The following is a 72,089-nucleotide window of genomic DNA, read 5'->3' as shown; positions in this document are numbered from 1 at the left end:
ATATATATATATATATATATATATATATATATATATATACTGTATATATATATATATATATATATATATATATATATATATACTGTATATATATATATATATATATATATATATATATATATATATACAAACCCTGTTTCCATATGAGTTGGGAAATTGTGTTGGATGTAAATACAAACGGAATACAATGATTTGCAAATAATTTTCAACCCATATTCAATTGAATGCACTACAAAAGACAAAAATATTGTCTAAAAATGCATTTTTCCATCGATAACATGACATCATCGCGCCAAGTGCGAGCTCTTTCAGTCAATTAGTGCGCATATACACAGCCCAGCTCCCCAGCCAAATGTTTTTTTTATTGTAATTTTGAAGAATTTATCTGAATGTGCATGAACTATTTCTGTTCAAAATTGTTTGAAATGTCACATGTTAAAAGTTTAAATATTAACTGTCAGTTTACTGTACTGTGCCAACTGTACTACTATATGAGTATGTGTTTTCTATTGTTTCATTGAAAATAAAACAGCAAAGTCCATTTGGCTGTCATCTGTTTTAATTATGAGACACAATTGTGTCGAAATCATGATTTTTTTTTTTCAATGCTTGAAATAAGAAAAGTAGTTTTATACTTGTGTTGATGACACAGCTTTGCAACAGTTGATATTCTAGTTTCAAGCATTTTTTACTCAATATAGGTCATCAAATCTCAGCAACAAGCTGTAATATCTTACTGAGATCATTTAGGACCAAAACACTTAAAACAAGTAAAACACTCTAACATAAAATCTGCTCAGTGAGAAGAATTATCTTATCAGACAGAAAATAAGCAAATATCACCCTTATTTGAGATATTTAATCATACTTAGATTTCAGTTTTTGCATTGTGGCGGAGGAGATTGTACATTTTGTGTGAATTTATTGCGAACAATTTAGTTTGGAAATTCTTGCATGTGCACGGCTCCGCAGACGAGCTTTCTTGTGTTGGAAAAGGCCGCATAAAAAACGGGAGACGGTAATTTGGCCTGGATATGGATTGTTGCAATTGAATTTAAAACATTAGCTCCAGGAAAATAATGGCCGCTACAGAGGGGGGGGAGAAAAAAAAGCTAGGAAATGCATTTGGTCGTTAGAGCATGGAGGGATGGGGCTAATGGTGTGCGGGGGTGGGCTGGGGGTGGAGGCATTATAGGGTGAAAACATTTTTTTTTTTTTTAGGATGAATGGGTTATTTCAGAGCGAGAGCGAGAGAGAGAGAGGAAGCAAAATAGAATGGGGGAGATGGCGAGGGAGAGGGGGGGTGGAGGGTGCGACATGATTTCAAATTAACCATTTTTGTAGGCTGTGACATGTATTATGTCTCCCGAGGCTGTGAATCTTGAGCTCATTTTCACGGAGGGAAAGGGAATATGAGTCCACTGTCACAGTCTGAACGTGTGCAGCTGGCTGGAGCGTCTCATCTCAGGGCCAATTATAACTCCTCTTCTTGCAAATCCTCACCCGGGCTCTTCAAGGCAAATCTCGCCATGCATAGCTTATTGTTAGCAGCACTGGATGTCCAATTAAACAAAATGTTCCCCTCTATTTCTCCCCCATCTACGCGCAGCAGGAAATGAGACCCTGGCCGGTGCAACGGTGTTAATCTGCATCACCAATGCGATGCATCAATGCAGTGATCATTTGCAACGGGAGTGACTTTGTGATTATTATATCCGTGCTAGGAATTGGGTAGAATCACATCGTAATTTCCTTTGTGGCTGGATAAGTGGTCATTTGGCTGTTATAGTTAAGCAAGTGTTCAACGACTGATGTGCCTCCAGCTTGCCTGAACCCAAGATAAATTATGCCACCTTGTGTGGTGTTCGGGTCCGTGGGACCCGTTTTCATTTTTTTATCAACCCGTGGTGTTCATATTGTTGTTACTCAGCCAGCGTTTGTGGGTCTGATGCACCCGTTGCATTTTGTGGCTTTTAATGCCTCACAATCAAACACTTGTATGTTAAAATACTGAACAGATGTTTACCTTATCCCAATAAACATCTGTTCAGTATTTTAACATAAAAGTGTTACACAGCAGGCCTAGACAGGAGGAGGACAGAGTGTAGGTACACAGAACATCAGAGGGTCAAATGTGCGAGAAAATGAGAGCAGACAGTGTTGACAAACAATGTGGCAACCTTGTGTGGGAACCGCAGGTGCAGAAACACAAAAGAAGAATCCCTGTGGGATGCAGAAACTGGCAGAGAAATTTTCCGCGCAACGTTCATATTGTTGTTACTCAGCCAGCGTTTGTGGGTCTGATGGACCCGTTGCATTTTGTGGCTTTTAATGCCTCACAATCAAACACTTTTATGTTAAAATACTGAACAGATGTTTACCTTATCCCAATAAACAAGCATTGTTTATTGGGATAATTTACCTTATCCCAATAAACATCTGTGGGATTTTCCAAATAAGTGTTTGATGAGCATTCCTCAACTTTACCAATCTTTTTTGCCACTTGTGCCAACTTTTTTGAAACATGTTGCAGGCATCAAATTCCAAATGAGCTAATATTTGCAAAAAATACCAGTCAGACTGTTAAATATCTTGTCTTTGCATTCTATTCAATTGAATATAAGTTGAAAAGGATTTGCCAATCATTGTATTCTGTTTTTATTTACCATTTACACAACGTGCCAACTTCACTGGTTTTGGTTTTGTATATAGAGCAATTTCAACACCACCAAATAGGATAATAAAATACAAAACTAAGATAAACATCTGGAAAACACATTTTTTGTTTAGTTTTTCTGCGACTAATTTACAAATAGCCTAACCAATCAAGGGTGTCAAACGTGCACACCGCGGGCCATATCGTGTTTAATTCGGCCCGCAAAATGAGTTTGCTAAATATAAAAATGAGCTGCATTTTTTTTGGATAAAATAATCAACTTCTGTTCTAAATGTGTCCACTGACCTCTGTATGTCTGATCAGATTATCGCAGATCTTCAAGATGCAACTTTTTAATCAAATTTGAATAATAGCATATCTAGACTGATTTGGTGGATTGAAAGATTCCTTCTTTATAAATGTCAACCTGTTGGTAAATTGGTATGAAATTGTAAATGGGCATTTGGTGGGTAGATTTTGAAATGAATTGTATTGTACTAAATTTTGTATATTATTTGATGTATATTTTTACTGGGGGTCCCTATCCATAAACTGTGCGCTTCGAGGGATTACCTTTTTGCAGAACGGACTCTGATATTAACAAAAGAAACAATAATGTAATACAAAATTATGTCTGTAAATAATTAAATAAATAAACAAAAAAAATAATTTAAAAAATGGGTGTCGCAAAAGCAAATCAAGTGCAACACGTGACGCCGTTTAAAGATGACCTGACAGCAGATGGCGGCAGTATCGACGCACAGTACCTTCTTTCAATGTAAATTATCCACTCAAGGGATTAAATAACGAAGCGGTAAGATGCAAAGATTAAGTCAACTTGACCATCATCTTTGTAGTTAGAATTCCATTCAGCGTTTGCAATTGTTTGAATGCATGATGCGCACCCTGAACTCCAATGTAAAAATGTGTGTTTCTACATTTGTTGTGTTTGTTCTATTTTATTTTGTGCATAAATATACCTTGATGTTGGCTATTGTGTCATTTTGATAATTGTTTACGTTTATATTATAATTGTAATATTGGAATGATGATAAATGAATGTGTTGTGGCAGTTACAGATTTCACCAATGCGGCGGTTTGAGCATTGGCTTTTCCAAACATTTTAATGGTGAACTGTCAACATGATAATCCTAAACAGGAAGTGCTTAAAGTTTAATGGCTTTGTAAAAACACTGAGACAAAGTATAAGTTCATTGTGTTCTTCATGGTGTTTTTGAACTTTCCTACCCATTTTTTCCTGAGAATTTTCAACTAACTTGAAGTGTTTTGCTAAGAGGATTATTTGTGATATGTACATTAAAGAATGTGCATGTTCTATTTTTGGCCAAAGTAAGACAAAAAAAATAATCTGGTTGCAGTAACAGAGAAGCTTGCTAATGAGTCATGTAAATCTCTGCTAAAACACATGAGTTATCAAACGGATTATGTTGGAAAATGTTACTAATCACCTTTTAAAGACAACTTCTCTTTCTGCTGTTACATTAGATAGCATCTTGATTCCTTTTGAACAACACCTAGTAAATCATCACTTGCTTTCAGCTGCATAATTGCCTGTACGAGGTACTAAAGATTAGACTTTAAATTATATAGATGTTGTCCAAACCTGAACAAGGCAAAAAAAATTGGTAAGACTTCAAAGATTCTTTATGAATTTTTCCATACAGACGGAAAATTTTAAATGAGTAGACAAAGCGAGACGTTGTCATGTTCACTATATGGAAATGTAACAAGCAGAGATAATAATGCACTGCTGTTTAACCCCCAGAGCATCTCTTGTCAGATTTCATCTTTGTATAATTAATAATAGGAGGGGAAAATGCTCCTCTCATTGTTCACTGCCACATTAAACGGAAGTGTTTATGATATTGGACCAATGTGTATTGTCATTATCTGAAGGGGTGTAAAATGTTAACCGTGTAATAATGCAGATAGATTTATGTCTGATCTGAAGCAAGCCAATATTATAACATAATATACACATAATTTTGATTAAGCATTTACATTGTACACTGCAAAAACTGAAATCTAAGTAAGATGAAATATCTCAAATAAGGGTGATATTTGCTTATTTTCTGCCTGATAAGATAATTCTTCTCACTAAGCAGATTTTATGTTAGTGTTTTACTTCTTTTAAGTGTTTTGGTCCTAAATGATCTCAGTAAGATATTATAGCTTGTTGCTGAGATTTGATGACCTATATTGAGTAAAACATGCTTGAAACTAGAATATCAACTGTTGCAAAGCTGTGTCATCAACACTCACAAGTATAAAACTACTTTTTTAAAGTAATAATTTCTTACTTCAAGCATGAAAAAAAAAATCATGATTTTGACACAAAACTGTCTCAGAGATGACAGCCAAATTGACTTTTTCTGTTTTATTTTCAATGAAACAATAGAAAATATGTACTCATATAGTAGTACAGTTGGCACAGTACAGTAAACTGACAGTTATTATTTAAACATTTAACATGTGACATTTCTAACCATTTTGAACAGAAATAGTTCATGCACATTCAGATAAATTCTTCAAAATTACAATAAAAAAAAACATTTGGCCGGGGGCCGGGCTAATGCGCAATAATTGACTGAAAGAGCACGCACTTGGCGCGATGATGTCATGTTATCCATGGAAAAACCCCGAGAGTAACAAACGGTTGTCTTGTTGCCTTTCCATTAAGAACAATACATTCGTTTTTAGTATAAGTAAATGTAATGCCGAGCGCATATCATTATGTCAAGATAATGGCACTAGCATTTACTTAATTTAAGAATATTTTTCAACATATTGAGCAAAAAGGTCTCTTTTTTTTTTCCACCAAGAAAAGTGCACTCGTTATTAGTGAGAATATACTTATTTTAAGCTATTTTTGGGTTCATTGAGGTTAGCTAATTTTACTTGTTTTGGAAAGTCACATTTTTTTGTTTTATTGGCAGATAATTTTGCTTAGTTCAAATAAAATACCCCTCATTTTTGCATTTTTTTTCTTGTTTTTGAACACTGACTTTTTGCAGTGTATCACTAAATTGAGATGAAAAAATTGCACCATTGAAGATATGATGGTGAACGTACAAAGTAAAATGTGTCATGTTTTGTATATACTTCTCGGTCAAATATTGGTAGCAAGTGTGTTATTTTTATTATTTTTTTAAATAGTGTTGGCTGTTTATGACTGGGGCTGTCAAAGTTAACTCGTTAATGCTTGCGATTAAACCCGAAATATTATCCCATTAATTATGTATAAATGATTATTAATAATGCAATTTATTTTGACCAGGCATTCTTCTTTCCCCTAACTGCGGATGGTTACCTGAAAGGCGTCACGGATCGACTGTGATCAAACCAATGCATACTTCAGTGCAAATACGAGGGAGGAGATTCCAACAGGTGTGCTTGCTGGAAAAATTTCCTTCGAAAAATACACTTCGCAAATTTAGAGCAAATAAATGACATGGATTCAAGTTAAACATTTAAAAAATGTGTCTGTATGACATTTGTCAATAACATATTAGGGTGTTTTTTAAAATTAATTTAAGGTACCGTATTGTTCGGACTATAAACTCAACAGTGCGCCTTATAACCTGGTGCGCCTAATGTACGGAATAATTTTAGTTGTGCTTACCGACCTCGAAGCTATTTTATTTGGTACATGGTGTAAAGATAAGTGTGACCAGTAGATGGCAGTCACACATAAGAGATACGTGTAGACTGCAATATGACTCAAGTAAACAACACCAAAATTGTATATGTTCCATTGAAAATATAGAACATTACACACGGTGCTTAAAAATCTATTAAAAATGTTTTAGAACGACTTTGGTAAGCTATGAAGCCGCACCACTTGATGGATTGTACTGTGCTTCAACATAAGAGTATTATTATGGTGTGTGTATAAGGTAAGACATATTATCTGGCGTTTTGTTTTGCGATAGTATTCAAAAGCAACTTTTCTTACCTTCTGGTACCTGCTAAACTGTATTTTGGATCTGCATAAGTCCTGAAAATTTGCGCGGGTACGCCTTTGTAGTCGGTGCCGACACCGTAGCCGATAAGCTTCTTTTTTTTCTCTATCTTCTTGTTATGGGACATTCACACTCCGCTGTTGCCATTTCTAAAATAAAGTAGTGTAAAGTTCTTACTTATATCTGTCAGTAAACTCGCCATGAAAGCGCTAAAACATACCGGTGTAGTGAGTTTACATTATTCACCCAAGGAACTTTAGTTATTAGAGAGTTCCGGTCGGACGTTTCTTCACGGGACACATTTCCTGCCTTGTTGTTGCACTAGTGAGCCACGGATGAGAACGAGATACTCCGTTGTTGATTGAAGTAAAGTCTGAATGTCATTAAAACAGTTAGCTCCATCTTTTGACACTTCTTCCACTCCCGTCCTTGCACGCTACACCGCTACAACAAAGATGACGGGGAGAAGACGCTGTCGAAGGTGAGCCACGTAAATAAGACCGCCCACAAAACGGCGCATCCTGAAGCGACTGTCAGAAAGCGGCTTGAAGATGATGTGTAAAACATCATCTATGCAACATTTTGACCAAGGAACCACCATTACATGTTATGTAGACCACAATGCGCCCTATAATCCGGTGCGCCTAATATATGAAAATAGACCAGACTAGACCCACTCATCGGCAGTGCGCCTTATAATCCGGTGCGCCCTATGGTCCGGAAAATACGGTATGCATGCAAATGATTTTCTGTGATTAAATGGAATTGGTCGAAATACAAAAGTGTAATTAAAGTGATTTAAAAATGTATCGTTTGACAGCACTACATTACACATTTGAATAGACTGTATTTGGAGAACCACATGCTGATTGAATTTGGAGTCAAGCTCCATAATTAAACAGATCCCTCCCAAGAGCTTATGTGGATTAAATTTGGATGTGAAAGATGTAGAAAGAAAAGTGAGCAAGGTCACCTGATATCTAATTCCTGCGATCTACAGTGCATCCGGAAAGTATTCACAGGGCTTCACCTTTTCCACATTTTCTTATGTTACAGCTTTGTTCCAAAATGGAATAACTTAATTTTTGGCCTCAAAATGTTACGAAAAAAATACCCCATAATGACAATGTTAAAAGGTTTGTCTTTTTTTAATTTGCAAATTTCTTAAAAAAACAAAACAAAACACATGTAAACAAGTATTCACAACCCTTGCTCAATACCTTGTTGACGCACCTTTGGCAGAAATTACAGCCTCAAGTCTTTTTGAATGCGATGCCACGAGCTTAGCACACCTACACTGCAAAAAGTCAGTGTTCAAAAACAAGAAAAAAAAATACAAAAATGAGGGGTATTTTATTTGAACTAAGCAAAATTATCTGCCAATAGAACAAGAAAATTTGGCTTGTCAAGACTTTCCAAAACAAGTCAAATTAGCTAACCTCCATGAACCCAAAAATACCTTAAAATAAGTATATTCTCACTAATAACAACTGTACTACTATATGAGTACGTATTTTCTCTTGTTTCATTGAAAATAAAACAGCAAAGTCCATTTGGCTGTCATCTGTTTTAATTATGAGACACAATTGTGTCAAAGTCATGATTTTTTTTTTCATGCTTGAAATAAGAAATTATTACTTTAAAAAAGTAGTTTTATACTTGTGAGTGTTGATGACACAGCTTTGCAACAGTTGATATTCTAGTTTCAAGCATGTTTTACTCAATATAGGTCATCAAATCTCAGCAACAAGCTGTAATATCTTACTGAGATCATTTAGGACCAAAACCCTTAAAACAAGTAAAACACTGTAACATAAAATCTTATGTATGGCCGCGCAAGTCCCGGGATGCCCAAAATGTCCATAACACACCCAGCCGAGTCCCACAGGGAGGGAGGATAAAAGTTGGGAAAGTCTGCAAAAGTCCCAAAAATTTTCAAAATACCTACCCAGGTTCGAGTCCCACAAGTCCCGCCACCAGCAGGGATGCCCAAAATGTCCAAAACGCGCCCAGCATAGTCCCACGGGAAGGCGGGTAGAAAAGTGAGAAAAGTCGGTAAAATGTTCAAAAATCACACCCGGGTTCCATGTGGGACTCTTTGATTGATTGATTGAGACTTTTATTAGTAGGTTGCACAGTGAAGTACATATTTTGTACAATTGACCACTAAATGGTAACACCCGAATACGTTTTTCAACTTGTTTAAGTCGGGGTCCACTTAAATTGATTCATGATACAGATATATACTATCATCATAATACAGTCATCACACAAGATAATCACCTTGAATTATTTACATTATTTACAATCAGGGGTGTGGGGGGGGGGGGGGGGTAGGATATGGACAGCAAGTAGTGGAGAGAGAGAGAGAGAGAGAGAGAGAGAGAGAGAGAGAGAGAGAGAGAGAGAGAGAGAGAGAGAGAGAGAGAGAGAGAGAGAGAGAGAGAGAGAGAGAGAGATCAGAAGGCATAAGAAAAAGTATCTGCATTTGATTGTTTACATTTGATTATTAGCAATCCGGGAAGGGTGTTAGTTTAGGGTTGTAGCTGCCTGGAGGTGAACTTTTATTGCGGTTTTGAAGGAGGATAGAGATGCCCTTTCTTTTATACCTGTTGGGAGCGCATTCCACATTGATGTGGCATAGAAAGAGAATGAGTTAAGACCTTTGTTAGTTCGGAATCTGGGTTTAACGTGGTTAGTGGAGCACCCCCTGGTGTTGTGGTTATGGCGGTCATTTACGTTAAGGAAGTAGTTTGACATGTACTTCGGTATCAGGGAGGTGTAGTGGATTTGATAGACTAGGCTCAGTGCAAGTTTTTTAACTCTGTCCTCCACCTTGAGCCAGCCCACTTTGGAGAAGTGGGTAGGAGTGAGGTGGGATCTGGGGTGGAGGTCTAGAAGTAACCTGACTAGCTTGTTCTGGGATGTTTGGAGTCTAGATTTGAGGGTTTTGGAGGTGCTAGGGTACCAGGAGGTGCATGCGTAATTGAAAAAGGGTTGAACGAGAGTTCCCGCTAGAATCTTCATGGTGCTTTTGTTGACCAGAGAGCAGATTCTGTTGAGAAATCTCGTTCGTTGGTTAACCTTTTTGATTACCTTGGTTGCCATTTTATCACAGGAAAGGTTAGCCTCTAGAATGGAACCTAGGTAGGTGACCTCACCTTTCCTGGTGATAACAATGTCACCCACTTTTATAGTGAAGTCATTGACTTTCTTAAGGTTGATGTGGGACCCAAACAGGATGGATTCCGTTTTACCCAAGTGTATGGATAGCTTGTTGTCAGCGAGCCAGGTGCAAGTTCTACAGAGCTCAGCACTGAGGATTTTCTCCACCTGTGACTTGTCCTTGTCGGATACCAGCAAGGCAGAGTCATCCGCAAACAAAAACAATTCACAGTCGCATGCCGATGACAAGTCGTTTATGTATATTAGGAACAGTAAAGGTCCCAATATACTGCTTTGGGGGACTCCACAGCTCACCGAGAGGGGGGGGACACGGTGCCGTTCACCTCTACCACCTGCTCCCTCCCCTCCAAGTAAGATTGCATCCAGCTCCATGAGGTTTTGTTAAATCCGATTGCTCTGAGCTTATCCAACAGTATAGCGTGGTTAACGGTGTCAAAGGCCTTCTGAAGGTCCAGCATGACCATGCCGCAGTATTTGCCCGCGTCCACCTCGAACCTGGGTAGGTATTTTGAACATTTTTGGAACTTTTGCCGATTTTTCCAACTTGTATCCTCCCTCCCCGTGGGACTCGGCTGGGTGTGTTATGGACATTTTGGGCATCCCGGGACTTGCGCGGCCGGTGGAGGGACTTGTGGGACTCGAACCTGGGTAGGTATTTTGAACATTTTTGGGGACTTTTGCCGACTTTTCTCACTTTTCTCCCCCACTTCCCGTGGGACTTTGCTGGGTGCGTTTTGGACATTTTGTGCATCCCGGGACTTGTGCGGCCGGCGCTGGTACTCGTGGAAATGGAACCCGGGGAGGTATTTTGGACAAAATTGGGACTTTTGACCATTTTGGCCGCCTTTTCCCCTCTTCTTCCCGCCTTCCTGTGCACCATTGCTGGGTGTGTTTTGGACATTTGAACAAAAATAGTTTCAAGCATGTTTTACTCAATATAGGTCATCAAATCTCAGCAACAAGCTGTAATATCTTACTGAGATCATTTAGGACCAAAACACTTAAAACAAGTAAAACACTAACATAAAATCTTACGTATGGCCGTGCAAGTCCCGGGATGCCCAAAATGTCCGTAACACACCCAGCCGAGTCCCACAGGGAGGGGGGATAAAAGTTGGAAAAGTCTGCAAAAGTCCCAAAAATGTTCAAAATACCTACCCAGGTTCGAGTCCCACAAGTCCCGCCGCCGGCCGGGATGCCCAAAATGTCCAAAATGCGGCGAGCAAAGTCCCACGGGAAGGCGGGTAGAAAAGTGAGAAAAGTCGGTAAAATGTTCAAAAATCACACCCGGGTTCGAGTGCCACAAGTCTTAAGACTTGTGGCACTCCACGTGGGACTCGAACCTGGGTAGGTATTTTGAACATTTTTGGGACTTTTGCCAACTTTTCCAACTTGTATCCCCCCTCCCGTGGGACTCGGATGGGTGTGTTATGGACATTGTGGGCATCCTGGGACTTGCGCGGCTGGCGGAAGGACTTGTGGGACTCGAACCTGGGTAGGTATTTTGAAAATTTTTGGGGACTTTTGCCAACTTTTCTCACTTTTCTCCCCCACTTCCCGTGGGACTTTGCTGGGTGCGTTTTGGAATTTTTTTGCATCCCGGGACTTGTGCGGCCGGCGCTGGTACACGTGGAAATGGAACCCGGGGAGGTATTTTGGACAAAATTGGGACTTTTGACCATTTTGGCTGCCTTTTCCCCTCTTCTTCCCCGCCTTCCTGTGCAGCATTGCTGGGTGTGTTTTGAACATTTGGACAAAAATAGTTTCAAGCATGTTTTACTCAATATAGGCCATCAAATCTCAGCAACAAACTGTAATATCTTACTGAGATCATTTAGGCCCAAAACACTTAAAACAAGTAAAACACTCTAACATAAAATCTTATGTATGGCCGTTCAAGTTCCGGGATGCCCAAAATGTCCATAACACACCCAGCCGAGTCCCACAGGGAGGGGGGATAAAAGTTGGAAAAGTCGGCAAAAGTCCCAAAAATGTCCAAAATACCTACCCAGGTTCGAGTCCCACAAGTCCCGCCGCCGGCCGGGATACCCAAAATGTCCAAAACGCGCCCAGCAATGTCCCACGGGAAGGCGGGTAGAAAAGTGTGAAAAGTCGGTAAAATGTTCAAAAATCACACCCGGGTATTTTGAACAATTTTGTGACTTTTGCCGACTTTTCCAACTTTTATCCCCCCTCCCCGTGGGACTCGGGTGGGTGTGTTAAGGACATTTTGGGCATCCCAGGACTTGCGCGGCTGGCGGCAGGACTTGTACTCGAACCTGGGTAAGTATTTTGAACATTTTTGGGGACTTTTGCCGACTTTTCTCACTTTTCTCCCCCACTTCCCGTGGGACTTTGCTGGGTGCGTTTTGGACATTTTTTGCATCCCGGGACTTGTGCGGCCGGCGGCGGTACTGTGTGTTTTGGACATTTGAACAAAAATAGTTTCAAGCATGTTTTACTCAATATAGGTCATCAAATCTCAGCAACAAGCTGTAATATCTTATCATTTAGGACCAAAACACTTAAAACAAGTAAAACACTCTAACATAAAATCTGCTTAGTGAGAAGAATGATCTTATCAGACAGAAAATAAGCAAATATCACCCTTATTTGAGATATTTCATCTAACTTAGATTTCAGTTTTTGCAGTGTATCTTTGGGGAGTTTCGCCCATTCCTCTTTGCAACACTTCTCAAACTCCATCAGGTTGGATGGGAAGTGTTGGTTTTCATCCAGGATGTCTCTGTCCATTGCTGCATTCATATTTTCCTCTATCCTGACAAGTTTTCCAGTTCCTGCTGCTAAAAAAACATCCCCACAGCATGATGCTGCCACCACCATGCTTCACTGAAGGGATGGTATTGGCCTGGTGATGAGCGGTGCCTGGTTTCCTCCAAACATGACGCCTGGCATTCACGCAAAAGAGTTCAATCTTTGTCTCATCAGACCAGAGAATTTTGTTTCTCATGGTCGAAGAGAACTTTTTAGCTCAGGGGCCAACATTGGCTTTTGAAATTTGATGCATTTCAAAGCATATCATATCTGTTGGAACTAAGAGTAGACTTTCCAAACATATATTTTCAACGATATCATATCAGACCCTCAAAGAAACACAAAAATGGCATTACTCTTTTTTTTAATGCGTCGAAGTTTAGTATCAGTTTTGTTGTGGCAATACTAAAAACAGATCTTTGCCTAATTTTTTTTCCAATATTTGGCGGGCCAGATTACAAAACAAGACCAACCACACGTTGTGGCCCGCGAGCCGTAGTTTACCCATCCCTGATATACAGTATACTTTAACCAACATGGTAATCATTTAAAGCCTGGTCACAAGGGGCACTGATAAGGAGCAGATACCAGCAGGGCGACAGATGGCGTGGCCTCAGAAGCACAAGGTGTATGCTGGCGCTGCAGTTTTACTATAGGGTCACAACTCAAGACCTCATCCTTTCAATTAATGAAGGCCTTTCTTGGCTATTTAAAGGTCGATTAATCATGAAAGCAAAGCTGGCTGATATATTGGGGCTAAAGAAAAGTTGAACATTGGTCGAAACTATAGGTTTTCTTGGTGTCTGACAGACCCTCGAGGATCATATGGAAGGAGAAAGAAAACGCAGTGGCTTACTAGTGCACACTGACTGGGCAATTCCTCTAGGGCCTGGGCCCTAAAGTGCGGTTTGGGTTGTTGGGCGAGTGTTCCAGTCCAGCCTCAAGCGCAGAACACATCCCTGTCACAGCAAAATACTGCAGTGGATTCTCTTAAAGGCCTACTGAAATGAAATGTTTTTATTCAAACGGGGACAGCAGATCCATTCTATGTGTCATACTTGATCATTTCGCGATATTGCCATTTTTTTGCTGAAAGGATTTAGTAGAGAACATCGACGATAAAGTTTTGGTCGCTGATAAAAAAGCCTTGCCTGTACCGGAAGTAGCGATACGTCACAGGTTGAAAGGCTCCTCACATTTCCCCATTGTTTACACCAACAGCGGGAGCGATTCGGACCGAGAAAGCAACGATTACCCCATTAATTTGAGCGAGGATGAAAGATTTGTGGATGAGGAACGTTAGAGTGAAGGACTAGAGTGCAGTGCAGGACGTATCTTTTTTCGCTCTGACCGTAACTTAGGTACAAGGGTTCATTGGATTCCACACTTTCTCCTTTTTCTATTGTGGATCACGGATTTGTATTTTAAACCACCTCGGATACTATATCCTCTTGAAAATGAGAGTCGAGAACGCGAAATGGACATTCACAGTGACTTTTATCTCCACGACAATACATCGGTGAAGCACTTTAGCTATGGAGCTAACGTAATAGCATCTGGCTTAACTGCAGATAGAAACAAAATAAATAAACTACTGACTGGAAGGGTAGACAAAAAATCAACAATACTATTAAACCATGGACATGTAACTACACGGTTAATGCTTTCCAGCCTAGCGAAGCTTAACAATGCTGTTGCTAATGACGCCATTGAAGCAAACTTAGCTACGGGACCTCACAGAGCTATGCTAAAAACATTAGCTATCCACCTACGCCAGCCAGCCCTCATCTGCTCATCAAGACCCGTGCTCACCTGCGTTCCAGCGATCGACGGAGCGACGAAGGACTTCACCCGATCATCGATGCGGTCTACAGCTAGCGTCGGACAGCGCGTCTGCTATCCAACTCAAAGTCCTCCTGGTTGTGTTGCTGCAGCCAGCCGCTAATACACTGATCCCACCTACAGCTTTCTTCTTTGCAGTCTTCATTGTTCATTAAACAAATTGCAAAAGATTCACCAACACAGATGTCCAGAATACTGTGGAATTCTGCCATGAAAACAGAGCTTTTTGTATTGGATACAATGTGTCCGAATACTTCCGTTTCAACCATTGACGTCACGCGCATACGTCATCATACATAGACGTTTTCAACCGGAAGTTTCGCGGGAAATTTAAAATTGCACTTTATAAGTTAACCCGGCCGTATTGGCATGTGTTGCAATGTTAAGATTTCATCATTGATATATAAACTATCAGACTGCGTGGTCGGTAGTAGTGGGTTTCAGTAGGCTTTTAATGTTTGTATCTTCATGGTCCGTGTAGAATCGGGTGATAATAACATGTCAATAAGTCCCTCACTTTCTTTTGTTTTGCCCCCGACAGCTTGTTGTAGGCAGCTAACGTTAGCATAGTCAGGGTGACGCTGCTGCCGCCGCCGCTCCATGCATATTATTATTTTACCCAGCCCTAATTGGAGTTATGTACTGTATTCTGAAGTAATGGCACATGGAAATTTTAACCATAGCTTTACAAAGAGCGATGTCCGTCTGTCAGTTGAAGCTTTTTCTCACTCGCTAGAAATTAGGAAGTTATTATGACCAATAAGAGGAGTGATTGCATATGCTATGTCTGCACTGTTTATTAGATTTGGTTAGACAAGCAGAGGTTTTTCTATCCTCTCCTGTAAAGGCAGTGACGAATGGATTCTTTTAAGTTACTAGGTAGAGTTGGAGCACACCTGGAGCTCCAGAAGCAGTCATCACATCTCAAATCTTGGCAGAGGCAATGCTCTACTAAAAGCAGGAATGGGTACCGAATTTTGGTATTTTTAGAAGCACCGACCGAATTCCGTTGGTACTACAAGGTATCGATTTCTGCAAGATCAAACAGTGACATATATTGATACATTTGATGCGCTTGAGTCAACATTTGGTTGCAGACTGAACACAGGCTCAAACACTTGGGAAGGAAACACTCATTCCAGTAGCAAATGTTACAATTTTTATGCCAACAAAACAAGTATGCCTGCTAAAAATCGCACATACGTAAAGTAAGACTCCAATGTGGTCAGTGCGCTAGCTTGATGCTAATTTACATAGACAATGTCAACACACCCTGCGATGACTTGTCCAGGGTGTACCCCGCCTACTGCCCGAATGCAGCTGAGATAGGCTCCAGCAACCCCCCGCAACCCGAAAGGAGAGTTTTAACTTGCACTTACAGATGTAGCGACCAACTGTAGTTACTGACAGTGGGTTTCTGAAGTGTTCCTGAGCCCATGTGGTGATATCCTTTACACACTGATGTCGCTTGTTGATGCAGTACAGCCTGAGCGGTAGAAAATGGATGGATGGAATTTCAACACCTTCAAATCTGGTAATGAAAACTACAACTAAGAGACACATTACATCAGACTGAAAGTGTGACAAAAGTACAATACTTACAGTATAAACACTTTTTAGGGTGCAGCATAAGACTAGACTCAGCTTCATGGCAAAGAATACTCTTAGCAAGGCAACACATCGTCGAACGTCTTGGAACTTGCAACTGCATGCAAACTATTATAACATACTTGCAAATGAGACTTAGAAATGGGTTAAGAAAGCAAGTTATAACAACTGGACAGCACAGTTATCATACTCAGCTCATTTTAAATTTTAGAAAATTTTAAATAATTACTATTGTCACGTGGAGGGTCGCAGCTCGCTGCGGGGTTGTTCTCCCGGGATGCAGAGAACGGACAACTCCGGACAAAGCGTGAAGGTAGGAGTATGATTTATTGTCATAAAGCATAGCTTAAACCAAAAACAGGAAACAAGCAAAAGGAAAGCGTGCCGTTCGCACGAGAAGCTAAAGAACCAAAACTTAGCACTGGAATCATGAACGAGAAGCCAAGAAACAAGAAATCAACCTGCGTGACTGTTGCATACCGCAAACAATGAAGCCAGACTGAGCGTGGCGAGAAAGGTGAATACATAGCTCTTTGATTAGTGGTCGACTGCAGGTGAGCGTGCCGACCACTAACCAGGTAAGTAAACCCAATTTGTACCTATGGTAACCAACAGGGGTGCACAAAAACAGGAACTAAGGGAGTCCAAAACTAACAGAACATAACAAAAACATGATCCGGACCATGGATCATGACAACTATCTACTAACAAAAAGGACTGAAAATTGGTACCGTTTAGTAATGGGTAGGGATGATGTTTGATAAGAAATTATCGAGTTCGAGCCTATTATCGAATCCTCTTATCAAACCGATTCCTTATCGATTCTCTTTTCGATTCTCTTTTCGAGTCCAGATAGGTTGTTGTATATGGAAAAAACCACGCAATATTTGGTTTAACAAATCACTTCACATTCTCTACTGCTCACTACTATAGTATTACCATATCTGAGTTATTGTGCAGAAATGTGGGGAAATAACTACAAATGTGCGCTACATTCGTTAACCGTGTTACAAAAAAAAAAAATTAGACTGATACATAATGTTGGATATAGAGAACATACAAACACTTTATTTATTGGGTCAAAAATATTAAAGTTTGATGATTTTGGTAAAATTGCAAACAGCTAAAATGATGTTGAATTAAATGATGGAATGTATGAAGTAAAGAAGTTAAACATTGTACTGATATGATGCAGTTTAAGAGGTTGTTCAAATGAATAGTGCTTACAAAGTACAAAGAAGAAGAATTATGAGAAATACTTTCAACCTTATTGAAAATAAGATATTCTTCATCTCAGTATATTAATGACTGAATTAATGAATTACATATAACAAAACTGTTGTATATACTAATTCACAGATATTTTATTATAAAAAGGTCAGTAAATGATGTATATATTTGTAAACGCTATGAAGTGGGAAAGGGGTAGGATTAAATAAGCTTGACTTCTTCCTACTCCTGTAAAGTGAAATGATATGAAACTGTGATGTATTCTACTGTAAGTGTGTTCATGTTCCATATAAACTAAAGAAATAAAGAAAGCACTGGTTTATTAGACAGACTTGCAAACTCTGTCGTGGTGTAGGCTACAAGATAACGTTAACGTTATCAGACACATACAAAAAGGCTCACGTTAACGTTACCATTAGCCACTGACTATGCTTAGGTAACGTTAGTCTAGCTAACATTACTGCAGTCCTGGTTGACATAAGAAGTAACGTTACTACAAGTGAGCAGATATGGAAATCAACCGGCAACAGTTAACGTTAGTTACTCACCGGCGTCACCGCCACTGTAGCTGGGACTTGGGCAGCTGGCAGAAGAAGAGGGGCGTTCTTTGTCGTCTCTGCCGCTGCTTCGACACGTGTCGAAGACACGACACGCTTGTTGTGCTTCCCCCCCTTACACGAGAGCGAAGCCTGGCAATAATTGCGTATTGCCGCTTCCTCGTTTTTTTGGGTGAAATGAAGCCATGCCTTGGAGCGCTTTTTCCGGTCCATTTTTTTCCTGCTTTCCCCATCTGCGCCTAATGACTGAGCTACTTGACGTTATTTCTTGTGATGTCCCACGGGGCATTTCTTGTCGTGACGGGATTCGTTCCTAGGGATTCGAATAAAAAAACAACTCTTTTTCTTTACTATAGTGGTCTCGATAACGGGTACCGGTTCTCAAAAAGGGATTCGAGTCCGAGGACTCGGTTCTTTTCTTATCGAACAACCGGGAAAACCGGTTTCAAGCATCATCCCTAGTAATGGGTATTGATTCCCAGGTACCAGTAATTTGTAATCGGTTAAATCTGTGAAAGGAACCCATCCCTAGCGGTAGTCCTGAAGTGTTATGTGAGACCTGACCTCTTTGAATGTATTATTAAGAAATCATGATAAATATTTCCTGAATTATTTTTTTATTTATCAAGATGATATGCAGGGCCGGCCCGTGGCTTAGGCCGTATAGGCAAATGCTAAGGGCGCTGTCCATCAGGGGGCGCCACGCCAGTGCCACAAATGTTGGAGAAAAAAAAAAGAAAAAAAGTTGGTACTATTATTTCTAAATACAAAAAATAATCCCACATTAATTAAAATGCAAAGTAAAGCCTTGTGTGGTAAGCCCCCCCCCCCCCACCACCCCCCATCCCCCCGCACGGTGCGCCCCCTCCCTTCCCGTATCATGACTCTTACTACCACATCAAAAAATCAACACAAGATGTCAAAACGGCCAAAACTGTCAGGTGCCCAGGGAAGAAAAAATAGAAAAGAAGAGGAGGAGAAACGAGAAAAAGACAGAGGTAGCAAGTAGGTAACGTTAGCCTACATTAAATTATTTGTCTGTTACAGAATGTGATAGTAACCTGGCTTTTTAGCATTAAGCTAATGTTACATGATTCGGCAATTGCTAATCAATAAGTTAAAGTTAAAGTTAAAGTACCAATGATTGTCACACACACACTAGGTGTGGTGAAATGTGTCCTCTGCATTTGACCCATCCCCTTGATCACCCCCTGGGAGGTGAGGGGAGCAGTGGGCAGCAGCGTAGCCGCGCCCGGGAATCATTTTTGGTGTTTTAACCCCCAATTCCAACCCTTGATGCTGAGTGCCAAGCAGGGAGGTAATGGGTCCCATTTTTATAGTCTTTGGTATAAATAGCTAGTTCTGTTTTAACGCCTGGTTAATATTGTGGAGGGGGCTAAATTGTTATGGAAAATAATAATGTAACGTTAGGTAATTACAGTACTCCCACCTTACATTCCTCAGGGACATTTGTATTAGATCTTTTAAGCAGGTGTTTTTTGTTTACATTGTTATCGCCTTCTGGTTAGCTAATGTTTGCCCTGCAGGTAATAGTCACTTTTCCACCCCTTTATATATTAGGTATAGTTGTAAGCCTATAGTTGTTAAAGTGCACATCATTAATGTTAATTAAGCAATATCACATGAGAGGGAATGCTGTTTTTTAATTTGAGCACTGCTGTGATTCGGTTAAAGATAATCATAACATAACATTCTCATATAATATGTTAATTTGCTTTCTTTAAGTAAAAAAAAAGGTAAAAGACAAAGCTATTCGGTTTCTTGTGAGTATATACACTTCACTTTCGATGCGGGGGGGGGCACCTAAAATCTTGCCTAGGGCACCAGATTGGTTAGGGCCAGACCTGATGATATGGAGTCTATTCACGTAATGGGGAGGCGAAGCTTTGAGAGTATGTTCTAGCACTGCTCTTCAGGCTTCTTCACTGCAACATTTAACTGCAGTATGTGAGAAGATATGCACACGTCAACATTCAGCCTCTCAACACTTGAAATTGACGGCAGGAATGTGTGACCGTGTGACTGAATGTCGTTCTGCAACTGAGCAGGATGTTGGCATGGGATCTGTAAAATTGAGACCCAATATTTCAGTCCATGTGAACGATAGCTTCGGGATTGGAGTTATTTGTGTTTATCAAGCACGTCTCATGCCTCATTGTCAGTCAGTGCAAAGCTCCTAAGGAGATGGTATAGCAGCTTAATAGCAGTGTTAGGGTGCGCGGAATAATGTGCCGTGTTCCCTCTGCACTGCAATAACAACTTCTTGGTTGGCTAATGAGCTTCTTAAGTGAGAGTCTGGTGTGCTGTTAGATGGCAGGGAGATCTGTGAGGATCTTATTCTAACTTGGTCGTCACTCTTTGCTCCTGCCAGCTGCTCTTTGCACTTACGGACATGAGGATTTATTCCTTGGGGGGAAAAAAAAAAAAAAAAAATCCAGTTAAGCTGTTTAACCGGCAATCAAAATGGACGGGGTGGAATACCCCTCCTCCCCCCAGGGTGCTCTGCATGCTCGATAGGCTCTGCTCGTCATGCACTGTGTCAGTGCTAAACCGCATGCTGATGGAGGATCATTTAAGCTAGTCTGCAATCACACAGCAGTCATAGCTATTCTTTCACTAATTAATAGCTTTTAACCACCGTATTTTTCGGACCATAAGGCGCACTTAAAATCATTTCATTTGATCAAAAATCCACAGTGCGCCTTGTAAACCAGTGCGCCTAATGTACGAAATAATTCTGGTTGGGCTTACCGACCTCGAAGCAATTTTATTTGGTACATGGTGTAATGATGAGAAATTCCACCATGAAAAGTTTTCGCATTTCCATCACAGGTGTCAAGTTGTGGAACAATCTGAGCGAAGTTCATAAGCAAAGTCAATGTTTTTAAAAGAATGTACAAAAATATATTGTTCACAGGATATAGTGAACTGCACTAAGAGTCAGTAGGTTTGTATGTGTATGTATATGTATACTATGTATACACGCTGTTGTGTCACATTCATAGTTACTTGTTAAATGTATGTTGTAGATATATATATATATATATATATATATATATATATATATATATATATATATATATATATATATATATATATATATATATATATATATATACACTACCGTTCAAAAGTTTGGGGTCACCCATACAATTTTGTGGAATAGCCTTCATTTCTAAGAAAAAGAATAGACTGTCGAGTTTCAGATGAATGTTCTCTTTTTCTGGCCATTTTGAGCGTTTAATTGACCCCACAAATGTGATGCTCCAGAAACTCAATCTGCTCAAAGGAAGGTCGGTTTTGTAGCTTCTGTAACGAGCTAAACTGTTTTCAGATGTGTGAACATGATTGCACAAGGGTTTTCTAATCATCAATTAGCCTTCTGAGCCAATGAGCAAACACATTGTATACCATTAGAACACTGGAGTGATAGTTGCTGGAAATGGGCCTCTATACACCTATGTAGATATTGCACCAAAAATCAGACATTTGCAGCTAGAATAGTCATTTACCACATTAGCAATGTATAGAGTGTATTTCTTTAAAGTTATCTTCATAGAAAAGTACAGTGCTTTTCCTTCAAAAATAAGGACATTTCAATGTGACCCCAAACTTTTGAACGGTAGTGTATATATATATGTACATACTTATATATGTATATGTATTTATACAACATAACATTTTTATATACTATTATTATTATTATTAAACATACAGTAAGTAATAAGAGGGGTGGGAGTACTTCTTCTCACTCCTTTTCGGATATGTTTGTTAGGAACTCGTATGGCTGCCGTTTGTGTGTCCCCAAGATGCAAGAACCAGCAGGAGGATGAGCAGGTAAGATGATTTTAATGATCATCAACAGAGAAATGTAGCAGTCTTGCATACAACAGTTCCAAACATAAAGAGTTTATCATCGAGCACTGAGGAGTGCTCCAGCGAAAACATAAATAGACCTATGCTGATTGGCAGCAGGTGTGGACCGGCTGCCAATCAACGGCAGGTGAGGAGAAAACAGTGCTCCGCGGAACAGGAAATTTAACAAAATAAGAGCACTGACCGGAAGTAATACAAAAACCAAGGAGACAAACAGAAATGAAGTGACCGATCGTCACAATGTTTACATTAATGTTTATTTTAATTTCTTGTTTCTTTTTGCTTTTTATTATTACTATTATTATTATTATTATTATTATTATTGTTTTTGTTATTCATTCTTTTTTGTTGTTTTTTGCAAAATGTGTTTGTTTTTGTTTTGTCTACATATTCGAAATAAACATGAAAAGAAAGAAAGAAAGAAAATGGTGTAATGATAAGTGTGACCAGTAGATGGCAGTCACACATAAGAGTTACGTGTAGACTGCAATATGACGCCAGTAAACAACACCAAAACTTTAAATGTTCCATTGAAAATAAAGAACATCACCGTATTTTTCGGACTATAAGTCGCAGTTTTTTTCATAGTTTGGCCAGGGGTGCGACTTATACTCAGTCGCGACTTATGTGTGAAATTATTAACACATTACCGTAAAATATCAAATAATATTATTTAGCTTATTCGCGTAAGAGACTAGACGTATAAGATTTCATGGGATTTAGCTATTAGGAGTGACAGATTGTTTGGTAAATGTATAGCATGTTCTATATGTTATAGTTATTTGAATGACTCTTACCATAATATGTTACGTTAACATACCAGGCATGTTCTCAGTTGGTTATTTATGCCTCATATAACGTACACTTATTCAGCCTGTTGTTCACTAGTCTTTATTTATTTTAAATTGCCTTTCAAATGTCTATTCTTGGTGTTGGCTTTTATCAAATAAATTTCCCCCAAAAATGCGACTTATACTCCAGTGCAACTTATATATGTTTTTTTCCTTCTTTATTATGCATTTTCGGCCGGTGCGACTTATACTCCGGAGCGACTTATAGTCAGAAAAATACGGTACACACGGCGCTCAAAAATCCGTCAAAATGTTTTAGTATGACTTTGAAGCCACACCGCTTGGATTGTCGGTCCATTACGGCTACTGTAGTCAGAGATACAAGTATTACTATGGTGTGTGTATAAGGACCGCAAAATGGCACCCATTAGCAGACATATTATCTGGCGTTTTGTTTCACAATATTATGCAAAACCAACTTTTATTACCTTCTGGTACCTGCTGATTTGGATTTGGGATCTGCGTAAGTCCTGAAAATTTGCGCACGTCCGCCACTGTAGTCCGTGTCGATCACGTTGTCGATAAGCTTCTTCTTTTTCACTATCTTCTTGTTATGGGACATTCATCCTCCGCTGTTGCCATTTCTAATATAAAGTGGCGTAAAGTTCTAACTTATATCTCGATATGGAAGCACTAAAACATACCAGGCATGTTCTAGTGAGTTTACATTATTCACCCAAGGAACTTTAGTTATTAGAGAGTTCCGGTCAGACATTTTTTCACGGGACACATTTCCGGCGTTGTTGCACTAGTGAGCCACAGACGCGGAGATGCTGCTCCGTTGTTGATTTAAGTAAAGTCTGAATGTTATTAAAACAGTTAGCTCCATCTTTTGAAACTGCTGCGCCAGGTCCACTACTAACCACATTGTGAAGTATGCGGACGACAAAACAGTAGTGGGCCTCTTCCGTGACAACAACGACATGGACTACAGGGAGGAGGTGAAACATCTGGTTGACTGGTGCAGAACCAACAACCTGGTTCTGAACGTCGACAAGACCAAGGAGATCATCGTTGGCTTTAGGAAGAACCAGTCCAGCCACACTCCACTCTTCGTCAATGGCACAGCAGTGGAGATCGTAAGCAGCACCAAGTTCCAGGGGGTACAGATAACTGACAATATGACCTGGCTCTTGTAAAAAGAGCTCAGCAGCGCATGCAGATGAAAAGAGCACAGCTCCCTCCCCCCGTTCTCACCACATTCAACAAAGTCACTATAGAGAGCCTGCTGACCAACTGCATCTCTTTCTGAACTGGAGCCTGCAGTGCCTCAGACTGGAAGTCTCTGCAGAGAGTGGTGAGGACGGCGGAAAAGATCATCAGGACTCCTCTTCCTCCTATCCAGGAGATTGAAAAAAGCCGCTGCCTGACTAGGGCTCAGAAAATCTGTAGAGACTTCTCCCACCCCCACCAAGGACTGTTTTCACTGCTGGACTCTAGAAAGAGGTTCCGCAGCCTCCGTAGCAGAACCTCCAGGTTCTGTAACAGCCTTCAGGCCATCAGACTCTTGAATGCATCAAAATCATTCCCTCAATTCCCCTAAAAAAAACCAGATTAACTCACTGGAATATAAAGACAATATAACATACATCCATAAACGTGGAAGCATATGAAAAAGTGCAATATATTTATCTGTACAGTAATCTATTTATTTATATCTGCACCTTATTGCTCTTTAATCCTGCACTACAACAAGCTAATGCAACAAAAATGTTATCTGTACTGTAAATTTCAACTTTGAATTACAATAAAAGGAAGTCTAAGTCTATGTCTAAGTCTAAGATTGTCATTGAAGGCATCAAAACTACAAATGAACACATGTGGAGTTATGTACTTAACAAAAAAAGGTGAAATAACTGAAAAAAAGTTGTATATTCTAGTTTCTTCAAAATAGCCACCCTTTGCTCTGATTACTGCTTTGCACACTCTTGGCATTCTCTCGATGAGCTTCAAGAGGTAGTCACCTGAAATGGTTTTCCAACGGTCTTTAGGGAGTTGGCTCATGGAGAGAATGCCAAGAGTGTGCAAAGCAGTAATCAGAGCAAAGGGTGGCTATTTTGAAGAAACTAGAAGACAAAACATGTTTTCAGTTATTTCACCTTTTTCTGTGAAGTACATAACTCCACATGTGTTCATTCATAGTTTTGATGCCTTCAGTGACAATCTACAATGTAAATACTCATGAAAATAAAGAAAACACATTGAATTAGGAGAAGGTGGGTCCAAACTTTTGGCCTGTACTGTATATATTGGGGCTGTCAAAAATAACAAATTAACTCATGAAAAATCACCAAAAAAAGCATTAATTATGTATACACGCAGATTAATCCTGCAATATATTTTGACCACACACGCTCCTTTACCATAACCAGGGATGGTTACCTGAAAGGTGTTTTGTTATACAGTCAGTGATCATGTTATTGCATACATCAGTGAACAAAGATTTATAGAGGTTTATTTGAAATAGGGACAGATACAAAAACATAGACATCTGAGACAGTTATCCAATGTATGCATCAAAGTGTTTGTAGCCAAAGCTAATTTACAACACTTGTCCCCAACAACAACAACAACAACAACAACAACAACACAGATCCAACATCATTAAAATAGGAAAATAAAAAATAGAATAAGGCAAAGATGAGTCGATAATGACAATAGAAATAATACAGACAAAGTGCAAACTAGATAAAAGCCAATAATAATAATAATAACACAAACAAAGTGCAGACTAGATAAAAACCAATTAGTAAAAATTAGTAAAAACCAAACATGGGAACACGATTGTTGCTCAACTAGCTATAATGTTGTTTGTTTTTTGAAAGTGACAAGTTGAAGATGATTGACTGTGGCGTTCACTGGCAAATGTCCCTTCAAAATAAACCCTGACTGGAATTACATTTGCGTCCAAATATTGGAGTCTTTTTTTAAGTTGAATTAAATTGTGCACGCGAGTAATAATCTTTAATGAATCATGATTAATCCGAATTCAAAAGTGTGATTGGTCTACTTTTAAAATATAATCATTTGACGGCACTATTTTTTTACATGTTGTATGTATCTAATATGAGTTGGCTATATTTCTTCTGTATTCATAATTATATAATGTAAAAAGTAACTGACATCTCCTAGTTGGATTGTGTATACAATAAGAAGGACATACTGTCAGGCTTGCTACTGACAGTTTGGTTATGTTGGGGTTTTCCTGTCTTTAGAATCACTTCCTGTCCTGGTGCTCTTGTTTTGTCAGTGTTTCCTGTCTGGTCTCTGTGTTTTGCAGCACATTTACTTTCTGTTCCATGTCCTGTCAGCACACCTGTTCCTCATTTAATTACTTCTATTTAGCTCCACCTGGGTCCCTCCTTCAGTGTCAGATCATTCTTGCTCTTCCTTCTGAGACCAATGCTTGGTTGTGCTGTTTTGGGTTCCACGCCTCTTTGTGAGTAGTAAATTGTGTTTTACTTGCATTCCGCCTGCCGTTCTCCGCATCCTTGGGGGTCACGCCGAAGCAATGCTCACCTGACCTTGACACATGCAGTATATATACAGAAGCAATGCTCACCTGACCTTGACACATGCAGTGTATATACAGAAGGGTTTTGTGATATTTCAATATTGTGGTCTGAGCTAACACTTAAACACAGCATGCTTACATTAACTAAATGAGTCTGAGTTCTCAAATAAATGTGGTTCTTCTATTTTGTACATACGCAATGTTTACATGTGTCTAAGCCAGGGGTGTCCAAAGTGCGGCCCCGGGGCCATTTGCGGCCCGCAGCTAATTGTTTACCGGCCGGCCACACATTGTGCAAAAATTGCAAAATTGATAATATGGCAAAAATTAAAAAAAAACATTTTAAAAAAGTGGAATGAGGTGAAATCTAACAAGAAAACGTTGCAATGTTGACACAAAGCTGCCATGCAGGCTGTTTTTTTTTATTTTGTCTTTGTTTGTTTCTTTTTTTTGCTATTGCTAAAAAAAAAAAAAAGACTAAAAATCTATGTTATAATGAATTATTAGTTAAAAAATATCACTTTAAAATGTTTTATGTGGAAAAATATTGCATATATTGTGTGGTTGCCATATAAAAACATCAAAGTTGTATTCGACAAAAGAGCATAAAACAAACAAAATAGTTCAAACGTAAAATCGACAGATATATCTGAAGTTGATCTCGTAATTGAAGTGTTAAAAGTTAAAAAAAACTAATAAAAATGTATCACTTCATGAGTGGGGGACCTTTTGGATCCCAAATATATTTAGTAGGATTTTATTTAACTTTTAACCGTGATTACTCAAAAATATTAAAGAATTAAAATCAATGGTGTCCTGCATTATTGATCTTTTAAGGCTGTAATTACTAAATACTGCATATTTCAAGTTGATATAAAAAATTACTGTAAGCGTTAAATAAAAAATAATAATTATAATTTGAATTATTTTTAACAGTTTAATGACTGAGACCCTTTATAGTCCCCGGGAGCCCTAAAGGTTAAAAAAAAATAAAAAATTTATATATTTTGTTAAGGTTTGAAAATGAAAAATACCAAAATGGCCCCCGCATGCTTAAATTTTTCCGTGTACGGCCCTCAGTGGAAAAAGTTTTGGACACCCCTGGTCTAAGTAATCAAATGGTTTAGTAACCGTTTGAGTGGCAGAACAGCTAAGGTTCAGGTTCATGGTGTTGTCTTTCCAAAACGGTGTCCCCATTGGGTACCGTATTTTTCAGAGTATAAGTCGCTCCGGAGTATAAGTCGCACCGGCCGAAAATGCATAATAAAGAAGGAAAAAAATATATAAGTCGCACTGGAGTATAAGTCGTATTTTTGGGGGAAGTTTATTAGATAAAAGCCAACACCAAGAATAGACATTTGAAAGGCAATTTAAAATAAATAAAGAATAGTGAACAACAGGCTGAATAAGTGTACGTTATATGAGGCATAAATAACCAACTGAGAACGTGCCTGGTATGTTAACGTAACATATTATGGTAAGAATCATTCAAATAACTATAACATATAAAACATGCTATACATTTACCAAACAATCTGTCACTCCTAATCGCTAAATCCCATGAAATCTTATACGTCTAGTCTCTTACGTGAATGAGCTAAATAATATTATTTGATATCTTACGCTAATGTGTTAATAATTTCACACAAGTCGCTTCTGAGTATAAGTCGCACCCCCGGCCAAACTATGAAAAAAAACTGTGACTTATAGTCCGAAAAATACGGTACATCGTGGGTCCCACTTTTATTACCGTATTTTCCGGACTATAAGGCGCACTTAAAATCCTTTTTTCCCCCTCAAAACTCGACAGTGCGCCTTATAACCCGGTGCGCCCAAAGTACGGAATAATTCTGGTTTTGCTTACCGACCTCGAAGCAATTTAATTTGGTGCGTGGTGTAATAAGTGTGACCAGTAGGTGGCAGTCACACACAAGAGATATGTGTAGACTGCAATATGATGGCAATATGACTCAAGTAAACAACACCAACATTTTATATGTTCCATTGAAAATATAGAACATTACACACGGCGCTCCAAAATATATCAGAATGTTTTAGTAGGACTTTAGTATGCTATGAAGCCGCACCACTTGATGGATTGTACTGTGCTTCAATGTACGAGTATTATAATGGTGTGTGTACATACTTGCCAACCTTGAGACCTTCGAATTCGGGAGATTGGGGGAGGGGGGGTTGAGGTGTAGGGGGCGGGGTTCGGTGGTAGCGGGGGTGTATATTGTAGCCCGGAAGAGTTAGGGATGCAAGGGATTCTGGGTATTTGTTCTGTTGTGTTTATGTTGTGTTACGGTGCGGATGTTCTCCCGAAATGTGTTTGTCATTCTTATTTTGGTGTGGGTTCACAGTGTGGCGCATATTTGTAACAGTGTTAAAGTTGTTTACACGTCCACCCTCAGTGTGACCTGTATGGCTGTTGATCAAGTATGTTTTGCAGTCACTTTCGTGTGTATGCAGAAGCCGCATACAAGGTGTGACTGTGCCGGCACTCTGTTTGTATGGTGAAAAAGCGAACGCGTCGACAGCTTGTAGAGGACGCTAAAGGCAATGCCATCACGGCACGCCCTTAATGTTGTTGTCCAGGTGAAAATCGGGAGAAATTCGGGAGAATGGTTGCCCCGGGAGATTTTCGGGAGGGGCACTGAAATTCTCCCGGAAAAATCCGGAGGGTTGGCAAGTATGTGTGTGTATAAGGTAAGACATATTATCTGGCGTTTTGTTTCGCAATATTATGTAAAAGCAACTTTTCTTACATTCTGGTACCTGCTGATCTGTATTTGGGATCTGCATAAGTCCTGAAAAATTGTGCATGTCTGCCTTTGTAGTCCGTGCCGACACCGTAGTCTATAAGCTTCTTCTTTTTCTCTATCTTCTTGTTATGGGACATTCATCCTCCACTGTTGCCATTTCTAATATAAAGTAGTGTAAAGTTCTTACTTATATTATGTTAACTCGCCATGAAAGCGCTAAAACATACCGGTGTAGTGAGTTTACATTATTCACCCAAGGAATTTTAGTTATTAGAGAGTTCCGGTCATTTTTGGCGTTGCTGTTGTTGTTTTCGGATGAGGAAATGCTGCTCCATTATTGCTTCAAGTAAAGTGTGAATGTCATTAAAACAGTTACCTCCATCTTTTGACACTTCTTCCACCCCCGTCCTTGCATAGGAGAGTTTTAACTTGCACTTACAGATGTAGCGACCAACTGTAGTTACTGACAGTGGGTTTCTGAAGTGTTCCTGAGCCCATGTGGTGATATCCTTTACACACTGATGTCGCTTGTTGATGCAGTACAGCCTGAGGGATCGAAGGTCACGGGCTTAGCTGCTTACGTGCAGTGATTTCTCCAGATTCTCTGAACCCTTTGATGATATTACGGACCGTAGATGGTGAAATCCCTAAATTCCTTGCAATAGCTGGTTGAGAAAGGTTTTTCTTAAACTGTTCAACAATTTGCTCACGCATTTGTTGACAAAGTGGTGACCCTCGCCCCATCCTTGTTTGTGAATGACTGAGCATATCATGGAATCTACTTTTATACCCAATCATGGCACCCACCTGTTCCCAATTTGCCTGTTCACCTGTGGGATGTTCCAAATAAGTGTTTGATGAGCATTCCTCAACTTTATCAGTATTTATTGCCACCTTTCCCAACTTCTTTGTCACGTGTTGCTGGCATCAAATTCTAAAGTTAATGATTATTTGCAAAAAAAAAAAAAGTTTATCAGTTTGAACATCAAATATGTTGTCTTTGTAGCATATTCAACTGAATATGGGTTGAAAAGGATTTGCAAATAATTGTATTCCGTTTATATTTACATCAAACACAATTTCCCAACTCATATGGAAACAGGGTTTGTATAAAAAAAGATTGAAAATCAACCATTCATCAGCAGTGCGCCTTATAATCTGGTGCGCCCTATGGCCTGGAAAATACGGTATATATATATACAGGTCTTGTGTCATAATGTAAGGAATGCCAAATTTAATTTTCATGCATATGGCGCTGTTTTGTATTGTATACTGCTTAGTACCACAGACTGTGCGCAATCTGCTATACAGAGAAGTCTTTATCAACTAAGTCTTGTAATCAAGTCCGACAAAACTGAAATTAAATGAACAGTCCAGTTGTGACCGCATGAATGCACTGAGAATACAATGATGTGGATGAATGAGAACATCCATGGAAAATGATGCGCTGTTCAAAATCAAGAAAGACCGAGGACGTCTGCCAGATTGTTGCACTAAATGAGAAAGTGATTGAACAAGTTTCTGGCTACAAATACTTAAAAGTTGACCTTGTACTTTATACACCATATCGAGTATCTTATAAAGAAACTGAGCGAAACACAATCGAACTAACACGTTTACATGTTCAGTTCAGTTTCAGTTTATTTGGAACATGCATACAATACAATGTAATTCATCGCATATTTCCAGTTGTTTCATTACAGCACGTCCGAAAAGGAGTAGGAAGAAGCTGAGTTTATTTAATCCTACCCCTTTTCACACCATAGCAATTATATCCCATTTCCTTGTTATCTGTAACCATACTTGCCAACCTTGAGACCTCCGAATTCGGGAGGTGAGTGGGGTTTGGTGGTATCGGGGGGTGTATATTGTAGCGTCCCGGAAGAGTTAGTGCTGCAAGGGGTTCTGGGTATTTGCTCTGTTGTGTTTATGTTGTGTTACGGTGCGGATGTTCTCCCGAAATGTGTTTGTCATTCTTGTTTGGTGTGGGTTCACAGTGTGGCGTATATATGTAACAGTGTTAAAGTTGTTTATACGGTCACCCTCAGTGTGACCTGTATGGCTGTTGATCAAGTATGCTTGCATTCACTTTGTGTGTGTAAAAGCCGCATATATTATGTGACTGGGTCGGCACACTGTTTGTATGGAGGAAAAGCGGGCGTGACGACAAGTTGTAGAGGACGCTAAAGGCAGTGCCTTTAAGGCACGCCCCCAATATTGTTGTGCGGGTGGAAATCGGGAGAAATTCGGGAGAATGGTTGCCCCGTGAGATTTTCGGGAGGGGCACTGAAATTCGGGACTCTCCCGGGAAAATCGGGAGGGTTGGCAAGTATGACTGCAACAGAACAGTGAATGAATAATAAAGGAATAATTTACCATAGTAAGTAAAAAAATATTAAATACATAAATAATCTTTATCACAAAAGAAAAAAAATTATCATAATTCTTTCTTTGTTACTTTGTGAACACTTGCAGTTTGAAGAGTCTCAAACTCATATTGGTGCTTTGTTGGATTTCATTGGTTAATCCATTCCATAATTTAATTCCATATACTGAAATACTAAAGGTTTTAAGTGTTGTACGAGCATACACATGTTTTCAATTAGATTTTCCTCTAAGGTTATATTTCTCCTCTTTTGTTGAGAAGAATTGTTGTACATTATTGGGATGAATGCAGCAAATCGTAGAATTTCAATATTTTTAATTCAATAAAGTGTTTGTATGTTCTCTATATCCAACATTATGTATTATTCTAATTGATATTTTTTGTAATACCGTTGGTGAACGAAGTAGTTATTTCTGCACAATAACTCCGAAATGGTAACACTAGCGAGCAGGAAAGAATATGAACACGTGTTTTAGAAGAGCTGGTTTCATGTAATTTGTTTTTTTAGTGCATGTGAACGTACTGAATGTAACACCTGATTGGTTCATCCCGTGGTTCCTGACACCTCTTGTGCGGCTACTGCTTCAGTCATGTGGGGGGTTTATTGAAGACCTCTGGTTTTGGAATGCGATAGTCTCAAGTTTAGGTAGGCGGAGTAAACATTGGTGTTTCCCCACTCATCCCAGCGGGGTCCTGTTGCCACCTCCCTTCAAGCCCACACTGCAAAAACTGAAATCTAAGTAAGATGAAATATCTCAAATAAGGGTGATATTTGCTTATTTTCTGTCTGATAATATAATTCTTCTCACTAAGCAGATTTTATGTTAGAGTGTTTTACTTGTTTTAAGGGTTTTGGTCCTAAATGATCTCAGTAAGATATTACAGCTTGTTGCTGAGATTTGATGACCTATATTGAGTAAAACATGCTTGAAACTAGAATATCAACTGTTGCAAAGCTGTGTCATCAACACTCAAAAGTATAAAACTACTTTTTTAAAGTAATAATTTCTTATTTCAATTATTTCATAATTAAAACAGATGACAGCCAAATGGACTTTGCTGTTTTATTTTCAATGAAACAATAGAAAACACGTACTCATATAGTAGTACAGTTGGCACAGTACAGTAAACTGACAGTTAATATTTAAACATTTAACATTTCAAACAATTTAGAACAGAAAGAGTTCATGCACATTCAGATAAATTCTTCAAAATTACAATTAAAAAAATTTTGGCCGGGGGCCGGGCTGTATACATGCGCACTAATTGACTGAAAGAGCACGCACTTGGCGCGATGATGTCATGTTATCGATGGAAAAATGCTTTTTTAGACTATATGATTTGCCTGAGCGGCTAGGAGACCCAGAGAGTAACAAGCGCACTGCAAAAAGTCAATGTTCAAAAACAAGAAAAAAAATACAAAAATGAGGGCTATTTTATTTGAACTAAGCAAAATTATCTGCCAATAGAACAAGAAAATTTGGCTTGTCAAGACTTTCCAAAACAAGTAAAATTAGCTAACTTCAATGAACCCCAAAATACCTTTAAAATAAGTATATTCTCACTAATAACAAGTGCACTTTTCTTGGTAGAAAAAAAATATATTAGACCTTTTTGCTCAATATGTTGAAAAATATTCTTAAATGAAGTAAATGCTAGTGCCATTATCTTGACATAATGATATGCGCTCGGCATTACATTTCTTGAAACCAGCAAACTTATACTAAAAACTAGTTTATTTTTCTTAATGGAAAGGCAACAAGGCAACCGCTTGTTACTCTCGGGGTCTCCTAGCCGCTCAGGCAAATCATATGGTCTAAAAATGCATTTTTCCATCGATAACATGACATCATCGCGCCATGTGCGTGCTCTTTCAGTCAATTAAAGTTAAAGTTAAAGTACCAATGATTGTCACACACACACTAGGTGTGCATTTGACCATCACCCTTGTTCACCCTCTGGGAGGGGAGGTGAGGGGAGCAGTGAGCAGTAGCGGTGGCCGCGCCCGGGAATCATTTTTGGTGATTTAACCCCCAATTCCAACCCTTGATGCTGAGTGCCAAGCAGGGAGGTAATGGGTCCCATTTTTATAGTCTTTGGTATGACTTTAGTGCGCATATATACAGCCCGGCCCCCGGCACGTTCATCTGAATGTGCATGAACTATTTCTGTTCAAAATTGTTTGAAATGTCACATGTTAAATGTTTAATATTAACTGTCAGTTTACTGTACTGTGCCAACTGTACTACTATATGAGTATGTATTTCTATTGTTTCAGTGAAAATAAAACAGCAAAGTCCATTTGGCTGTCATCTGTTTTAATTATGAGACACAATTGTGTCAAAGTCATGATTTTTTATTTCATGCTTGAAGTAAGAAATGATTACTTTTAAAAAAGTAGTTTTATACTTGTGAGTGTTGATGACACAGCTTTGCAACAGTTGATATTCTAGTTTCAAGCATGTTTTACTCAATATAGGTCATCAAATCTCAGCAAAAAGCTGTAATATCTTACTGAGATCTGCTTAGTGAGAAGAATTATCTTATCAGACAGAAAATAAGCAAATATCACCCTTATTTGAGATATTTAACTTACTTAGATTGCAGTTTTTGCAGTGCGGTTGCCTTGTTGCCTTTCCATTAAGAACAATAAATTAGTTTTTAGTATAAGTTTGCTGGTTTCAAGAAATGTAATGCCGAGTGCATATCATTATGTCAAGATAATGGCACTAGCATTTACTTCATTTAAGAATATTTTTCAACATATTGAGCAAAAAGGTCTCTTTTTTTTTTTTTTTTTTTTTTCTACCCAGAAAAGTGCACTTATTAGTGAGAATATACTTATTTTAAGGTATTTTTGGGTTCATTGAGGTTAGCTAATTTTACTTGTTTTGGAAAGTCTTGACAAGCCGAATTTTCTTGTTCTATTGGCAGATAATTTTCCTTAGTTCAAATAAAATACCCCTCATTTTTGTATTTTTTTTTCTTGTTTTTGAACACTGACTTTTTGCAGTGCATCTCCCCACTATCCCCCCTCCCTCTGCGCCCGTGACAGAGGAGTCGCTCGAGCAGCTGGGGTTTGCGATGTTTGTCAGCAGGAATATCGTGTGTCCTCCGAGGCTGTTTTCCTGCCTGTCCCGTGGCCACGTCCACTGACAGCCAGCATCAGCTGATTATCGCCACTGGTGCAGTAAAAGAAACCCACTTTGGCAGCGACAGCCTTGTGGCCTGCGAGGCATGCTCATATTGGGTATCCAACACTTCATCCAGTGGCTCAGGCTCGGTTACCTTCGCCCTAAGAACACGCCACAAGCCGGATGCCCTGACACATTAGCAATCTGTTTAAGGTTAAAGGATCAAATCATAGCCACCTTTTTTTACAAATTGCATCACCTAGCTATAAAAGATGTTTATATCTTCATACCCGGCGAGTGAACTTGATGGCTTCTTCGACGCGCACAAGCATTTCGCTGAGCTAAATACGACTCAGACTGCATGTTTCAATAACATCTCGCAGCTCATTAAAGCGAACCTTGATAAAGTGTGTCTTTGACAGAGGTGGGTAGTAACGAGCTACATTTACTCCGTTACATCTACTTGAGTAACTTTTGGGATAAATTGTACTTCTAAGAGTAGTTTTAATGCAACATACTTTTACTTTTACTTGAGTATATTTGTAGAAAAGAAACGCTACTTTTACTCCGATCCATTTATGTACATTCAGCTCGCTACTCGCTACTGATTTTTATCCATCTGTTAATGCACACTTTTGTTTGTTTTGGTTTGTCAGACAGACCTTCAAAGTAGGATCTATCGCATGCCTGCGTTTCACCAATCAAATGCAGTCACTGGTGACGTTTGACTCCGTTTCACCAATCAAATGCAGTCACTGGTGACGTCTGACTCCGTTTCACCAATCAAATGCAGTCACTGGTGACGTCTGACTCCGTTTCACCAATCAAATGCAGTCACTGGTGACGTCTGACTCCGTTTCACCAATCAAATGCAGTCACTGGTGACGTCTGACTCCGTTTCACCAATCAAATGCAGTCACTGGTGACGTTTGACTCCGTTTCACCAATCAAATACAGTCACTGGTGACGTTTGACTCCGTTTCACCAATCAAATACAGTCACTGGTGACGTTTGACTCCGTTTCACCAATCAAATGCAGTCACTGGTGACGTTTGACTCCGTTTCACCAATCAAATGCAGTCACTGGTGGCGTTTGACTCCGTTTCACCAATCAAATGCAGTCACTGGTGACGTTTGACTCCGTTTCACCAATCAAATGCAGTCACTGGTGACGTTTGACTCCGTTTCACCGATCAAACAGAGCCAGGCGGTCACGTGATTAACTGCACATAAAGTTTCAGCGGCAACAAGCTTAAGCTTACATGAACTCAACGTCAAATTTGAGGAAGCACATGGCGGTAAGTAACGTTAGTAGATATTTTGGCTGTCACCGTAGGCTGATGTTAGCTTCCCTGCTATGAATCACTGTCAAATGTACATTGTGTGGGGACATTTATTAACGCACTGCAGCCTCATAGACAGACAGACAGAGAGAGACACACACACACGCACAGTCGCACACACACACACATGCATAGAAACACCAATCAGAAGTGCACAGTGTGTTCCCAGATGCAGCCCACACCTATCAGTTTATGGTTTGCGTAAAGGCTAACTTGTTATTTTCCTTTGTAATCTCTGCCTACTGAGCCTATGGTGCTGTTAAGTTATTGTGGCTCAATTTGCCTTAAATTTTTTTATGTTAATGTATTATTATTTAATATATATTATTGTTTTAGTTGCTTAAGAGATATTCCTTGCTCTGAATTTGCTCATTGCTATTTTTATGTTTGTGTGCATTATTTGTTGCCGTCGTCATTAAACGAACAGGTTACTCATCAGTTACTCAGTACTTCACAACATACTTTTTACTTTTACTCAAGTAAATATTTGGGTGACTACTCCTTACTTTTACTTGAGTAATACATCTCTAAAGTAACAGTACTGTTACTTGAGTACAATTTCTGGCTACTCTACCCACCTGTGGTCTTTGATATGTTTCACTATGTTATATTGCCAACAGGAGGCAAGTGTGGAGAGCGCATGAACATGGTACTCAAAAGTTATTTTAATCCCCCACTGGCCAGTCGGGCTTGGTGTTTGTGTATTTTGAGAATCTCTGAGAGGTTAACACCCCTGCGCTCAGAGGCTCAGACAGACTACTGGTGTCTAGTATCAAGCTGCATTAAAGCTATGTCAACACATTCAGTCAGCTAGGCTTACTTCACACAAGCCCACAGTTGTCTCTTATCTGAGGCACAGACACACTCCACAACTACATCTCACACACACACAGTTTACGCTGTTCCCTGTGTTTATTCTCTAAATATATTTTTGTGTTGAAATTCAAATGATGTTTGGGAGTCTCTGTTGTGCGCCGTGAGGCCGTGTTTGCCTTGTTTACATCACACAAAGATTAGAAAGCACGGAAAGATGTTATTTATTGATGCAATCAAATTAAAAATCTTGCACATGTAGCTGTAGGCATCAATCAGCATTACAGCGGTGATATAAATAATAATGGAAATCAGGACCTTGGTGTGCTTGACCGATGTTCGGTGTAGCCTGTTGGGAATTAAGAGAACGCCATCATTGTGCAGCTTTAAATAACACCGGCTGAACTCAGGGAAGTGTTATTTTTCACAGATGCTGTAGTGCAGTGGTTCTCGAACTTTTGTTCCCCCAAGCACCGCCTCAGAAAAAAATTGGCTCTCTGAGTACCACCATAATGATCCACAATACAATACAGTAGCCTAGGAGGCGTAGCTATTCAATCAATCAAACAAACTTTATTTATAAAGCGCTTTTCATGCATAAAAGAAATGCAGCGCAAAAGTGGTTTACAGAGTTAAAAACAATACCCCGACAGTGGCGGGCCGTACGTTTCCCACCTAGGCCTTCAGTGATGTCCGACTTCAATGATTACCTCTCAAAATAACATAATTGATGTCACCACATGACCATTGCTGGAGAAATACTATACAGGAACACATCTACGCACTACTGGCCATTGAAACACATCAGCAGTGTAGAATAGAATAGAATGGACTTTATTGTCATTATATTTGCATATAACGAGATTAAGGACTTCAACTTAAGGTGCGGTAGTGGGAACAAATATGGGGTAAAAATTAATTACACAAGAGGTAATAAAGAAAAAAACTAAAGAATTGAAATATACAGACTACTATCCAATAAAAATAAGCAATCCTGTACAATATACAAAACATTATACAAATACAAAATACTGTACAATATACAGAACAATCAGTGTTGGATGTATTGCACTCGAAGGGTAATATTGCACAGTAGGGTATTAGGGTAGGATATTGTATAGGGGTGAATTATTATTATTATAAGTTAGAGTTCAAGATGGGACAGAAGCTGTCTCTGAGCCTGTTTGTTCTGGCTCTGATGCACCTGTAATGTACAAAACATTTAAAAATCAATTAAAACAAATCTTATGTGGTACTGTCAAAACTAAAATTGCAAAAAATTCAGTGTGAAAATTCAAAGTGAAAAAATAAAATATTTTAACTCACAATTGGTAGGATCTATTCGACGCCTTATAAGCTAGTGGTACCCCTCTTCGTATGCTTATCCAAGTGGAAATGGCGAGCATTTCATCGCCAGAACAGCTGAGCTAGCTTCCGGGGTTGGCCGACATCATCTCACAAGATGTAATTTCTCTTTAAATATCGTTCTTGAAAATGGCCTTGCAAATATATATCTGCCACCTAATCAACGTTTTGTTATCCTTCTCTGCTATCCCGGTCTGGCTTCGGCACAACACTTCCTGCTAAATTGAAACTTGTGCATGGATACTCACTTTGGAATGATAAGTGAGTAGGGATGATGTTCGAAACCGGTTCTCCCGGTTGTTCGATAAGAAAAGAACCGTTCGATAAGAAAAGAACCGATTCCATGGACTCAAATCCCTTTTTGAGAACCGGTTCCCGTTATCAAGGCCACTATAGTAAAGAAAAAGAGTTGGTTATTCATTCGAATCCCTGGGAACGAATCCCGTCCCACAAGAAATGCCCTGTGGGACATCACAGGAAATGACATGTCATTTCCTGTGATGTCACACAAGCAGCAAAAATAATGGACCGGAAAAAACGCCTCAAGGCATGGCTATTCACTTATAGTGATCACAGAGACAGGTTGTTTTTGTGTTGCTGTATATATTTGTTTTTCTGAAAAATCCCACTTAATATACTTTGGGTAACAACAGTCAATATTTATTTATTTTATTTTTTTAGGGGGTAACAGTCAATATTTATTTATTTATTTAATTTTAGTTTTTTCTTATAAAATAAAAGTGAGCTTTTGTTAAATCAAATATTGTTTTTTTTTCCATATACAACAGGGGTCACCAACCTTTTTGAAACCAAGAGCTACTTCTTGGGTACTGATTAATGCGAAGGGCTACCAGTTTGATACACACTTAAATAAATTGCCAGAAATAGCCAATTTGCTCAATTTACCTTTAACTCTGTTATTATTAATAATTAATGATATTTACACTTAATTGAACGGTTTAAAAGAGGAGAAAACACGAAAAAAATGACTATTAAATTTTGAAACATAGTTTATCTTCAATTTCGACTCTTTAAAATTCAAAATTCAACCGAAAAAAAAGAAGAGAAAAACCAACTAATTCGAATCTTTTTGAAAAAATTAAAAAAATAATTTATGGAACATCATTAGTAATTTTTCCTGATTAAGATTAATTTTAGAATTTTGATGACATGTTTTAAATAGGTTAAAATCCAATCTACACTTTGTTAGAATATATAACAAATTGGACCAAGCGATGAGGTGGCGACTTGTCCAGGGTGTACCCCGCCTTCCGCCCGATTGTAGCTGAGATAGGCTCCAGCGCCCCCGCAACCCCAAAGGGAATAAGCGGTAGAAAATGGATGGATGGATGGATGGACCAAGCTATATTTCTAACAAACACAAATCATTATTTCTTCTAGATTTTCCAGAACAAAAATTTTAAAAGAAATTCAAAAGACTTTGAAATAAGATTTAAATTTGATTCTACAGATTTTCTAGATTTGCAAGAATAATTTTTTTGAATTTTAATCATAAGTTTGAAGAAATATTTCACAAATATTCTTCGTCAAAAAAACAGAAGCTAAAATGAAGAATTAAATTAAAATGTATTTATTATTCTTTACAATAAAAAAAATAAATTTACTTGAACATTGATTTAAATTGTCAGGAAAGAAGAGGAAGGAATTTAAAAGGTAAAAAGGTGTATGTGTTTAAAAATTCTAAAATCATTTTTAAGGTTGTATTTTTTCTCTAAAATTGTCTTTCTGAAAGTTATAAGAAGCGAAGTAAAAAAATTTATGAATTTATTTAAACAAGTGTAGACCAAGTCTTTAAAATATTTTCTTAGATTTTCAAATTCTATTTGAGTTTTGTCTCTCTTAGAATTAAAAATGTCGAGCAAAGCGAGACCAGCTTGCTAGTAAATAAATAAAATTAAAAAAATAGAGGCAGCTCACTGGTAAGTGCTGCTATTTGAGCTATTTTTAGAACAGGCCAGCGGGCTACTCATTTGGTCCTTACGGGCTACCTATTGCCCGCGGGCACCGCGTTGGTGACCCCTGATATACAACAACCTATCTGGATTCGATAAGAGAATCGATAAGGAATCGGTTCAATAAGAGGATTCGATAATGGGCTCGAACTCGATAATTTTTTTATCAAACATCATCCCTACAAGTGATTATCCAATCACAGTCTCGTTAACATCAGGCTAGTGGATAGGCTACTGTCAACAACTTGTGATCTGATTGGCTATCTCAACTGTCTATCAACTGTATGTCCCCGTTCACTTACAGTGCACGGACGCCCACGTTGTTGATTCTGAAGGCCTCGGGCAGATTCCGTACAGCATGGCAAGATAAGCTAGCTGATTGGATACAAATTAAAACTAAAAACAACAGCACTGGAAGGAACATAATATGACATGAAGAGAATATGAATACTTTTAGATATTTAGGAAAAGTAAGTTAAAAAATAATTATCTTTTAATTATGATCATGATTTCTGGTTATGATAGGCCAGCAGAGAAGGCCTTGCTGGCCCTGACGGCACACTACTGTACCCCGATGACCCATATCCCCCATTACCATATACATACGCATCGATACCAAACACAAACACACACACATACATACACAACATACACACATATGCAACAATATGGACAAATTGATGGTATGGCTCAGTACAGAGGTGTCATGTGAGTAAACACTATCACAGGAGCCATCTGCACCAGGAGGTCATCAGACCATGGCCACCAGGACGCTGACACAAAAGCGCCCCCACAAGCATGGCCGATAACCCCTAAGGCAGATGGCTCATCTGAGGAACGTTGGAAAATAAAAATAATAAAACTTGTAAAATAGTAAGAACCATGAGTACAGATGAAGAATAAAATACAAGTAAGACATATGAAGATTAATAGATTTTTTTTTTTTTTAAATGAATAAATACAACTAAATAAAATATTGCACAACTAATAGGATACAAATTTAAATACAAATGACTTCAATAAAATAATATATTTTTAATATATTCATTAAAAACAAGGCACATTTTATTCAACAAGTGTATTTAATATTTTTGGCCATTGTAACATTACACACAGTTTTACAGTAACATTGTGTATGAATGTGGGATTATAAAACACTGTACTTTTAATCAAGTGATTATTACCTGCTTAGTGTCCGCCCTGAGATCAGTAGGTTGTGAGTTCCGGCCGAGCCATACCAAAGACTATTGAAATGGGAGCCATTACCTCCCTGCTTGGCACTCAGCATCAAGGGTTGGAATTGGGGGTTAAATCACCAAAAATTATTCCCAAACGCGGCCACCGCTGCTGCTCACTGCTCCCCTCACCTCCCAGCGGGTGGAACAAGGGGATGGGTCAAACGCAGAGGGTAATTTCACCACACCTAGTGTGTGTGTGTGACTATCGGTGGTAATTTAACTTTAACTTTTAACTTTGGTGTACCACTAGATGGAGCCTGCGTACCACTAGTAGTACACATACCACCGTTTGAGAATCCCTGCTGTAGTGGTTCTAGTAATGGGAAGCAAGAAAAATAAAATACTATGAAATGCTGAGACTTACATGATTCAGTCATAGAGTCACTGCACTGCAAAAACTGAAATCTAAGTAAAATTAAATATCTAAAAATAAGGGTGATATTTGCTTATTTTCTGTCTGATAAGATAATTCTTCTCACTAAGCAGATTTTATGTTTGTGTTTTACTTGTTTTGGTCCTAAATGATCTCAGTAAGATATTACAGCTTGTTGCTGAGATTTGATGACCTATATTGAGTAAAACATGCTTGAAACTAGAATATCAACTGTTGCAAAGCTGTGTCATCAACACTCACAAGTATAAAACTACTTTTTTAATGTAATCATTTCTTATTTCAAGCATGAAATAAAAAACCATGACTTTGACACAATTGTGTCTCATAATTAAAACAGATGACAGCCAAATGTACTTTGCTGTTTTATTTTCAATGAAACAATAGAAAATATGTACTCATATAGTAGTACAGTTGGCACAGTGACAGTTAAAATTTAAACATTTAAGATGTGACATTTCTAACAATTTTGAACAGAAATAGTTCATGCTCATTCAGATGAATTCTTAAAAATGACAATTAAAATGTTTTTACCCGGGGGCTGGGCTGTATATATGCGCACTAATTGACTGAAAGAGCACGCACTTGGCGCGATGATGTCATGTTATCGATGGAAAAATGCATTTTTAGACCATATGATTTGCCTGAGCGGCTAGGAGACCCCGAGAGTAACAAGCGGTTGCCTTTCTGCCTTTCCATTAAGAACAATAAATTAGTTTTTAGTATAAGTTAGCTGGTTTTAAGAAATGTAATGCCGAGCGCATATCATTATGTCAAGATAATGGCACTAGCATTTACTTCATTTAAGAATATTTTTCAACATATTGAGCAAAAAGGTCTCTTTTTTTTTCTACCAATAAAAGTGCACTTGTTATTAGTGAGAAAATACTTATTTTAAGGTATTTTTGGGTTCATTGAAGTTAGCTAATTTTACTTGTTTTGGAAAGTCTTGACAAGCCAAATGTTCTTGTTCTTTTGGCAGATAATTTTGCTTAGTTCAAATAAAATACCCCTAATTTTCTTGTTTTTGAACACTGACTTTTTGCAGTGTGGAGTTTTCACTAAGGCTGTCAACAAAGATTTGGCTATTTTAAAAATATTCTGCTATTGTTCCTTTTTTTTTTTTTAAATGTCAGCTAAAGGCACACATTCAAGATACTGGCAGAAAGTCTGGCCCATGCTATCATTTAAATAAGTCTGGGGCCGTACTTATCAAGCTTCTTAGAGTGCCATGTTACACTTAAGTCCTGAGAATTTGCGAAATTTAGTCCTACTCTCAAACTTAAGAATAAAAGCTTTTTATCAACGTTCTTAAGTCTAAGAATCACTCCTACTCTCCACGATATTTAAGAGACCTTCAGAGGTGTCTTAAGTGGTTAGGAGTTGCCAGCAGGGGATGGCACTGAGGCGAGAGAGACGTGCGCGAACGTTCAGGGAACGGAACAATGTTTTTGTTTTTTTGATGACGAGCAGCTGATCAAACGGTATCGTTTAGACAGAGCGGATATTATTTTTGTCACAGATTTAATACTTTTCGATTCCTTGTTGATTTCTGCATGTGTCTGCAGTGGGCTAGTATATATAGAGCCACCCACACCAGTTTCAAATTAGTTGCCTAATTAATGAATTGGAAAGAAAATGTTATGACAGTAGCGTATGTGTGTGGCCTTTTAGGTGAGTGACGTCAGTGAGTGTGTGGGCGATAGAAGAGAGGGAGCGGTAGCGTGAGTGCCGGCGGGGACTAGTTTGTTTTGTATTATTTTGTAGTTTATTGTCAAAATATACACTCCCATTGTCCACTTAAATATTTCCAAGATATTTCTTTATTCTTAGACAACGGATTCCCTTCCGTGATTGGTCATTTCTATGGACACAGAAATGACGTCACCTAAAATTCCGTTTACGGCACATAGTAATGTCGTAATTCAGCTCTGAGTGTGACACTTAAGATTCAGTCCTACACTTCGCTGAAAGTGTGAGTAAGACGCTTGATAACTAACTTTTAAGTGCAGCTTTCAGCGAAGAATTTATTTACTTTAAGTCAACTCTTAGCAGACTTCTTAGGAGTAATTCTAAGAAGCTTGATAAGTACGGCCCCTGGTCTGCAGGGAGTGCCAGACTGCTGACTGCCTGGTTAAAGTCAATGTGAACGAGGAGTTGTTGACGATGTCCTCAGACTCCTGTTGTTCTGCTGATTGCCTCTGTGTACGTGTGTGTGTGTGTGTGTGTGTGTGTGTGTGTGTGTGTGTGTGTGTGTGTGTGTGTGTGTGTGTGTGTGTGTGTGTGTGTGTGTGTGTGTGTGTGTGTGTGTGTGTGTGTGTGTGTGTGTGTGTGTGTGTGTGTGTGTGTGTGCATCTTGTTCAGATGGTGACAGCATTGTGTTTTGTCCCAGATATGGTGGCTTGAAGGTGACATCTGTCTGCGAGGTAGAGGGGAGAGTAGAGTGCGAGTGCCAGGATGCTATAAATACGCTCGAGCCGTGACAGCTCGCAGAGGAAGCAGCTGAGAAGAGCAGCTTTGCGGTGCTGCATACCTCCTGGTGACCCTGTCACTTCAACAGAGGTCTTAATTATTCTGCACTGGCAGCCTCCCTCTGTTCGCTGTTGGAGCTGTGACATGCAGACCTGTCAGAGAAAGAGACCATGTTTTCCTCCACCTGCAGATCATGCCAACAGCGGATTGATCCGGTCTATGTGCACTCACCAGCCACCTTCACAAAATAAGTAGTCTATATCAGGGGTGGGCAATTAATGGCAATGCAATTAAATTTTGCTCAAATTATTTTTGATATACCGTAAGATGAATAATAATAATAATAATAATAATTTCATTTAACCTAACTTAACTTTATACAAAAGCAGATTGCTTTTGATGGTTTTATTTTTAACACTGTCTTACACAACACTTCCTGATGTATAATACAATGCAAAAATGTCAATTTCTGTCACTTTATCCTGCATCCTCTTTAAAAGTCCAACATTTTTCCCTGTGAGATTTGGACAACCATCTGTTGTCACACCTGCCAGCTTGTCCCATTTCAGTCCTAACGTGTCCAAACACTCATTTACCTATGTGAACAAGTCATTACCTGTGGTTGTCCCTTTAATTGACTGCATGGCTGCCAGCTCTTCCGTGATTTGAAAGTCTGCAGTTATCCCACGTAAGAAGATGAGCAGCTGGGCGGTGTCACGTACATCACAGCTCTCATCCAAAGCCAGCGAAAAACAGTCAGTCGGCCAAGTTTCCAGCGATGGTCTCAACCCGCCTCGTTACAGTGCGTCGGGAGAGTGACACGTTCTCAAATGCGCCCCTCTTCTCCGGACATATCAGCGCAACAGAGTTCAATAAGCACTCCTTAATAAACTCTCCGTCAGAAAACGCCTCACTTTTTCTGGCGATTTTGTGAGAAATGACTAAATTTGTCCTGACGGCTGCATCTCTGGGGGTGTGAAATTTGGCAAAAAGTCCTTGTTGGGTTTGCAGTTTTACCATCAATGCATCTGCCTCCCTTGCGCGCTCTTCATCAGACAGATTCCGGTATTTTTCCTTGTGCTTCGTCGTGTAGTGGCAATTCAAATGATATTCTTTAAACACAGCAAGCTGTGTACCACAAATTAAGCACACGGCTTTACCTTTAATTTCTGTAAAGAAATACTTTGCAGTCCATGTCTTGTTGAAAACACGCCACTCCTCATCAACTTTTCTCTTTTTAGCGTCTCGGGGATAACCGTGCATCACTTGTCGCTGTGCACCTTCACTCACAGGTTACACACGGACATACGCCCATAAATAACACTTTTCAAAATAAAAGCAGCACAGTTGTATTGCACACACGACATAGATGTTTTTTTAAATGTATTTTGTAATTTGTGATTGCCGCTGTTCACATTCACTCACAATCACACACTCGCATACGTCCACAGAGAAGTAATACAAATAACGCTTTTCAAAACAAAAACTGTTGTATTGCACACTCGACATAGATACTTTTTTAAATGTATTTTGTAATGTATGATTGGCCTCACGCGGGCCGGACAGGGACGCACAAAGGGCCGGATGTGGCCCGCGGGCCGCAAAATGCCCAGGTCTGGTCTATATGAATCATACGTGCTTTCTCAACTAAAAGGAGCTACTTCTGTAGAAATTGTGTGTGAAGTGAATTAATGAACTCCTATGTTTCACTTATGGTGAATGTTTATATTCACCTTGGAAAAAGCAAACCACCAAGTTTAAGTAAATAGTGGTATTTCAGTTTGATCACATAATAAGATAAGGCCCCTTGGTGTGATATTTGCAAGTGGATTGGATCACTTCTCGTAGAAAAGAGGCCCTAATTGGGTCTATGGAGTGCAAAAGTGACAACCATATCCTTGTGTAGAGACTACCTGTCAACATTTAAGTTATGACTTAAAACAGTTGTTTTCCAGACACTTACACACTAACATCTCCTTTTATGGTCAGGATGTGCTGTCCTGACTTAGCACACACAGACAGGAAGGAGGAATATACAAACCCTGTTTCCATATGAGTTGGGACATTGTGTTAGATGTAAATATAAACAGAATACAATGATTTGCAAATCTTTTTCAACCCATATTCAATTGAATGCACTACAAAGACAAGATATTTGATGTTCAAACTATTTTTTTTTTGCAAATAATTAACTTAGAATTTCATGGCTGCAACACGTGCCAAAGTAGTTGGGAAAGGGCATGTTCATGGCCTTTCCTTTTAACAACACTCAGTAAACGTTTGGGAACTGAGGAGACACATTTTTGAAGCTTCTCAGGTGGAATTCTTCCCCATTCTTGCTTGATGTACAGCTTAAGTTGTTCAACAGTCCGGGGGTCTCCGTTGTGGTATTTTAGGCTTCATAATGCGCCACACATTTTCAATGGGAGACAGGTCTGGACTACAGGCAGGCCAGTCTAGTACCCGCACTCTTTTGCTATGAAGCCACGTTGATGTAACATGTGGCTTGACATTGTCTTGCTGAAATAAGCAGGGGCGTCCATGGTAACGTTGCTTGGATGGCAACATATGTTGCTCCAAAACCTGTATGTACCTTTCAGCATTAATGGTGCCTTCACAGATGTGTAAGTTACCCATGTCTTGGGCACTAATACACCCCCATACCATCACACATGCTGGCTATTACACTTTGCACCTATAACAATCCGGATGGTTCTTTTCCTCTTTGGTCCAGAGGACACGACGTCCACAGTTTCCAAAAACTATTTGAAATGTGGACTCGTCAGACCACAGAACACTTTTCCACTTTGTATCAGTCCATCTTAGATGAGCTCAGGCCCAGCGAAGCCGACGGCGTTTCTGGGTGTTGTTGATAAACGGTTTTCGCCTTGCATAGGAGAGTTTTAACTTGCACTTACAGATGTAGTGACCAACTGTAGTTACTGACAGTGGGTTTCTGAAGTGTTCCTGAGCTCATGTGGTGATATCCTTTACACACTGATGTCGCCTGTTGATGCAGTACAGCCTGAGAGATCAAAGGTCACGGGTTTAGCTGCTTACGTGCATTGATTTCTCCAGATTCTCTGAACCCTTTGATGATGTTACGGACCGTAGATGGTGAAATCCCTAAATTCCTTGCAATAGCTGGTTGAGAAAGGTTTTTCTTAAACTGTTCAACAATTTGCTCACGCATTTGTTGACGAAGTGGTGACCCTCGCCCCATCCTTGTTTGTGAATGACTGAGCATTTCATGGAATCTACTTTTATACCCAATCATGGAACCCACCTGTTCCCAATTTGCCTGTTCACCTGTGGGATGTTCCAAATAAGTGTTTGATGAGCATTCCTCAACTTTATCAGTATTTATTGCCACCTTTCCCAACTTCTTTGTCACGTGTTGCTGGCATCAAATTCTAAAGTTAAGGATTATTTGCAAAAAAACAAATGTTTATCAGTTTGAACTTCAAATATGTTGTCTTTGTAGCATATTCAATTGAATATGGGTTGAAAAGGATTTGCAAATCATTGTATTCCGTTTATATTTACTTCTAACACATTTCCCAACTCATGGAAACGGGGTGTGTACATAAACGCATTGTCTTTGATTGGCTGCTGTATCATTTGTATTAAGAATATGCACAGCCATAACTATGTCTAATACATTTTTGATACCTTTTTAGCTGAACTGTGCTTGTGTTGTATGTGCGGGTGTGTGGGTGTGACACCAACTGGCGCGAGTAGATGGATTACCCAATACAGTCCAAGCACGTTATTAGACCCCAGGGCGCTGTGTAAGTCACTCTGAGTTCTGTTGCTGGCCTTTTAATTATTCATCAAGGTATTGCCTGGGATGTAACCTCAATTTCTGCGGGCTGTAAGGCCAGGTCACGTGTTGTTAACACTTCGCTGTGATCAGAGCCACCACAGGGAATCCTGCCAAGGGGAGAGAAGTGTTCTGTGGCTTTTGGCACTCCACCCACCGCCCTTGATTGGCTCGCATCTAGCTGGGTGCTGGCTGGCTGCAAGGGAAGGGAGGAGCGTTCTGCACATTCCCTTGTTACCGTGGTGGGCGAGGGGATGGTGTAAATACTGTAAATCAAGGCTTGATTGGCGTGATCAGCGTAGTGCAAGCAGCTGTGCGAGGCTAAAGGAAAGAGGAGGGGGAGGAAAGACGGGAGCAGCTGAAGGTTTTAATGGTTTTAGAGGAGATGTAAGCCAGGCATGCTCGAATCTAGCAGACCGGTGGTGCGGCTGCATTCTCAGTGTTCTGGCTTTTGGTTTGTGGCTAAAACAGAAAGCTGGACAATCCAAATTAATTGTGCGCATTCAATCAATCAGTGTTTATTTATATAGCCCTAAATCACAAGTGTCTCAAAGGGCTGCACAAGCCACAATGACATCGGTTCGGATCCCACATAAGGGCATGGGAAAAACTCACAACCCAGTGGGATGTCAATGTGAATGACTATGAGAAACCTTGGAGACCGGATGCAATGGACGTCGAGTGGGTCTAGCATAATATTGTGAAAGTCCAGTCCATAGTGGATCTAACATAATCGTGTGAGAGTCCAGTCCATAGTGGATCTAACATAATAGTGTGAGAGTCCAGTCCATAGTGGATCTAACATAATATTGTGAGAGTCCAGTCCATAGTGGATCTAACATAATAGTGTGAGAGTCCAGTCCTTAGTGGATCTAACATAATAGTGAGAGTCCAGTCCATAGTGGATCTAAAATAATAGTGCGGAAGTCCAGTCCATAGTGGATCTAACATAATAGTGTGAGAGTTCAGTCCATAGTGGATCTAACATAATAGTGTGAGAGTTCAGTCCATAGTGGATCTAACATAATAGTGTGAGAGTTCAGTCCATAGTGGATCTAACATAATAGTGTGAGAGTTCAGTCCATAGTGGATCTAACATAATAGTGTGAGAGTTCAGTCCATAGTGGATCTAACATAATAGTGTGAGAGTTCAGTCCATAGTGGATCTAACATAATAGTGTGAGAGTCCAGTCCATAGTGGATCTAACATAATAGTGTGAGAGTCCAGTCCATAGTGGATCTAACATAATAGTGAGAGTCCAGTCCATAGTGGATCTAACATAATAGTGTGAGAGTCCAGTCCATAGTGGATCTAACATAATAGTGTGAGAGTCCAGTCCATAGTGGATCTAACATAATAGTGTGAGAGTCCAGTCCATAGTGGATCTAACATAATATTGTGAGAGTCCAGTCCATAGTGGATCTAACATAACAGTGTTAAAGTCCAGTCCATAGTGGATCTAACATAATAATGAGCGTCCAGTCCATAGTGGATCTAACATAATAATGAGAGTCCAGTCCATAGTGGATCTAACATAATAATGAGAGTCCAGTCCATAGTGGCTCTAACATAATAGTGAGAGTCCAGTCCATAGTGGATCTAACATAATTGAGTTTGAGTTTGAGTTTGAGTTTATTTCAAACATGCAAGCATACCAGTGGAGGCTGGTGACTTCCAGAATTGAGGAGGCCATTTTTTTCCGCTTGCTCACTTCACTCGCGATGGAATGTTCCCTGTTCTCTTATCTGTCTTTGTGCTGGCCAAAGGCATACTATTTGGAGTGTAAGCTACAGTCAGAAAGTTCTTGCTGATGCAATTCATTGTGCAGAGCTTAGCCTTGTGCCTTCCTGAAGAAATTACATTGCTGTAAGTCTATGAGCCTGCCTGATAATTAAGCTGAGAAATGACATTTGGATGTTATATAAACGCCAAGTGAACATGTGTAAAAGGCAGGAATTTTAATTATGTAGTTAAAAACAATTTTGTTTAGCTTACATTTTTCATTCTTCTACAGCTTCAACATGTAATCACCAATTTAATCAAGTTTAGCATATAAAAAAGATAAGATAACACTTTCTTTATCATATGTAGTTTTATTCAATATATTTAATATAAAATATGTAAAAATATGGTTCCAGTTGGCTTTATCTGCTGAGAAACACAGACAAAATGGAGTGTTATTACTACTGAGAACTAGTGGTGTAACACTGGTAGAGACATCTAATTAGTTCAACTCACATCTGGTTTAGCTGAGGGGCGGCATGCTCTCTCCTGGACTCCACTCCACCTCTATGGAGGAGCCTCCACTGGTTAACGCATATGTATCTCCAGCCCAAGATCTCAAATTGCGCCAGAATCTCGCCGATTTCCGAGGTCGTTTTAAGCAAAAGTATTTGGCTATATGAGCTATAAACTTCACGGATGATAGCCAGGGGTGTTCTCTAAATTTCCTGAAAAGCACAAGTTGATAGGACACTCGTAGCCACTATGGCGAGTGTTTGTTTGACTGAAGTGGCTGGCGAATTCTCAAAATGGCTTCTGTGTTGATTAGGAAAGGAAAGGATTGATTCCAAATGAACCAGTAGCATGTGATTGGACGAACAAAATGTCAATCTTTCAGCCCTGGACACAATGCATGGTGAGGCCAGGCCTCCGTTGCCCACCCATTTTCAGTGATCTGGCCAATCACATATTGGCATGAAAAAGCATGCATTACATTGACTTCTATGAGAAGCTAATTTCCTAGGGGAGGCCTGGCCTCCCTTAATACAAACTGATAGGGAAATCTGGCCTGTTGCTTTACAATTGCAATATTGGGTTTTAGCCATGGGAACATTTAGATTTATGAACAAAACTAAAATAATATGAATATAAAAAATAAAAAATATGTTTTTTGTTAAAATAAATAAATAAAATAAATATATTTATTGTTTTTTTTAAATCTCTCTCTTCTCTCAAATTATTGGGGAGGCCAGGCCTCCTCCACCTCTATGGAGGAGCCTCCACTGAAGCATACAACATGATACATCACAATTTCCAGTTTCTCTTTTCAACATGTTCGAAAAGGAGTAGGAAGAAGCAGAGCTTATTTAATCCTACCCCTTTTCTTTTAATAGTGTGAGAGTCCAGTCCATAGTGGATCTAACATAATAGTGTGAGAGTCCAGTCCATAGTGGATCTAACATGATAGTGTGAGAGTCCAGTCCATAGTGGATCTAACATAATAGTGTGAGAGTCCAGTCCATAGTGGATCTAACATAATAGTGTGAGAGTCCAGTCCATAGTGGATCTAACATAATAGTGTGAGAGTCCAGTCCATAGTGGATCTAACATAATAGTGTGAGAGTCCAGTCCATAGTGGATCTAATATAATAGTGTGAGAGTCCAGTCCATAGTGGATCTAGCATAATAGTGTGAGAGTCCAGTCCATAGTGGATCTAACATAATAGTGAGAGTCCAGTCCATAGTGGATCTAACATAATAGTGAGAGTCCAGTCCATAGTGGATCTAACATAATAGTGAGAGTCCAGTCCATAGTGGATCTAACATAATAGTGAGAGTCCAGTCCATAGTGGATCTAACATAATAGTGAGAGTCCAGTCCATAGTGGATCTAACATAATAGTGAGAGTCCAGTCCATAGTGGATCTAGCATAATAGTGTGAGAGTCCAGTCCATAGTGGATCTAACATAATAGTGAGAGTCCAGTCCATAGTGGATCTAACATAATAGTGAGAGTCCAGTCCATAGTGGATCTAACATAACAGTGAGAGTCCAGTCCATAGTGGATCGAACATAATAGTGAGAGTCCAGTCCATAGTGGATCGAACATAATAGTGAGAGTCCAGTCCATAGTGGATCTAACATAATAGTGTGAGAGTCCAGTCCATAGTGGATCTAACATAATAGTGTGAGAGTCCAGTCCGTAGTGGATCTAACATAATAGTCTGAGAGTCCAGTCCATAGTGGATCTAACATAATATTGTGAAAGTCCAGTCCATAGTGGATCTAACATAACAGTGAGAGTCCAGTCCATAGTGGATCGAACATAATAGTGAGAGTCCAGTCCATAGTGGATCTAACATAATAGTGTGAGAGTCCAGTCCATAGTGGATCTAACATAATAGTGAGAGTCCAGTCCAGAGTGGATCTAACATAATGTGAGAATCCAGTCCATAGTGGATCTAGCATAATAGTGTGAGAGTCCAGTCTGTAGTGGATCTAACATAATAGTGAGAATCCAGTCCATAGTGGATCTAACATAATAGTGTGAGAGTGCAGTCCATAGTGGATCGAACATAATAATGTGAGAGTTCAGTCCATAGTGGATCTAACATAACAGTCAGAGTCCAGTCCATAGTGGATCTAACATAACAGTCAGAGTCCAGTCCATAGTGGATCTAACATAACAGTGTGAGAGTCCAGTCCATAGTGGATCTAACATAATAGTGTGAGAGTTCAGTCCATAGTGGATCTAACATAATAGTGTGAGAGTACAGTCCATCGTGGATTTAACATAATAGTGTGAGAGTCCAGTCCATAGTGGATCTAACATAATAGTGAGAGTTCAGTCCATAGTGGATCTAACATAACAGTGTGAGAGTTCAGTCCATAGTGGATCTAACATAATAGTGTGAGAGTACAGTCCATCGTGGATTTAACATAATAGTGTGAGAGTCCAGTCCATAGTGGATCTAACATAATAGTGAGAGTTCAGTCCATAGTGGATCTAACATAACAGTGTGAGAGTTCAGTCCATAGTGGATCTAACATAACAGTGTGAGAGTTCAGTCCATAGTGGATCTAACATAATAGTGTGAGAGTTCAGTCCATAGTGGATCAAACATAATAGTGAGAGTCCAGTCCATAGTAGATCTAACATAATAGTGTGAGAGTCCAGTCCGTAGTGGATCTAACATAACAGTGTGAGAGTCCAGTCCATAGTGGATCTAACATAATAGTGTGAGAGTCCAGTCCATAGTGGATCTAACATAATAGTGTGAGAGTCCAGTCCATAGTGGATCTAACATAATAGTGAGAGTTCAGTCCATAGTGGATCTAACATAACAGTGTGAGAGTTCAGTTCATAGTGGATCAAACATAATAGTGAGAGTCCAGTCCATAGTAGATCTAACATAATAGTGTGAGAGTCCAGTCCATAGTGGATCTAACATAACAGTGTGAGAGTCCAGTCCATAGTGCATCTAACGTAATAGTGTGAGAGTCCAGTCCATAGTGGATCTAACATCATAGTGAGAGGAGCTTATGTTGCCATGCTTTACCAAATTTGCCCGAGGCCTTCAGAATCAACAATGCGGGCGTCTGTGCACTGTAAGTGAACGGGGACATACAATTGATAGACAGTTGCGATAGCCAATCAGATCACGAGTTGCTGTCAGTAAGGCCTTCTAGCTGGCCTAAGGCAGATATATATGGTGATGTTATGAGCTGGGTAACATAAGAACTCCATTACCCAGCATGCCACAGTAGTGAAGCGCATGCGCAGTAGCCCCGTTTAGCCGTGCCGGCAGCGGGATGTGTTTGATGAGCACCTTGTCGAGTAAACTTTAAGAACTCAGCCAACACGCCTCGTCTGCATCTTTTAGGACTAGACAAGACAACACTGTAGAGGTTGCCCTCTAGTGGGTTCTTCAGACCACCACACACTGCCAGGAGAGCCCGGAATTCTGGGTATGACACTGTTTTATTTTCATCAATTGGTGCACAGTCTTTTGCTTTTCAGCAAAGTGACTTTCTCTTCATCTGCGTCTCTCCGCAGCATCTCCAACTCCAACTGCTCGTCTCATCACGGCTGCTGCTAATGAAGGCGACAGATGATTAGATAACAAGGCCCACCATCTACGCACCTGTCGCTGTCTTCGATGCCGGTCCTGACACAACCCGGTCCGCGGCAGGCCCGCAGGCCACGCCCCCCTCCACAAACGCATATATTTGCAAGGCCATTTTCAAGAAGGATATTTAAAGAGAGAAACTACATCATGTGAGACGATGTCGGCCAACCCCGGAAGCTCCAATGGGTTCTACAAATTGTGAGTTGAGAGATTTTATTTCTTTATGTTTTTCAAGTTTAATATTTTTTTTTGCAATTTAAATTTTGACAACCACATAAGATGTTTTAATTGCTGATGTGGGTTTATTGATTTTTAAATGCGCCAGAAAATAACCCGTTTTGTACACTGTTGATGTGATTCAATGCGAGTAGTGGGTAAATGTGTTCCTGTATAGTATTTCTCCAGCAATGGTCATGTGGTGGCATCAATGATGGTATTTTAAGAGGTAATCATTGGACACAGGATATCATTAAAGGCCTAGGTGGGAAACTGGTCACAGGTGAACAGTTCTACCGCATAAGAGCTGTTAAGGCTGCAGAACAACACTAATCCCTATCGTGCCTCACTGACTTCTGGGTTTGTATCGCACCAGACGAACAAGCTGTGCATCTCCATGCGGTGGCTGTCATGGCAACCACAAAACCTGCATACATGGCCTAGGAGTTGCCAAAGTGTGGAACAGTTAATGTTCCCTCAGGAAATACCAGTAGGTAGTACAGGGGTGTCAAACTTGTTTTCATCGAGGGCCACATTGCGGTCATGGCTACCCTCAGAGGGCCGCTTGTAGCAGTGAATGTAAGAATATAATAGTATAATTATATTATTGCCTATGCATTTGGTTTAGAGATGTCCGATAATGGCTTTTTTGCCGATATCCGATATTCCGATATTGTCCAACTCTTAATTACCGATTCCAATATCAACCGATACCGAAATATACAGTCGTGGAATGAACACATTATTATGCCTAATTTTGTTGTGATGCCCCGCTGGATGCATTAAACAATGTAACAAGGTTTTCCAAAATAAATCAACTCAATTTATGGGGAAAAAATGCCAACATGGCACTGCCATATTTATTATTGGAGTCACAAAGTGCATTATTTTTTTTAACATGCCTCAAAACAGCAGCTTGGAATTTGGGACATGCTCTCCCAGAGAGAGCATGAGGAGGTTGAGGTGGGCGGAGTTGGGGGTGGAGGGGAAGAGTAGGAGGTAGCGGGGGGTGTTTATTGTAGCGTCCCGGAAGAGTTAGTGCTGCAAGGGGTTCTGGGTATTTGTTCTGTTGTGTTCATGTTGTGTTACGGTGCGGATGTTCTCCCGAAATGTGTTTGGCATTCTTGTTTGGTGTGGGTTCACAGTGTGGCGCATATTTGTAACAGTGTTAAAGTTGTATATACGTCACCCTCAGTGTGACCTGTATGGCTGTTGACCAAGAATGCATTGCATTCACTTGTGTGTGTGGAAAGCCGTAGATATTATGTGACTGGGCCGGCACGCAAAGGCAGTGCCTTTAAGGTTTATTGGCGCTCTGTACTTCTCCCTACATCCGTGTACACAGCGGCGTTTTAAAAAGTCATAAATGTTACATTTTGAAACCGATACTGATAATTTCCGATATTACATTTTAAAGCATTTATCGGCCGATAATATCGGCAGTTTTGGTTATTTGATGTGTGTACGTCCAAATTGATGGAGAACTTGCTTTTAAATGGTAAGTCCAGGTGACAAGCAGATATTTAAGTATTTGTTATTTTTACATCTATAATACGGTATATAATAACTAGGTGGCGACTTGTCCAGTGTGTACCCCGCCTTCCGCCCGAATGCAGCTGGGATAGGCTCCAGCACCCCCTGCGACCCCAAACTGGACAAGCGGTAGAAAATAGATGGATGGATGGATGGATGGATGCTAAAAAAGGTTTTTTATCACATCCGAATCCCGATCTTTATTTATCACGTAAATTGACTAATAATTTTAAAAAATCTACTTAATTAATTTATTTAAGTGCCTCCATGGAAATGCCCCCCTTTACCTCAAAGAACTACTCACCCCCAAATCCTCCACACGACACCTCTGCTCCGGACAGGCTAACCTCCTCCCAACCTCCGAGGACAAAACTACGAACAATGGGAGACCACGCTTTCTGCTCCGCCGCTCCCAGTCTGTGGAACGCTCTCCCTGACCACTTGAGGGAACCACAGACTGTGAATGCCTTTAAAAAAGGCTTATAAGCCCTTCTTTTTAAACAAGCCTTTTTTTAGATATATGCATACTAGTTATAGCTATTTGGCTGTTCTAGTTTTTATTTGTATTTATTTATTTATTATGTTTTTATTTATTTATTTATTTATAATAATAATAATTATTATTATTATTACTTTTTTTTTTTTAATACACTAGCACTTTGAGATTGTTTACTCAATATAAAGTGTTTTTTACAAATAAAATATATTATTATTATTATTATTATTATTATTATTATTTTGACAAATTATCTATAAAAAAAACATTTTACTTACTTGGTGCACGTACGTATGTGTCATACGTCAGCAACCGAAAGGAGGTTTTGTAACCTGCAAGCTGTTTTGTTAAGGTGTTGATATTATTATACCAGATAATACATTGCAAAAATCGGTTTGAATCGAAAATGGTGTTGTATCGATTATGACTCAAATCCTCACTCCGAGAATCGGAATCGAATGGCGAGGTGCCCAAAGACTCACACCAATAACAATAGAATATTTGTTGCATGAGCAAAAAGTTTAAAATATATGTGTATTACATCCATGTTTTTTTCTGTCAAAATGGAAAACAATGAAAACATTTAGTAAAAACGAAGTATGCACATTATTTCCAAGCTTTTGCGGGCCACTTTAAATAACGAGTCGGGCCGGATCTGGACCCCGGGCCTTGAGTTAGACACTTTTGAGATAGTACCTCCCTTACTCCATAAAAACTGAATTTGTAGAGCATATTTTGCTGTGTTTGTTCTGCTCACCACAGACTGTGTTTACTATCTGACCGTCAGAACCAAACACGTGTGCATTTTACCTTCGACATAAGTTAGATAAGCTGAGTAGGTTTAGACAAAAGTGTTTTCTTTTATTTTCCCAAGGTGCACTGCAAAAAGTTGGTGTTCAAAAACAAGAAAAAAAAATACAAAAATGAGGGGTATTTTATTTGAACTAAGCAAAATTATCTGCCAATAGAACAAGAAAATGTGGCTTGTCAAGACTTTCCAAAACAAGTAAAATTAGCTAACTTCAATGCACCCAAAAATACCTTTTAAAAATAAGTATATTCTCACTAATAACAAGTGCACTTTTCTTGGTAGAAAAAAGAAAAAAAGAGACCTTTTTGCTCAATATGTTGAAAATGATTCTTAAATTAAGTAAATGCTAGTGCCATTATCTTGACATAATGATATGCACTCGGCATTACATTTACTTATACTAAAAACTAATTTATTGTTCTTAATGGAAAGGCAACAAGGCAACCACTTGTTACTCTCTGAGTCTCCTAGCCGTTCAGGCAAATCATATGGTCTAAAAATGCATTTTTCCATCGATAACATGACATCATCGCTTCAAGTGCGTGCTCTTTCAGTCAATTAGTGCGCATATATACAGCCCGGCCCCCTACAAATGTTTTTTTTATTGTAATTTTGAAAAATGTATCTGAATGAGCATGAACTATTTCTGTTCAAAATTGTTAGAAATGTCACATGTTAAATGTTTAAATATTAACTGTCAGTTTACTGTACTGTGCCAACTGTACTACTATATGAGTATGTGTTTTCTATTGTTTCATTGAAAATAAAACAGCAAAGTCCATTTGGCTGTCATCTGTTTTAATTATGAGACACAATTGTGTCAAAGTCATGATTTTTTTTTTCATGCTTGAAATAACAAAAGTAGTTTTATACTTGTGAGTGTTGATGACACAGCTTTGCAACAGTTGATATTCTAGTTTCAAGCATGTTTTACTCAATATAGGTCATCAAATCTCAGCAAAAAGCTGTAATATCTTACTGAGATCATTTAGGACCAAAACTCTTAAAACAAGTAAAACACTCTAACATAAAATCTGCTTAGTGAGAAGAATGATCTTATCAGACAGAAAATAAGCAAACATCACCCTTATTTGAGATATTTCATCTTACTTAGATTTCAGTTTTTGCAGTGTGCTGCCTGCCCGCTTCACACTTTGAAAAGTGGCAGTAAACCACAAATTGCAGTAAATGTTTCGGAACCATTTAAACAACTCAATTTAGTCGGCTCAGCTCCATAGCTTTTTCTACCATAACTGGTAGAAAAATCATGAAAAAACATGGACAGCATCTACTGAAGTTGTGTGTGTATTAAAACAGAGGGTCTTAACATTTTTTACCTCTGGGCCCAACTTTTCCACTTGTCAGGTTCAAACACTGATGACATCTATTAATCAGACAAGAAGCAAGGAATCATGCAGACACAGAGTTCAATTTAGCTCATGAGGGGAACGCATGGAGCTGCACCCTTAGTCACAGTCTCGCCCTACGCTCTAAGGTTCAGCTCCTACTTCCCTCTATTTATTCAGGAGTTCCACAGTCAACAACACTAAGGCCGCCTCTAAAAGGAGTGGTCACAATTATTATGCAAAGCAGGTCCAGGACGCACAATACGTGACGGAATGTGCTGGGTGCCTTTTGATTTCGCCTTGTCCCCGCTTCGTCTGCGTGTTGTCATCTTATCTTCGTTGAGGTCCTTGAAGTCTCTGCTTCGTCTGCGTGCTGTCATCTTATCTTCGTTGGGGTCGTTGAAGTCCTTGGCTGTTAGCGGGCTAAAACAAAGATAACATCTGTGGCTGAGGCCACCCCTCAGACAAGAAGTTTTGTCCTTGCATAGATTAGAAAGGTCTAACTTGAGCACAATAGATAATAACTAAAGCAACGGACTTTAAGCATACTAAAGTTAGTGTGATAATATATACATCATTATTCTAACACCACTACAGAGGGGCCTCGGGCCCACTCAAATATTAACACTGAATAAGTAATTTTACTCTTGATTTTAATCGTATTCAATAATTATATCTAATGTAACGTACTTACAGTATAACAAGATATGAAACCATATGTTATTGTTATCAAGATTTAGGTCAGGCTGATTAAAAAAAAGAAATACTAATCAAATACATTGCAAAAGAAAGGACTCCTAAAAACTGATGAATAATTCATTTACATACAATTACGCAGTGCCAAAATAAATACATTCTCACTAAATTAATAATAAAGGATTATACAAATGTTTCTTAAATAAACTGTCAATAAAATTTAAGTACAAATAAGTATACAGCTTCACCTCTTTAGTCATATTTGTTGCGCTTGGGAAACCTCTATGACTTTAGCTCCACACTTATTCTGTTTAATATTGTCATTACTGCCACAAGTGGTGGAAATGTGTATTACAGCTGCGGCTCATTCGGACCACAGCTAAGAAACCGATTTTGGCGGCCCGACAATGGCCAAACAACCGGCCATATGGTAAGAAACACTGTATCAAAACACGTGTGCAAACTTTATAGCGCACGCAAAGCTGATCTATTAAACTTGTGTGCAGATGATTGAGTCTCTTACATGAGCAAAATGGAGAGCGCAATAGAGCGCAATCCACTGCCCACAATACCGGACGGAGATGCAAATATTTAGTATCAAGTGCTCACAATGTGATTTATTAAGAGTGAAACTGTTTTGCAGCTGCAGTTATGCGTGTATATTTAGCATGTCTGAAATGTTCGTGAAAACTGGCACAGTCACGCACAAACGGCTCCGAGCAAGGCGACGATCCCCCGTTCCACGTATGGGTGTCAACATATTTGGACTGTAAAAAATGCAAATATTGGACATATCCTCTATTTAGCAATATCATTTTATAATTTCATAGCTGCTGGATGACTTGAAGGGGAACTCTACATTTTTTTTAATATTTGCCAATCATTCAAAATCCTTATTTAAAGGCCTACTGAAATGATTTTTTTTTATTTAAACGGGGATAGCAGATCCATTCTATGTGTCATACTTGATCATTTCGCGATATTGCCATATTTTTGCTGAAAGGATTTAGTAGAGAACATTGACGATAAAGCTTTGGTCGCTGATAAAAAAGCCTTGCCTGTACCGGAAGTAGCGTGACGTCACAGGTTGAAAGGCTCCTCACATTTCCCCATTGTTTACACCAGCAGCGAGAGCGATTCGGACCGAGAAAGCGACGATTACCCCATTAATTTGAGCGAGGATGAAAGATTTGTGGATGAGGAACGTGAGAGTGAAGGACTAGAGTGCAGTGCAGGACGTATCTTTTTTTGCTCTGACCATAACTTAGGTACAAGGGCTCATTGGATTCCACACTCTCTCCTTTTTCTATTGTGGATCACAGATTTGTATTTTAAACCACCTCGGATACTATATCCTCTTGAAAATGAGAGTCGAGAACGCGAAATGGACATTCACAGTGACTTTTATCTCCACGACAATACATCGGCGAAGCACTTTAGCTATGGAGCTAACGTGATAGCATTGTGCTTAAATGCAGATAGAAACAAAATAAATAAGCCCCTGACTGGAAGGATAGACAGAAGATCAACAATACTACTATCAGGAGACACCGAACCAAACACTGGCTAGCGTCGGATAGCGCGTCTGCTATCCAAGTCAAAGTCCTCCTGGTTGTGTTGCTGCAGCCAGCTGCTAATACACCGATCCCACCTACAGCTTTCTTCTTTGCAGTCTTCATTGTTCATTAAACAAATTGCAAAAGATTCACCAACACAGATGTCCAGAATACTGTGGAATTTTGCCATGAAAACAGAGCTTTTTGTATTGGATACAATGTGTCCGAATACTTCCGTTTCAACCATTGACGTCACGCGCATACGTCATCATACATAAACGTTTTCAACCGGAAGTTTTGCGGGAAATTTAAAATTGCACTTTATAAGTTAACCCGGCCGTATTGGCATGTGTTCCAATGTTAAGATTTCATCATTGATATATAAACTATCAGACTGCGTGGTCGGTAGTAGTGGGTTTCAGTAGGTCTTTAAGACAAGCAAGCATACATTGAACTTTTTTTATGCAGTCTAAATTGTCAATAAATGCTAACAAAGGTCCTCTAACAATGGCGGTAATGGGATTTGATCTATTTCGTCTATAAAGCACTCTTAAAAGCATCTGAAAACTTCCATCATCATTTCGTATGCATTTTGTAAGTGTATATGTGATGTGGTAACAGGCTTATTCATAATAACATGTAATAACAAGAAATACAAACTACGAACATAATAAAACAATCACCTACTTTACAATCTCTGCTCTCACCGGGATGCCGAATGTTCATGTATTCCCGTTTAGATGAAGAATTAATAATAAACCTCAGGAAACCTAAAACAAAAATGGTGGGCGCAAATAAGCGTCTTTTCATTTATGGCCACAACCTTCTACTGGACAAGTAAAATGTATGTTTTATAATCTAGCATTACCTTTTACCAACTTAAAGGCAATGCAGCAGCTCAGTATGTCAACAGTTGCATAAGCTAGATACCTCTCTGTGATCAGGGCGCTGCTAAAAGTAGGTCCTCTGCGTTAGCGTTTATAATAACAATATCGCTAAGCTCCACAGGACACGCCCCCGCGCTTGCCGCATAGACCGCGCCCACGCGTCGCCACAGCCGGAGACAATCTGCTATCCACGCACCTGGGTCTAATCAGACAAGCAGCATAACGACCAGTGGACCCAAGGATCCTTGCGGGAACTTAGTTTCTCAATGGTGTACCTACCCTCCGTCGCCCTGAAAGTGAGCTGTGCGTCTCACTTCTCCTTAGATCTCCCTCTGGACTCTGACTCCCTCCCTCGTTCCTCGACTACTCGCTCGCCCCGGACTCTGACGCCTCTCTCTGCCCCACGGACCTCACGCGCATCTCGGATCCCTTCTGCGTTGCCCTCTTTGGTTTTGTCTGCTTCCTCATTGAACATTTACGGTAACACTCAACAGCTAATCTACACACATAGTCACACACATATGCTCTTGGATTTTGTCACACACCATTCTATAGTTTATTAGTATTGTTTATTATCATTATATATAAATATATATGTTAACTATATATATAATAAAGCATTGAATATTACTGCCCTCTGGTGTCTGTTGCCGTCATCTCCCCTTAGTCAAACCACAACAGGCGGGTTTCGGATGTTTTTCAGAGTGCTTAGTGGCCGTAACGGAGTACTTCTATTAGCTGCATTGTTAGCCACCTTGTACTTGCTGTTCATCAGAAATTTGAATGCATTAAAAATAGAAAGACTTACATAGGCATTTTGAATGATAGGAAAATTTCCCCCAAAACGTGGACTTCCCTTCTTAGGGGGCTGATAAAAACAAATTAAATTGTTTCATTTTGCTGTCTGCTGGCAATTTTTTATGGCTTTGGAGATACTGTATATTTATACATCCCCGTTTCCATATGAGTTGGGAAATTGTGTTAGATGTAAATATAAACGGAATACAATGATTTGCAAATCCTTTTCAACCCATATTCAATTGAATGCACTACAAAGACAATATATTTGATGTTCAAACTCATAAACTTTATTTATTTTTTTGCAAATAATAATTAACTTAGAATTTCATGGCTGCAACACGTGCCAAAGTAGTTGGGAAAGGGCATGTTCACCACTGTGTTACATGGCCTTTCCTTTTAACAACACTCAGTAAACGTTTGGGAACTGAGGAGACACATTTTTGAAGCTTCTCAGGTGGAATTCTTTCCCATTCTTGCTTGATGTACAGCTTAAGTTGTTCAACAGTCCGGGGGTCTCCCTTGTGGTATTTTAGGCTTCATAATGCGCCACACATTTTCAATGGGAGAAAGGTCTGGACTACAGGCAGGCCAGTCTAGTACCCGCACTCTTTTACTATGAAGCCACGTCGATGTAACACGTGGCTTGGCATTGTCTTGCTGAAATAAGCAGGTAACGTTGCTTGGATGGCAACCTGTATGTACCTTTCAGCATTAATGGCGCCTTCACAGATGTGTAAGTTACCCATGTCTTGGGCACTAATACACCCCCATACCATCCCAGATGCTGGCTTTTCAACTTTGCGCCTATAACAATCCGGATGGTTCTTTTCCTCTTTGGTCCGGAGGACACGACGTCCACAGTTTCCAAAAACAATTTGAAATGTGGACTCGTCAGACCACAGAACACTTTTCCCCTTTGTATCAGTCCATCTTAGATGAGCTCAGGCCCTGCGAAGCCGACGGCGTTTCTGGGTGTTGTTGATAAACAGTTTTCGCCTTGCATAGGAGAGTTTTAACTTGCACTTAAAGATGTAGCGACCAACTGTAGTTACTGACAGTGGGTTTCTGAAGTGTTCCTAGCCCATGTGGTGATATCCTTTACACACTGATGTCGCTTGTTGATGCAGTACAGCCTGAGAGATCAAAGGTCACGGGTTTAGCTGCTTACGTGCAGTGATTTCTCCAGATTCTCTGAACCCTTTGATGATATTACGGACCGTAGATGGTGAAATCCCCAAATTCCTTGCAATAGCTGGTTGAGAAAGGTTTTTCTTAAACTGTTCAACAATTTGCTCACGCATTTGTTGACAAAGTGGCGACCCTCGCCCCATCCTTGTTTGTGAATGACTGAGCATTTCATGGAATCTACTTTTATACCCAATCATGGCACCCACCTGTTCCCAATTAGCCTGCACACCTGTGGGTTGTTCCAAATAAGTGTTTGATGAGCATTCCTCAACTTTATCAGTATTTATTGCCACCTTTCCCAACTTCTTTGTCACGTGTTGCTGGCATCAAATTCTAAAGTTAATGATTATTTGCACAAAAAAAAAAGTTTATCAGTTTGAACATCAAATATGTTGTCTTTGTAGCATATTCAACTGAATATGGGTTGAAAATGATTTGCAAATCATTGTATTCCGTTTATATTTACATCTAACACAATTTCCCAACTCATATGGAAACAGGGTTTGTTTATCTATGAAACAAATCTTGCAATATGAATTTTCTTGCGAATGGATCATTCCAAAGGCACCATCACAACACTGTGCAGAGTCACCGTCAGCCAGCGGGCTAAAAATAGGTTCTGATGTCTAGATCACGCTTAAATATACAGTAGCCTAGAAAGGGTGGTGCATATTATGTTTGTGTGCTGCATGTCAACAACATGATAAAACGCCACAAAATGTGGAGGGAAAATATTGTGTCCGTGGGCTCTCACTGTTTACACGCAAAATCCTTCTTCAAATAAGGTGGTCTGCAACACTTTTGCACTTGTTGTTAACTGGAGTAGATCACAGGCAATGCGCCCATTAATTGTACACACAATTTCATAATTTGCACACGCTATTTAGCACGGCTCATTTGGATCTTTATTAAATCAGGCCCTAAGAGCTTTACTGTTTACTAAAAAGAAAATATGTGAAATTACCGTTTTAATGACTCTGTGTAATGGTAGAACAGCAGTGACATTGGTAATGTATATCCGTGTAATAAAAATGTATACTCTTTATTTTATGAGCAAAGGTATTCCCTTATTAGTTTTTATCTGGGGGTTGAATGATGTCGTCTCTTCAGAGGTCTTGTTTGGGCAGCATAGCTGCTAATTAAGCAGCTCGCTCTCCCACGAGTAGCCAAGGTCACAATATTGCTTTGCCCTTGTGGATCCAGCAGATAAGCTTTGTCTCTCTGCCTTACATTATGCTTAAAACCAGACAACCCTGAAGTAAACCTGCATGATGAATTCTGGAACAGGCAATGCAAACACAACGTGCGAGGCGTGTGAGCTGAGTATATTATCTATAGCCGCAGTCCTGCTGCTTCCCTGGGATTGATCCTTTTATTATGGAGTGTTTTATTGGTGCCAAGAGTGAAGCTGACAAGAAAGAGGCAGCTATAAAATGAAGCCTCCCGTTCTTGATTGTCTTCCACCTCCTGTGGAGGCTCTGCAGTCTTTATGTATGTGTGTGCATGTCACCTGTAAGTGTTTGCAGGGATTGATGTGCATTGTGCGCTTGTTTGTTGTTTCAGTTGGTAGGAGACTTGGAGCTAATTGTCTAAAATGGATACGCTATCAGTAAAGGTTGGCAACTTAAAAGTGGAAGATATGTTGATCAGTGGTCCCCAAACTACGGCCCGAATCCGGCAGCTCCCAAGATCCGGCCCGCCGGAAGTTATATATATATATATATATGTATATATATGTATATGTATATGTATATATATATGTATATGTATATGTATATATATATGTATATGTATATGTATATGTATATGTATATATATACATGTATATGTATATATATATATATATGTATATGTGTGTATATATATATATATGTATATATGTATGTATATATGTATATATGTATATATGTATATATGTATATATGTATATATATATATATATATATATATATATATATATATATATATATATATATATATATATATATATATATATACATATATATATACATATATATGTACATATATGTGTATATATATATATATATATATATATATATATATATATACAGTATATATATATATATATACGTATATATGTGTATATATATACGTGTGTATATATATATATATATGTGTGTGTATATATGTGTATATATGTGTATATATGTGTGTGTGTGTATATATGTATATATGTGTATATATGTGTGTGTGTGTGTGTATATATGTATATATATATATACACACATATATATATATATATACACATATATACATACACATATATATATATGTATATATATACATATATATATATATATATATATATATATATATACATATATATATATACACATATATATACATATAAATATATATACACATATATATATACACATATATATGTATGTATGTATGTATGTATGTATGTATGTATGTATGTATGTGTGTGTGTGTGTGTGTGTGTGTGTGTGTGTGTGTGTGTGTGTGTGTGTGTGTGTGTGTGTGTGTGTGTGTGTGTGTGTGTGTGTGTGTGTGTGTGTGTGTGTGTGTGTGTGTGTGTGTGTGTGTGTATATATGTGTGTATACACTACTGTTCAAAAGTTTGGGGTCACCCAAATAATTTTGTGGAATAGCCTTCATTTTTAAGAACAAGAATAGACTGTCGAGTTTCAGATGAAAGTTCTCTTTTTCTGGCCATTTTGAGCGTTTAATTGACCCCACAAATGTGATGCTCCAGAAACTCAATCTGCTCAAAGGAAGGTCAGTTTTGTAGCTTCTGTAACGAGCTAAACTGTTTTCAGATGTGTGAACATGATTGCACAAGGGTTTTCTAATCATCAATTAGCCTTCTGAGCCAATGAGCAAACACATTGCACCATTAGAACACTGGAGTGATAGTTGCTGGAAATGGGCCTCTATACACCTATGTAGATATTGCACCAAAAACCAGACATTTGCAGCTAGAATAGTCATTTACCACATTAGCAATGCATAGAGTGTATTTCTTTAAAGTTAAGACTAGTTTAAAGTTATCTTCATTGAAAAGTACAGTGCTTTTCCTTAAAAAATAAGGACATTTCAGTGTGACCCCAAACTTTTGAACAGTAGTATATATATATATATATATATATATATATATATATATATATATATGTATATATATATATATATATATATATATATATATATATATATATATATATGTATATATATATATATATATATATATATATATATATATATACACATATATATATATATATATGTATATATATATATACACATATATATATATATATATATATATATATATATATATATATATATATATATATATACGTGTGTGTGTGTGTGTGTGTGTGGGTGTGTGTGTGTGTGTGTGTGTGTACAATATGCGTGTGTGTGTGTATATACAATATGCGTTTCCATATGAGTTGGGAAATTGTGTTAGATGTAAATATAAACGGAATACAATGATTTGCAAATCCTTTTCAACCCATATTCAGTTGAATGCACTACAAAGACAACATATTTGATGTTCAAACTCAGAAACTTTATTTATTTTTTTGCAAATAATAATTAACTTAGAATTTCATGGCTACAACACGTGCCAAAGTAGTTGAGAAAGGGCATGTTTACCACTGTGTTACATCACCTTTTCTTTTAACAAGGCTCAATAAACCATTGGGAACTGAGGAAACTAATTGTTGAAGCTTTGAAAGTGGAATTCTTTCCCATTCTTGTTTTATGTAGAGCTTCAGTCGTTCAACAGTCAGGGGTCTCCGCTGTCGTATTTTACGCTTCATAATGCGCCACACATTTTCGATGGGAGACAGGTCTGGACTGCAGTCGGGCCAGGAAAATACCCGCACCCCTTTTTTACGAAGCCACGCTGTTGTAACACGTGCTGAATGTGGCTTGGCATTGTCTTGCTGAAATAAGCAGGGGCGTCCATGAAAAAGACGGCGCTTAGATGGCAGCATATGTTGTTCCAAAACCTGTATGTACCTTTCAGCATTAATGGTGCCTTCACAGATGTGTAAGTTACCCATGTCTAGGGCACTAATGCACCCCCATACCATCACACATGCTGGCTTTTCAACTTTGCGTCGATAACAGTCTGGATGGTTCGCTTCCCCTTTGGTCCGGATGACACGATGTCGAATATTTCCAAAAACAATTTGAAATGTGGACTCGTCAGACCACAGAACACTTTTCCACTTTGCATGAGTCCATCTTAGATGATCTCGGGCCCAGAGAAGCCGGCGGCGTTTCTGGGTGTTGTTGATAAATGTATTTTGCTTTGCATAGTAGAGCTTTTACTTGCACTTACAGATGTAGCGACCAACTGTATTTAGTGACAGTGGTTTTCTGAAGTGTTCCTGAGCCCATGTGGTGATATCCTTTAGAGATTGATGTCGGTTTTTGATACAGTGCCGTCTGAGGGATCGAAGGTCACGGTCATTCAATGTTGGTTTCCGGCCATGTGGAGTGGAGTGATTTCTCCAGATTCTCTGAACCTTTTGATGATATTATGGACCGTAGATGTTGAAATCCCTAAATTTCTTGCAATTTCACTTTGAGAAACGTTGTTCTTAAACTGTTTGACTATTTGCTCACGCAGTTGTGGACAAAGGGGTGTACCTCGCCCCATCCTTTCTTGTGAAAGACTGAGCATTTTTTGGGAAGCTGTTTTTATACCCAATCATGGCACCCACCTGTTCCCAATTAGCCTGCACACCTGTGGGATGTTCCAAATAAGTGTTTGATGAGCATTCCTCAACTTTATCAGTATTTATTGCCACCTTTCCCAACTTCTTTGTCACGTGTTGCTGGCATCAAATTCTAAAGTTAATGATTATTTGCAAAAAAAAAAAAATGTTTATCAGTTTGAACATTAAATATGTTGTCTTTGTAGCATATTCAACTGAATATGGGTTGAAAATGATTTGCAAATCATTGTATTCAGTTTATATTTACATCTAACACAATTTCCCATCTCATATGGAAACGGGGTTTTTATGTATGCATATATATGTATGTATGTATGCATATATATATATACACTACCGTTCAAAAGTTTGGGGTCACATTGAAATGTCCCTATTTTTGAAGGAAAAGCACTGTACTTTTCAATGAAGATAACTTTAAACTAGTCTTAACTTCAAAGAAATACACTCTATACATTGCTAATGTGGTAAATGACTATTCTATCTGCAAATGTCTGGTTTTTGGTGCAATATCTACATAGGTGTATAGAGGCCCATTTCCAGCAACTATCACTCCAGTGTTCTAATGGTACAATGTGTTTGCTCATTGGCTCAGAAGGCTAATTGATGATTAGAAAACCCTTGTGCAATCATGTTCACACATCTGAAAACAGTTTAGCTCGTTACAGAAGCTACAAAACTGACCTCCCTTTGAGCAGATTGAGTTTCTGGAGCATCACATTTGTGGGGTCAATTAAACGTTCAAAATGGCCAGAAAAAGAGAACTTTCATCTGAAACTCGACAGTCTATTCTTGTTCTTAGAAATGAAGGCTATTCCACAAAATTGTTTGGGTGACCCCAAACTTTTGAACGGTAGTGTATATATATATATATATATATATATATATATATATATATATATATATATATATATATATATATATATATATATATAGCTTGGCCCCCGGCCAAGTTTTTTTAACCCAATGTAGCCCCCGAGTCAAAAAGTTTGGGGACCCCCGATGTAGATGATGTATAATTAAAAAAATTACCAAAGCAGCAGTAAGATCCAACTGTGAAGAAATAGCAAGTTCTACTACAGCAAACTTTGCTATCTAATTTATTATTTTGCCCCAATGTTGTCATCATTTACTAACAGATCCAAACTAGTATGCATGACTACTATCCACTGTATTATCACAGCACTACTAATGGGACAATCTATTCTATACAGTGTTTGCTGACAAGACGGCTTTTTATGCTACCCCGGTGTAGCATAAAACTACACAGTACATCTGCTTGGAATCCTTTCACTTTAGCGTGATTCTTGGCAGGCATTGTTTTTTTCCCCTTTCAATCTCATGAAGAGCATTGTTTGTCTTCAAGTTATTCCACAATAGACCTCCTATCTTGAGGCATTGTCACATTAAGGGGATGGATCTTACACATACAGGTATGTCAGCTGACAACGGGCAAGAGTTATAAACACGACAATGGAAGATTATCACTCTCCGTTGTTTGTCATTTTGCTGCGATTGCCTGCTTTGGTCCGCGGTGCAGCCATTTGTGCATAACTGTGCCAGTTTATAGGTAGATTTCAAACGTAGTGGTTTGTTTCAAAGCCAAGACAAGGGACACATTCACAAAATGCAGACCAATTTCGTTACTACTACAATTATCTCAAATGAATGACAATTATTTAACAACAGATTACATATAATTATGAACAAACATTAATTACTGTCGGAAAGCCAATATGAATACAGAGAAAACATCTCAACAATGGCATTGATTAAAATAACAGAATAGATTACCAAAGTAATAAATATTAAACAGTATGTTTTTATGGACCTAACAAAAGCATTCGACACAATCAATCGCAATATTCTAATAGACAAATTATAATGATAAAGCATCAGTAGAATAGTTCTGGAATGGATGAAAAGGTACTTAACTAATAGGAAGCAATATGTGTATATAGGAGAATACATGTCAGAGTGCTTAGATCAGTGGTTCTTAACCTGGGTTCGATCGAACCATAGGGGTTCGGTGAGTCGGGCTGAGGGGTTCGGTGGAGGTCAAAACCCACCCGACTCATAGTGTAAATACAAACTTCTCCCTATCGGCGTATTACGGATATGGCAACAGCTGACTGATTTGCTGGTGTGTAATTTGTTGTGAGTTTTTGCACTGTGTTGGTTTTGTTCTTTGAACAAGGTGATGTTCATGCACGCTTCATTTTTTGCACCAGTAAAAAAACATGTTAACACTTGGGAATATGGGAAACATTGTATTTTTTACCTTCTTGAGACCTCCGAAAAATGCCTACCTCTTTAGGACCACCCTTTCTAGATATATAAAGATTTGTATTTACAACATTAATAATATATACAAACTAAGTAAATATAAAAAAGCTTGTTGTGAAAAATTAGTTGGAATTTCACAAGAAAAACTTTAAATTTTGGCAGTATTATAGTAAAAGTCGTAATTTTACTCGACGCAAGTCAAAATGTTACAAGAAAAACGGAACATTTGTGCGATATTATGATAAAAGTTGGAATTTTACTCAATAACAGTGGCAATTTTACAAGAAAAGCTTAACATTTTGGCAATTTTATGAAGAGTCGTAATTTTACTCGACAAAAGTCACAATTGTATAAGAAAACTTGAAAAACGTTGGCAATATTATAAAAATAATAATTGGAATTTCACTTGGTAAAATTATGACAGGTCATAATTTTACTCACAAAATGTCACTATTTTACAAGAACACCAAAAAAATTGGCAATATTGTGATAAAAGTCTGAATTTTATATGACAAATGTCACCATTTTACATTAAAAAGTAACAATTTTACATGAAAAAGTAATTATTTTAGGAGAACATTTTGCAAAATAGTAACATATTGGCTCTTAACTAGTCATTATTAAGTGCTTATTAATGCCTTATTCGGCATGACCTTATTATAACCCTCTAACCCTAACCACACTTAGAATATGTTCCCCATACTAAAGTGTTACCAAAATCATATAACTTTGTCTTGAATTTGAAAAAAAACATTTTATTTTTCACTAATGAAGGGTTCGGTGAATGCGCATATGACACTGGTGGGGTTCGGTACCTCCAACAAAGTTAAGAACCACTGGCTTGGATACTGATTGTTGCCTATCCTAGCATTGTTGGTCATCTTACCTTAAAAAAGTGATTAACTCCAAATTACTTCTCCCAAAAGGTAATTGAGTAAGTAACTCAGTTAACTCATTGTAAGAGTAATTAATTACTCAGCAAAGTAACTGTGACGTTATTTTTCTCTTTGTTATTTTATACGCTATTACGTTGGTTATCATCTCTAAAGTCAAAGATGTTTGTATTCACTGATTGAAGAACAAAAACACTATAAACGGTAGTTTAGAGCATTTGGTGTTTATCTGAACTCAATAGATTGCAGTGTGCCTTATGATATGCATAGAAATATAAATGTATAAAAAAACCGAATATTTCGTAAACTCGTAAAGTAACAACATTAAATATTGAAAGTACAAAACCCAATATGGTATCCTAAGTAAAATAAATAAAATAAAGTATCCTTCATCCACATGTTATCAACCATCACAACATTCATCTCAAAAGGGAACTTTTTTGGAATTTTGCCAAATGTTCTAAATCAATTTTTTTTTAGGATTTTTAAAGATGAGATAAAACGCTTGGAAGATCCGGCTAATGGAGAAACTGTTGTAGCCAACAAAGCCTTCTAAAACAACTTCAAACCCTCCATCAATATTTTATATACACGCTGCAAGTCTATATATGATGTAGTAACAGACACGTTCATAACAATATGTAATATGTACAATATATACCAGGGGTCACCAACGCGGTGCCCGCGGGCACCAGGTAGCCCGTAAGGACCAGATGAGTAGCCTGCTGGCCTGTTCTAAAAATAGCTCAAATAGCAGCACTTACCAGTGAGCTGCTTCTATTTTTTAAATTGTATTTATTTACTAGCAAGCTGGTCTCGCTTTGCTCGACATTTTTAATTCTAAGAGAGACAAAACTCAAATAGAATTTGAAAATCCAAGAAAATATTTTAAAGACTTGGTCTTCACTTGTTTAAATAAATTCATTAATTGTTTTACTTTGCTTCTTATAACTTTCAGAAAGACAATTTTAGAGAAAAAATACAACCTTAAAA

At 38.7% G+C, this 72,089-nt stretch overlaps 1 long non-coding RNA gene across 1 annotated transcript; it reads left to right on the top strand.

Moving 5' to 3' along the window:
• Positions 1–25,954: 25,954 nt before the first annotated feature.
• On the top strand, positions 25,955–54,435 carry LOC133658734 (uncharacterized). The gene is made up of 3 exons (XR_009827520.1): positions 25,955–26,024; positions 53,409–53,493; positions 53,582–54,435. It is a non-coding gene; the product is annotated as an uncharacterized LOC133658734 (long non-coding RNA).
• The last annotated feature ends 17,654 nt before the right edge of the window (positions 54,436–72,089 follow it).

The sequence above is a fragment of the Entelurus aequoreus genome, linkage group LG10 (genome assembly GCF_033978785.1).
Source record: "Entelurus aequoreus isolate RoL-2023_Sb linkage group LG10, RoL_Eaeq_v1.1, whole genome shotgun sequence".
Lineage (NCBI taxonomy): Eukaryota > Metazoa > Chordata > Actinopteri > Syngnathiformes > Syngnathidae > Entelurus > Entelurus aequoreus.
Note: the sequence above shows the minus strand (reverse complement) of the source record. Positions and strands in the feature narration are given on the sequence as shown.